The 60,948-nt window shown below is 41.5% G+C and overlaps 2 protein-coding genes across 2 annotated transcripts in view; one reads left to right on the plus strand and one right to left on the minus strand.

Annotated features, from left to right (window-relative positions):
* TRAF6 (TNF receptor associated factor 6) overlaps positions 1–17,063 on the minus strand; it is a 17,620-nt gene extending 557 nt beyond the window's left edge. Inside the window, exons 1-7 of the mRNA XM_047879181.1 lie at positions 16,881–17,063; positions 13,061–13,378; positions 9,075–9,225; positions 5,817–5,975; positions 4,327–4,398; positions 2,252–2,329; positions 1–759 (exon numbers count right to left, since the gene is read on the minus strand). The exon at positions 1–759 is cut by the window's left edge and continues 557 nt beyond it. Of these exons, the coding sequence (XP_047735137.1) occupies positions 1–759; positions 2,252–2,329; positions 4,327–4,398; positions 5,817–5,975; positions 9,075–9,225; positions 13,061–13,356 (1,515 nt within the window). The 5' untranslated portion in view covers positions 13,357–13,378; positions 16,881–17,063. The remainder of the gene's footprint in view (positions 760–2,251; positions 2,330–4,326; positions 4,399–5,816; positions 5,976–9,074; positions 9,226–13,060; positions 13,379–16,880) is intronic.
* Positions 17,064–18,343: 1,280 nt separating this feature from the next.
* Positions 18,344–59,208, plus strand: RAG1 (recombination activating 1). Its single transcript, XM_047879247.1, has 2 exons — positions 18,344–18,381; positions 56,012–59,208. Exons 1-2 carry the CDS (start codon positions 18,357–18,359, stop codon positions 59,155–59,157), a joined length of 3,171 nt encoding a protein of 1,056 aa, XP_047735203.1. The 5' UTR covers positions 18,344–18,356; the 3' UTR covers positions 59,158–59,208.
* Positions 59,209–60,948: the final 1,740 nt, after the last annotated feature.

The following is a 60,948-nucleotide window of genomic DNA, read 5'->3' on the forward strand; positions in this document are numbered from 1 at the left end:
GGTTCTCTGTCTCAGGGCTTCCAGATGCATAAAAGTCACATAGCCAAAACCTTTTGGGTTCCGTGGGATTGTGGGTCTCTGGAAGGCAAGCAGCTCTGGTTTGGCATCCATGATCTCTTCATGGTTTTGCCTTATAGGTGCCTCAGACTGATCAAGAATTGTAAGGCGGATTGTACCCTGGAAGGGCCAAGGGAGGTGGCTGTCATACTCTCCTTGCATTGTGTGCACAAAGAGGGATATGTAATTAGCACAGCGCTGAGCCGACGGTAACTGAAGGTGCAGGCGCATGCACAGTTTGTACCCGGGTTTGCCTGTGTAGAATCCAGGGCTATGAATGACAACAGGTTTCTCCTCTTCTTGAGATTTCAAATGCATCCCAAAGTTGCCAATCTTCCAGATGTAAATCCCATTGCACTGCTGTGCTTCTATTTCAACAACTTTGTCCTCAAGGGTTCGAATCGTTTGTTTGAGCTCACTTACGTACATGCTCTGAGTTTCCATTTTAGCAATTAGCTCTCGGATTTGATGGTCTTGTCTTACAAGGCGACCCTCTAACTGCTGAATGGTTTCTTGGAAATTCTGGACCTCTGGGTGACACCCAGTGGAAACCCGGGACGCAGAGGAAGAATCGTATGGAGGCATATCACACTGAGGTACAGGAGGTAACGCAAGGCTTAAACTCTGAACAGCCTGGGCCAACATTCTCATGTGCGACTGGGTATTCTCTTGCAGGTGGCGTGCCAAGTGATTCCTCTGCATCTAAAAACCAAGCACAAGCCTTAGGTTGGGACTAGATACTGTGAGGACTAGGAAGGGACCTAGCCAAGCCAAATAAAAGGTTTTTAAGTAATGTCATCACTTCCCTCAGTCCCCTACCATCTTCTTCAACAAATTCTTGACCTAGTGAGACGATCTTATCTTTTCATCCACTGGAAAAGTGAGGCTATGTGCCAAATACTCTCACCTTTCACTCAGATAAACCTCCCTCCCACCTACGGAAGTATCAGGATCCATACCCATTCATCTGACTCAGAGACGACGCTCTGCTTGCCCAACATTAATGCTTCACCTGGGCTCTTGCTGGCACTCGCATTTTCAACACGGCAGAGGTTTTGCTCAGTCATCCCCCTTTTCCTTTATCTTCATTCTCTCCCCCTGGCCCTTCCCTCCAATTAGTCTTTCCTACTGAAAAAGAGGCACACCTCTCTATTGATCTCACGTCTCTCTTTAGCTAATACCATTTTCTCCCTCTTTCTTTTACGACCAAGAGCAGTCCGTCTGCACTGTCCCCAAGTGATTTATTTTATAAATCTACTGCAAAGTATAATCTTCCCTGCCTCCACACTCTTCTTAGGTCGTCAAGAACATCCTGTTACATGAAAAAATACTTATGGTAACTTTTATTATAAAAGCAATTTGTGTATATTATAGAAAAACAAAATATAGACGACCAAGATGAAAGTTCCCTATTATCTCACCTAACTACCATTAACATTTTGATACATTTCCTTTAAGTCTTTTTCTCTATGCACACATACAGAATCCTCTCACGAAATGTAATCTCGGCATATATCATTTCCTCTTTTTCTTTTTTTTTTAAGTTTATTTATTTTGAGAGAGGCAGAGAAGTGCAAGTGGGGAGGGGCAGAGAGACGGAGAGAGAGAATCCCAAGCAGGCTCTGTGCTGCTAGCACAGAGCCTGATGCTGGACTTGAACTCACAAAACCACGAGATCGTGATCTGAAACCAAGAGTCGAGGCTTAACTGACTGAGCCACCCAGGCGGCCCTCTTCTTTTTATTCTTAAAATTACTAAATGCATGCTTATTGTAAAAAAGTCAGACAAAAAAAGTATAATGGAAAACCAAAAACATAGTTGTACTCTCCAGAAAGAATGACTTAACAATAATCATCGATCTCAAACATGACACAACTGATCATTAGTCTTGAAACTAATTTTTTGGAGAACATAACCATACCATCTCCTCCAATTTCTAATACGGTTTGTTCACGACTCCTATGACGGTCTGCTTCTCCTTCCTGTACACACTCACTCTATGATCTCAATCGCACCTTCCATCACCATCAGGCATCCCATCAATATCCTGAGTCCCAGTTTCTGTTTGGAGCTCCAAACTCATACAACAGTGCATGCCAGTCATCTCCCTGTCCACTGGTACTCTCAAATCCACTATGTAACAGAATTTTCTTCATCGGTATTCAATAATTAAAGAAGAAAAAACAAGCTTTACCTTTACATGGCAACCAAAAGTACTGAATGTGCATGGAATTGGGGCTGTAGGACAGTCCAGGTCGTAATGATTAGGCATCTGAAAATCAAAACAAAGGTTAAAAAATGGTTTTCCTTGCATATCATGTTCTAGTTTGATGAGATCACATTTGAAATAAAGATTTACATTTCATCTAAACAAAATCATGTATTGTCTATGGATGCTTTTGCATAATGCAGAGTTGAGTGGTTACAACAGAAAGCGTGTAGCCCACAAAGATTAGTATTTACTTCCAAAGTCACAGAGAAAGGAAATAGCAACATCTCATACCATCCCCCCAAATCACTCAAAATTCCAGATAACGAGTTTGTTTCTATTGCTGGGAAACTAATGCCCTCTAGGGACACTTCAGAGAAAAAACATCTTCTGATGTCAACTACAACTGCAAACTCAAGGACTGCTGTGGTCCAGGCCATTTAATAGGGACCAGTTAACTGCATGGACCAGTTAATAGGGACCATGCACTGACACCACTGGCTGCACCCATTATTTCCCTCATGACTGTCTCATATGTCCTCTTACTTTTTTTTAACCAGGGCATGCCTTGATTGCCATGGGAAGATGCAGATGTTAGAAGGTATTTTAAAGCACATTAATAACAGTTCTAAAGAAAGTCACAGCCTTTGACTTGGGGACTCTAAAACACATTCTTCAAGGTGACACCCATTATGCAAAATTATGTTCTTTGAAAGTGGTACCAAATTCCGTTTAGAAATTTAGTTTGGCTCTCCTCATAGATACTTCAATCAGAAATGACCTTTGAGACCACTTACTCCAATCCTTCATGTTGTATAGTCTAGGACAGCAGTCTACAAAATGTTGTGTAACGAGACGCATAATAAATATTTTCAGCATTGTGGGCCTTATGGTTTCTGTCCCAAGTACTCAACTCAACTGACCATTGTGGTACACTAGCCATATACAACACACAGACACACGGGCATGGCTGTGTTCCAATAAAATGTATTTACAAAAATGAGCAGTAGGCCAGACTGGCTGGTGTGTTGGTTTGCTGATTCCTGATCTAGAAGGTCAACTTTCTCATCAGAGATCAGTGGGCAGGTTAGTGGCACAGCCAAAATCAAAACCTAGGTTTTCTCTCTTAAGCTAGAGTTTTTTCCTACATTGTTTTATTTTTACTGGGTTTAATATGTGATACATATTAAATATTAAAACAGAGAAAACAAAAACTAAGGAGGTGAGACTTCATAAGCAAAAAGAAGTTTAACACCTTCAAATTAAGGCTTTGTTGGGAAAGAAACTAAAAGACTGTTAAAAAACAAATGGAAAAGTTTAGTCGACTGACTAAACTTGGTTTGCTTGCTGCTACTTAGTAAGGTAATCAATTATGATCTTTGGGTTTGCAGATTTCATGGGTGTGTAAATATTTAGTGACTAATATTCATATTTTGTGGGTAAACTCTCCAAATGTCAAAAGATAGTACTCAGATGGAATTTTCCTTTCTCTATTAATACAAATGTACAGCGTTCTACTATAACTACTACTTCTGATGATGGCCATTAGTGACCTATAGCACAAATGACAGAGGCGCTACCAATCCTGGAAATCTCAAAATGTCCCAACGTTTCTCAGGGCCTACAGCTACAAGTAGTGCTCTGCTACTGACCAGGTCTGCTTTCTTCTGTTTCACTGTTCTCTCACTCTTTCTCTCTGTTCTCTCTGCAGACCCAAGATCCTTATTTCACAGTGTACAAATATGTATTTCTCAAAGAGTTGTCTTTCTTTACATGGAGATTTTTTTATTTTTACCTGACAAGTACCTGGGTTTGGTGGGAATTTTTAAGAAAACACATAAACATGGGTATTATGTTAATGACAGGAATTTTAAGTACTTACAGCTGAATATTTTGTTCTTTCTGAAAGTACTATATTAGTTTACATGAAAATTTTTTCAGTTTTAATACTTCTTCAACCTATATTCATTGTGCTTTACTGACTTAAATTTTTAATTGAAAACCTAACTTGTTTACTTCATCTGATGGAAATATTAACTTAGGAAAGGGAATCATTATACCTGTTCTCTGATGAGCATGGTATTGCAGTATTCACAGATGACATTTGCCAAAGGACAGTTCTGGTCGTGGATCTAAATTTTATTTAAAAAATATGTAAAAAGCATGAGAAAATTTGAAAAAGAACAGTCTATTTTTATAAAAAGTAATTCTTTCACTATAAACAAGCTAAGGACCTCAGTTTGTGCAAAACAAAAATGTAAGAATGATATACAAAGGTTATTTGCCCTCCCTCTGCCAGTGGAGTAATGAGAGATCCATCTCGCCTTCCAGCTCTTTAACAGAGTATGAGTACACATAAGAGAATCTTCTACACCACTTTTGAACCGAGGCACAGCATCTATGACTAGTTTGGACAAAATTTACCAATACTAGGAGTCTCCAAAGGCCCCCTTCCAAAAATTTCAAATAGCTGCATGATGACTTAGGTAAAACTCTTTTCAAGAAGGGTAAAAGAAGACAAGTATTATTAGGGCAAGAGGCTTTAGTGCCCAGGTTCTCATGTGCTCCAGACGGAGAGCTCTGTGTTCCAGAACACAATAGATCTGTTCAGTCGATATGCCGAGAAATCATTAAGCTTCCAGTTTAAGTCCATTTAATTTACTGAAGTTTAAAGAGACATCAATTTGCTCTCATTATGCCTCAAACCTTTCTACATTTTTAGCAAGTTAGCAGACTTTTTTTAGTACTTCATCAACCTAATGAATATGCTTGATCTTCTAAGTAGGAAAAATTACCAAGATGAATTTATAAGAAATAAAGTTTAAAGAAGTATCTTATTAGTTATAAAAAAAGACATAAATTAGAAGTAGGTTATTTCAGTAAAGGCATAAGACAGGGATCCAGTTCTAGGATCTCAGTGCTAGCTTTGCCACGGACTACACTAACATAAAATTACTTAACCTCTCCACATCTCAGTTTCTGAATGGAAAACTGTTCTATGGTTACGGTGTGGTCAAGCACCATGAAGTTTCTTTTTAAAGATACACATTTTAATTGAAGTGTAACATGTACAGAAAAGTGAACTCATTACATGTGTACAGCTCGATGAATTATCACCAAAGGAACACACTTTGTGGAATTTAATTTATTCTCCCTAAAGGTTTTAACAACCCATTCTTTTCAAAGTGAAAAGTGTGAGTCTGATAAAGTAATCATTCTACTTGTTTGTCTCTAATCCAAGACTGGTCATTAAAAAAACATATCACATAGGAAAGTAGATTAGCAAGTCTTTCCTAGAAGCTTGTGTTACTCACAGATCTACTATAGTGGTTACGTCGTATAAACAATGTTTTCTAAGAAAGATATACAAGTATAAACCCTACACTTACTTAACTGTATTACTGAACCTTCTTTCTTAAACATCAAGCTTCCCCACAAATGATCACAGAGACCCGGATTCGGAGTAACATCTTCATCTCTTACCCTCAAATGTACATTAACATTTTTTTTTAAGAAGTAGGGAAATTAACAAATCCAAGCTGGTACGTGCCTCTTTATCTTCAAATGCCATCAATGCAGCACAGTTTACACAAGAAACCTGTCTCCTTGGACACTCCTTGAGAATGTGAATATTAAGTTGGCATTTTTGGAAGGGACGCTGGCACTGAGGACAATTCATAAGAGCAAATTCACAATGTGCTTGGTGATCCTATAATAAGAAAGAAATAATTGATTAATATTTGCCAATCTTTTGAAATTTCCTAAAATAATCTCTTCCAAAAATGTACTGTTCTCTTTTATAGAAATGGCTACCGAGACTGCTTTAACACACACCATATAAAGGCCTTAAAGAATTTAAAAATAACGGTTATGAATTATTTATACAAAGAATGTGAATTCTCAAGTTCACAATTGAACCTGAACAAAAAGGATCCAATTAGGCAACTTGAACTTGAATAAAACTATCCAATTAGAGAAAGAAGTCAGATTTTCTGATGATCAATTGAATATTGTGTCAAAAGGACCATTCCTTCAAAAGGAACTTATTATGGGGGGGGGGGGGCAAGTTACAAATATGTTTTAAACACTTAATCTCAAATAGAACATAAACAATATTTAATTTCTTATAAAATAACTAAGCTAAGAACTGACTTATTTAATTTAAAAGCAAATGCTTTTGGGTCACCTTCGAAGCTCAGTGGGTTAAGTGCCCATCTCTTAATCTTGGCTCAGGTTCTGATTTCAGTTTCCTGAGCCCGACACGGGGCCCGAACCCATAAACCGAGAGATCATGATCTGAGCTGAAGTCCAACGTTTAACTCACTGAGCCACCCATGTGCCCCAAGACATATTTTGGATGTTGGTGATTATATGTGCATTTCAAATATAAGTTAATATATTAATATGTGTTGGGGCACCTGGGTGGCTCAGTTGGTTGAGTGTCTGACTTCGGCTCACGTCATGATCGGTTTGTGGGTTCGAGCCCCGCGACGGGCTCTGTGCCCGTGGGCTCTGCTCACAGTCTGGAGCCTGCTTCGGATTGTCTCCTTCCTCTCTCTACCCTGCCCCTGCTCACAGTCTCTCTCTCCCTCTCTCTCTCTCAAAAATAAACATTTAAAAAAATTAAATAAAAAAATTGTTATGCTCCTCAGTTTTACTGCAGATAATGTTCACCTAAAAAACTTGTAGTAGAATACTGATTTTTCTTTTAATAAGATTATCCTAGATTTTTTTTTTAAGTTTATTTATTTTGAGAGAGACAGAGACAGTGCAAAGTGGAGGAAGAGCAGAGAGAGGGAGAGAGCCTGACTTGGGGCTCAAACCCATGAAACTGCGAGATCATGACATGAACCGAAACCAAGAGTCAGATGCTTAACCAACTAAGCCACCCAAGCACCCCTGACTTTCTTATTATCACCGGGGCAAAGCCACAGGAAATGGAATAAGAAATTTATGGTTTCGGGGCACCTGGGTGGCTTAGTCAGTTGTGCGCTTGACTCTTGATTTTGGCTCAGGTCATGCTCTCATTGTTGTGGGATCAAGCCCTGCATAGGGCTCTGCACTGACAGTGGTAAGCCTGCCTGGGATTCTCTCTCTCCCTCTCTCTCTCTGACCCTCCCCTGCTCATGCGTGCATGATCAGTCTCTCTCTCTCTCAAAATAAATAAACATAAAAAAAAAAAAAAAGACGACTTCAAGTTGTTTTACAAAGCTGTAATCATCAAGACAATACGGTACTGGCACAAAAACAGACACTCAGATCAATGGAACAGAATAGAGAACCCAGAAATGGACCCACAAATATATGGCCAACTAATCTTTGACAAAGCAGGAAAGAATATCCAATGGAATAAAGACAGCCTCTTCAGCAAGTGGTGCTGGGAAAACTGGACAGCAACATGCAGAACAATGAACCTGGACCACTTTCTTACACCATACACAAAAATAGACTCAAAATGGATGAAAGACCTCAATGTAAGACAGGAAGCCATCCAAATCCTTGAAGAGAAAGCAGGCAAAAACCTCTCTGATCTTGGCCGCAGCAACTTCTTACTCAACACGTCTCCAGAGGCAAGGGAAACAAAAGCAAAAATGAACTACTGGGACCTCATCAAAATAAAAAGCTTCTCCACAGTGAAGGAAACAATCAGCAAAACTAAAAGGCAACCGACGGAATGGGAGAAGATATTTGCAAACGACATATCAGATAAAGGGTTAGTATCCAAAAGCTATAAAGAACTTATCAAACTCAACACCCAAAAAACAAATAATCCAGTGAAGAAATGGGCAAAAGACATGAATAGACACTTCTCCAAAGAAGACATCCAGATAGCCAACCGACACATGAGAAAATGCTCAACATCACTCATCATCAGGGAAATACAAACCAAAACCATGAGATACTGCCTCACACCTGTCAGAATGGCTAATATTAACAACTTGGGCAACAACATATGTTGGTGAGGATGTGGAGAAAGAAGATCTCTTGCACTGCTGGTGGGAATGCAAGCTGGTGCAGCCACTCTGGAAAACAGTATGGAGGTTCCTCAAAAAATTAAAAATAGAACTACCCTATGACCCAGCAACTGCATTACTAAGCACTTATCCAAGGGATACAGGTGTGCTGTTTCGAAGGGGTACATGCACCCCAATGTTTATAGCAGCATTATCAACAATAGCCAAAGTATGGAAGAAGCCCAAATGTCCATCAATGGATGAATGGATAAAGATGATATGGTGTATATACAATGGAGTATTACTCGGCAATCAAAAAGAATGAAATCTTGCCATTTGCAACTACGTGGATGGAACTAGAGGGTATTATGCTAAGCAAAATTAGTCAGTCAAAGAAAAACAACTATCATATGACTTCACTCATATGGTGACTTTACCATACAAAACAGATGAACATAAGGGAAGGGAAGGAAAAATAATATAAAAACAGGGAGGGAGACAAAACATAAGAGACTCTTAAATATGGAGAACAGACAGTTACTGGAGGGGCTGTGGGAGGGGGATGGGCTAAACGGGTAAGGGGCATTAAGGAATCTACTCCTGAAATCACTGTCACACTATATGCTAGCTAACTTGGACGTAAATTTTAAAAATTAACTAAATTTTAAAAAAAGGTCGTTAAAAATTTATGGTTTCTAATTATATTTATACTCAATTATGAAAGAATCGGGATAATAAGCAAAAATTTATTAACCAATCACTATATGCTAGGCACAAATGGGACACAGCAAAGTGCCTATTCTCTAGGAACTGCCTTGCATATATGCTAACTGCTAGAAAATAATTTTTAATACCTCAAGATGCCTCAGTTCCATCTTGTGCAAACAACCTTCATTTGGACATTTCACCATCAGAGAAAGAATCTCTCGTTTTGCAAAATTGTCAGGAAATAGTTGATTTTCCAGCAGTATTTCATTGTCAACTGGACATTTGTGACCTGCATCCCTAAAAGAAAACAAGTAAGATACATACATTTATTAGATTTAAACAAATGTTAACGTTAGAAAACACAAAATTTATGTTAACAACTTGAATAAATTTAAAAGAACTAAAGAAAAGAAAACACAACCCACAAACTTTCATTTGCCACATACACACTCTCCACTTACTATTTCCTATGGAAAATAATTTAATACCTTATATTGCATATCGCCAAAATAAACTGTCTTTCGGTGGACAGTTCAACAATTGTTCTTCACTGAAATGAATACAACTAGCACCAATTTTGATTACCTATCAAAAACTATGGGATTTTAGATTTGGGGATAGATTTTAAGTAAAAAATGAGAAAAAATACTTGAATGAAATCTTATTTTGACTGGCATGAGCTGAAATGAGAGTTCAGGGTGGGAATTTTGGCAGTCTGGCAGGTTTCTGTTCTGTCAGCAGCCGTACTGGGTACTAGTGAGACAGAGCTCGATGTGCTGCTCACGTGCTAACATGTCTACAATGTGTTGCTCGGTTACAAGTAAAAGTTAAACCAATTAGCAGTACCCCTAACCAGACCACATTTTTAGATTTACTCTGAACAATCCTCTGGCTCACAGGCAACAGAAGCTTTCCTTTATGTTCAAGGTACAAGTTAGAGAACCTCTATGTCCTGATTCCCAGTGGTTTATTCGATCTTATGATGGAAAAGCCATCCCCAGGAAGCTTGGTCGTCTGTCACTCCCTTTTAACTTTTTGAGATGTCTCAACCTTTAACTGACAAAATGTGGCAGGTTGGGGAGGCTAGACAATCATTCAAAAATTTGTTGAGCAGCTCCTATGTATAAACCGATAGCACTAATTGCTTTGGCAGGTAAAAAACTGCTAAAAAATGGGGTCTGCTGTCAAATGTCTTAGAAGCAGTAAAGGTGAGAAGCATGGTCTTTATGGAGCCTGTCTCGGAATGCATACTGTTACTACATTATCAAATACTTTCTGACAAGCATAGAAATAGATGCTCAGGGGCGCCTGGGTGGCTCAGCTGGTTGAGAGTCTGACTTTGGCTCAGGTCATGATCTCACAGTTTGTGAATTTGAGCACCACATTGGGCTGTCTGCTGCCAGCACAGAGCCTGCTTCAGATCCCCTGCCCCCTTTCTCTCCGCCCCCTCCCCTGCTCCTGCGCACATGCTCTCTCTCAAAATTAAATAAAAACATTAAAAAAAAAAAAAAGGAAATAAATAGGTGCCCCAAACCTAAGTGATGGATGACTAAAAGAAAATAAGAACAATCTTACAGAGTAAACTGGAAACCACTGTCCACAGCATTAGCAATCACTCCAAATGGAAATGGAATTGGACTGAGATGTATTTTGATTCCTTGAATGACCAAAACAGATGAAAAATTTCAGAGCTGTTTCTTTAAGAATTTTAGAGTTAAAGCTAAGTGGTCATTTCTAACTTAGAGGGAGAGAGAAACAAAAAAAAGGCTCAGACTTCCTTTTGTGGGTTTTACTTCCTTTTCAGACCACTGTCCCACTACTTGCATGAATATTTTGCTATTAAAAAACTGCTAAAGATTCGTTACCTTCCTGGGATGCATGACACTTGGTAAAATACTATACATTTCTACCTATAGGAAAATCAACAATCCATTTTTGTTACCTACATACAATATAGATAAGAATCATAATAAACAACAACAAAAAATTGAGCCTTTAACATCATTCTCGTGTATATTCTAAACCAGTGGTTTCAACCAGGACAATTCTGTCCTCTATGGGACATTTGGCAATATCTGGAGACACTCTGGGTCTCAGAGCTAGGGAGGACGGAGATACCACAGCATCTATGAGCAGAGGCTGGGCATGCTGCTAAATCATCCTACAATAACTTCCCATGACAAAAGTTCTCTGGCCCAAAACAGAAAGTGAGGAGGATAAGAAAACCTGCCCTAAACAGACCTTAGCAATTCAATAATGGGTGACACATCTTTTTCAAAAAGTGATACAAGCCACATGTTCCCTTCTAACTTAAATTAAGCCAAGTCCCAAATATGGATGTAGTTATCCCAAATTCAAGTTTTATAGCAAAGTTAATTTAAAAGTTGAAAGAGAAAAACTTGAAGACTAGTGAATAGTCAGCTTAAGAATGATTTTACCAATATAACTAGATATTTACTGAAGAACATAAAATACCCCCACTTCTTCCAATATTTTTGCTCTGAATAGAACTCCTTAGTCACCTAGAAATATTCCCATCTACTTCTGAATTATAGTAAAATGTATCTATTTCTCAGGAGATGAACTTGAATCACCTGTGGAAATCCCATACACCTTCATTCGGTTAAAGCAACCATGATTTACTCATGTTTTACTGAGTACCTACTGTGTGTCAGCCATTGTTCTTGGTACTTAGAAAATATCAAGAAATAAAACAGATCTCAACCTCTGCTCTTAAGGAGCCTTCTTCCAGTTAAACCAGCAGACAACAAATTGTCTGGTATTTCAGAGGATGGAAATTGCTAAGGAAAAAAGAAAAGTAGGTAAGGGACATTGGGAGTGTGGAGGAAGGTAGGCATGCTGTGGTATAAACAGCGTCGCCAGGGTACCTATGAGAAGGTGAGATGTGAGCCACACTGGAGGAAGGGAAGGGTCAGCTAAGCAGTCAGCTGAAGTAAGAGGGCTCCAAGCAGAGAGAACAGTTAAAGCCAACTCCCCAGGGCAAGAGCACACTTGACATGTCCAAGAAATAGCAGAATGAATGGTGGAAGGAAGGGGAGCGTAGCAGAGAGGCAGTCAGCAAATGGACTGAGCCTATCATCCCAGATGACCTGATGCCATATTCTTAGCAGAGATGACATCATCCTACTTATTTTACCAGGTTTTATTTAGAACAGTCTGGAAGAAGGCAAGGGTAGAAGCAAGAGGCCTGTGATGGCTGATGGTGATTCAGCTGGCAATAGCAGTGGAGGCAATGAGAAGGAGTTCGATTTTAGGTGTATTATGAAGGTACAGCCATCAACTAACACTTCCTTAAAACTAGTGGTCATTTTATGGGTGCCTGAATCTCCCAGTCTGTTAAGCGTCTGACCCTGGATTTGGGCTAAGGTCGTGATCTCACTTGAGATTTGTGAGTTCGAGCCCCATGTCTGGCTCTGCACTGACAATGCATAGCATGCTTGGGATTCTCTCCCTCCCTGCCGCCCGCCCGCCCCTGCTCGTGCTTGCTCTCTCTCTCTTTCAAATAAATAAATAGGAACTTAAAAAAATAAAAAATAAAAATACTGGTGATTTTACAGTTGTCTATAGGCACCAGGTAACACAAGTTTACAGGGCTACTAAAATAACTGATCACTTAAGAGTAGCATTCCTTGTATGATTGAGACTGTCAGATTCTAGTAGCATCATCATTTAAGGTACATTTATTTTTTTTATAAGCTTTTATTTTTAAGTAATCCGTACACCCAATGTGGGGCTCAAACCCACAACCCCAAGACTGAGAGTTGCACATTCCAACTGAGCCAGCCAGGTGCCCCTAAGGTACATTTATTTTATATTATTTTCTTAGAGCATAGAGACTCACCTCCTAGTGTGCAACAGAAGTGTTTTAAGTAGAAGTAGCTGATCTACCTGTTTATTTACCTGAGGGTCAGGAGGGGACAAGACAGCAGTTACTTTTCTCACCGCAGGAGAAACTGAAATAAGAATCTAAATTGCTCCAGTTGCTGTCCAGTGTTCTTTTCCCTAAGTAACTTGTTATGTGTAAGACTAGTCCCAGAAGGGCCTGTGTTCTAGGTGATAATGTTGTCTGTGCTTGGCTCCGTTACAGGACACGGCCCTGACACCTACATACCTTATTGATTTGATGATGCAAGCTCTGCAGAACCTGTGGCCGCACGGTGTCTGCACTGCCTCCCGGAGAGCCATCAGGCAGATGGGGCACTCATACTTGCTCTCCAGGGGCGGGTCAAACTCCACGTCATACCCCTGGGTCTCTTCCATGAAAGAGTTGGAGAGGTTCCCCGTGCTGGCGGTTCCACTCACACTGTCATCTTTCGCCACAGCGCTACAGGAGCTGGCCATGGCGGCACAGCAGTCCCTCTCAGACTGGCTGGATCCGCAGCTGTTTTCACAGTTTAGCAGACTCATAGTAACGTAATTATCAACCGCTCTGTAGGAACAATGAGAAAAGAATGCATTTACATGTGCACACAGGCACACACGTATGCCATAGCCTACCTGTACACTTCACCTTTCGGTTGATATGCATTAGCTAAGTTAACGTTATTCACAGAAGACTTTCAAAGTTCTTTGAGTTTTGCTTCATGACTACGATTCTTATTTTAAAAATATTTTTTATATTTTTGAGAAAGACAGAGTGCGAGCAGGGGAGGGGCACAGAGAGAGGGAGACACAGAATCCGAAGCAGGCTCCAGGCTCCGAGCTGTCAGCACAGAGCCCGACGTGGGGCTCGAACCCACAAACCATGAGATCATGACCTGAGCCAAAGCCAGACGCTTAACCAACGGAGCCACCCAAGCGTCCCATGACTATGATTTTATAATGAGCTAAGGAGTCCATGATCTAGGAGAAAGAGAGGATACGAAGTTAACAGAAGAGAAGCACCTCAACTGTAAAGCTTAGCTCTATCATAATTATCTGCTTATATGTCTGTTTCCTGTCACTGAAGTCAAGAATTTCTATATCCTCAGTACTTAGCACAAGATCTTTCACATAATCGGTATTCATTAAGCATCTACTGAAGAACTGAATTATGCTACGGAAGTTCCTTCAAGTACGCTAAACCGAAGAGCATGGTGTGACCAGCAAGCACTGCAAGGAAGAGCACTAAACAAGGAATCAAGTGATCACCTGCCCTACTAGATGCGTGATTTGGGGCAACCTAACAATTTGGATCTTGGTTTCTTCTAGATTTAAAATTCTCCAAGTATTTCTAAATATTCAGTGTGGGGATTTCTATTACGTAGAAAGAATGGAATTAAAAATATATACGTGTATGTCCTTCTGCCTTCAGTCAGATCAAGTGACTGTGTCTCATTATCAATGACTGGAAAAACACGTGAGGTTTCATCTGCCTAAGGAAAACTATTGCTTTCACGGGCAGGTGGGAAACCTTTAAATTCTAAACCATTATAGTATTTATGAAGTATAAGCTAATGTCTAAAAGCAACTCACAGCCTATGTAACCAAGTCTCTGTTGTAGATAATTACACCTGAGGGAAACTGCTAACATATGCTATAGTTCTAGAAACTACTGTAAGCCTCTAGTCAATATGGTAGACAATTATCCCCCTGCCTGCTTCATTCTCCTGTGAAAATCCTGGCTGCCACTATGCCAAACACTGGGTTAAGACAGTAATCCTGCATCTTTTTACGACTACAGATACCTTTTTCTTCTTCTCAAAAAGATCTACAAAGGAGGAGGCACTGTTCTGGCTAGAGAGACAGTGTGTGAAGTGATGAGAAGCTTAGGTACTGGAATTTAACGATCTGGGTTTCACTCTCTTCTCCATCATTTGATGTATGACCTGAACAAGTTAGGTAACATTCTATGCTTCAGTTTCCTCATCTATAAATGGGGATAATAACAGAATCCACCTCAGAATTACTGCGGATTAAATGCATTATATGTGCAAGGCACTTGGAACTGTGCCTGAAAGAATGAGTTATTATTATGTGCAGCTCTATACAGTAATTTTATTTAATAATTTTATTGTCCCCATTTTATCAAAGTGGAAACTATGGAGCATAAAAGGGTTAAGTAACTTGCTAGTAAGTTACAGGTAATACTTGAATTGTTTCCCAACATTCATAGGAACATCCACTGACCAATTCCCTAGCATTAAAAAAAATTCTAATATTATAACCAATTACTGTTAGGAATACACAGTCATGGCCTTCTCATTATGTAAGCTGCTTTATAATAATATCCTGGGCCTCATTCCATGTTTTGGTTTGGCTGCTCCTAGTTTGCAGAAGTATTTTGGTGTGTACAATAAACTTTTACCAGTTACTACTTCAGTGATTCACTGATTTTTACTTCTATTATTTCTGAACTTTTGACAAAGCACTGCCTTAAATATTGTGGGATGCAACCACTTATTTTTACTGCAAAGTGAATAAATATTGAAAACGGCCTTGTCATAAATCATGGCTTACATCCATGGTATCTGGGTACATATTATAATCCAAAGAGTATACTGTTAAATATCTTAGGCAAGGGACAGGTGTAGTATGGTGATGCACAAAAATGTGCTCCTCTAAGATCAACAGGTGCTAAGGAGAAAGGTTCTAAGATAAAGAAATCAACATGGTAGGTCTTGAATCGGTCCATTTTAAGTCAATGGAAAATTCATTCATGGCGAAATACAGAACTCCTATGAAGTAAAATGATATAAAGCAAAATACTGAGCAAGTACCTTTAATCTGCTACTAGCTTCAGAAACAGAACTATTCACCACCTCTTTAAAATCTATTCCTAAAATGCAAAGACTTGTTAAATGTCCTGCAATGACCAAGAAGTGCTGCAAAATAGTCCACCGTTACGTCTTAATTTTGAATAAATTCAAGAGGGATTCCCCTTCCTAGGCACGAACAATTTTCCTTCTGGAGGCAAGGATTTGAACTTCTTTTGAAATCAAAGTAGCCCAAACTGCAAAGACCTCGCCCTTACACTTCTGAGCTACTGAGAATATAATGAATGAAGACTGACACCCTGCTCTTGATAAGGGCAACCAGTGCCTGAATGAAACATACACACATTCCTTGCCTGAATCACAAAAAGGCCACCACAACCTCAAAATCAGAAAAACCTCTTCTATCTTCCCCAGTAATCACAGGGGAGCGGATAATATGGCAGTGGTGAGGTTCACAAGGCCAACATTCAGATTTTCTTTACAAGTTTTTCTCGTTTCTACGCCCGTGTAGCAAGACATTAGTAACAAGTTCTCCGGAGAAACACGCCAAGGCTATACATTCAAGCTGCTCATACTTTAGGTGCTTTCTGTTCACATTCAAGACAGTCCTAGCTCTTAACTGGAGTTCCCCTAAAACCAAATACTAGGAACAGCTTTATCAACCCCGCGTCTGGAACAATCGCTACCACTGCCGAATGCAGGGGCGGGGGAGGAAACATTCGTGTCATCTGAACCTTTTTGTTTTCTTTTACTTTCTGCCTGGGATGTCTATCGAGTTCAACAGGGAACCTGAAAACAGCTTTCCCATGACAGTGACAGAAAACGGTGGGAACTTAAAAGGTCTCCCCCACCCCCCTTTTTTAAAAAGCTGGTAACAACTCGGAGGGACGGGAAAATCCAGGAGGCGATGTCCTTTTCTGGGAAGGGGAATACGCGGGGTGCAGAGAGGTAGGGCTAAGGAAGGGGGCGCGGGATTCCCGTCGGAAGATGGAATGACGAGGCCCCCACAAGCAGGGGGAGCAGAGGTGAGTGGAGAGGGGGCGGCGAGGGGACAGAGAGCGGCCTCCCCTACCTCTGGGGAGCGAGGGGACAAAGGGCGGCCTCCCTAACCTCAGGGAAGCAAGAGGACAGGGCGCGGCGACCCCAACCAGTGAGAAACAGGAGAGGGGGCGGCGTCGGCCACCTCTGGGAAGAGAGGCCGCGGCCACTGGGAGGAGACGTCCGAGAAAGACTCACCGCTCCCGTCCGCTGGGCCGCCGACTCCACCCGGCCGCACGACTCCGCTCCGCCAAGACTCCTCACTCCGAGCTGAGACTGCCTGCACGCGAATCTCTCCACCCGAAGGCCTCTTCGGCCGCGACCCCGGGCCGCCCGGAGCCCCAGCCCCAGCCGCGGACGGCCCTACTTCCGCCTTCTCTGCTTGCCCTGGGCAGCGAGGGGCGGGGATCGGGCGGGGGCGGGGACAGAGCGGCCGAGCCGGGGTGGGGCTCCCCCTGGCGGCGGTCCTCCACGGGCGCGCTGGCTTCGGCGCAGGCGCGGGGCAGGGCCAGCTGTGGATCTCGTGCACACCGCCTGGGATTCCTTTGCCGCTTGGATGGGTATCCATCTGGGAATTCCTTGCACCGCAGTCCTGAACTGGTGTGTGTGTGGTGGTGGTGTGTTTTTATAGCTTCCCTATCCAAGCAGGAGAAAACCCCAAATGGGCTTAGATCACTTGACCTTCGGGAATTCTTAAATAGCTCCCCAGCTCCACCCTCCTTGCCAAGGAAGTTTCCAAGGTACTTAGAACCCTCTTTTATCGTCTGGTCCTTCTCCTTCAACCAGTCCGAGGGAGTCAAGCCCATATATTAAACATTTCTCTGAAACTGCTGCCAATGACATCATCCTCTTTTCTGTCACTGTCATGAGAAAGCTATTTTGAATTCCCTGTTTAACTGGAAGCAAACGTCAAAGCAATGTAACAAGCACTTTGCAGGAGATAAAAGATTTTCATCCACCTCTGCAAAGGTGGCTCGTGTTCATCTCTAAGGGGAGGCATTATAGGGTAGTGGTTGCATAGTTTTAAAATCACTTTTAAAGGACATGTGAGAGGGGGGAAAAAGAAGACTACTAAGTTAGAGAGTGGTAAAAAGTGAAGACAGAAAGGCAGGTGAGGGCTTGATCAGGCAGGGTCTTGTAATCCATGCAAAGGAGATGTATAAGGAGAGAAGGGATATGATGTCATGGATGGGAATCACTCTGGCTGCTTTATGAAGAGTAAGGACAAGGACGGAAACAAGAGGAAGGGGGAAAAGAAAGATTGCAGTCATCCAGGAAAGACAGCGACTTGAACTGGTGGGTAGCAGCGGATGTGATTAGAAGTGGGCAGATTCTGGATACATTTTAGAGGGAGACAGCCATGTCATAAAACTTGCTGATTGGGTGTGAGCCGGTGATAACAAAGGACTGTGATATTTTTAAAAAAATTTTTTTTCAACGTTTTTGTTTATTTTTGGGACAGAGAGAGACAGAGCATGAACGGAGGAGGAGCAGAGAGAGAGGGAGACACGGAATCGGAAACAGGCTCCAGGCTCCGAGCCATCAGCCCAGAGCCTGACGCGGGGCTCCAACTCACGGACCGCGAGATCGTGACCTGGCTGAAGTCGGACGCTTAACCGACTGCGCCACCCAGGCGCCCCAGGACTGTGATATTTTTGACGAGCAACTGAGTGGATGGGGAAGAATGAAAGAGGACCAGGTAGGGAAAGGAAAGAATCAGGAGTTCCATGCTTGACCTGCTGAGGCGTAAATTGTTTGCTAGTATGTAATTAGAGACTTTTAGTAAGCTGTGGAAGTAAGGCCTCTGAAGCTTGAGGGAGAGATCAGATCTGGAGTTGTAAATTTTTGAGCAACCACCACATAAAGTGTTTCGAATCACCTGAACGATATCATCTAGGGCGACCATATTTAGGGAAGAGATGCAATCTGGTATCTGCAATGTGGGTAGAGGCACCTTACAGTCAGATTCTTTCTCACGCCAGAAGCAGGAAGAGCAAGAAAGTAGATAGATTAACCTTTGATAAAATTACAGATCAAGAATGAATCAATCAATCAGAAGAGGAATTAGATGAGATGGAACCTAGAAAAAGGTCAGAGATCCAGCGTGGCATTTCCCATGTACGTTCTATTTGGGGGAGGAGGTGCCCTGGGTCCAATCTCCCCCTAGCTGTCCATTTTCAAAGGCAGGAATTTTGGAAATGGCCTGATGTCATTAATCGTTGAGTTGTAGAGGCAGTTACCTATTGAACGGTTTCATGATTGCTAACAGTGGCTAAACAAAGCCAAAGGAGCATATGAAGGAATGTTATCCAACAGAAGATTCCGGCCTTGGAATATACTTTGAGTATAAATTTCAGGATAATCCCATCATTTCTCCCTTCTTGCTCCTCCCACCCCCATTCCACCAAAATAAGGGAAAGTTCTCATAACAAGGTTGGGAGTAAGCAGTGAGGAGTGATGGTAGGTCGTGGGGAGCACAGAGGGAAGTGAGTGAGGTGTGTGGACAGGTAGATGTGTATGGGAAGGCTTCTGGAGAAACTTCAGACACTAATAACAGGCTCTGGGGCTGTGCACTTGGCTCAGTCTACTGTCCAGGTTGAGAGCAGACTCTGAGCCACTAGCAGACAGAAGTTTAATTTTGAACCTGCCTTCAATTAGAAGTTCCCAAAATTGTCTATGGCAGGGACACCTGGCTGGCTCATTCACAGCAATATGAGACCCTTGATCCCAGGATTTCTGATTTAAGCCCCACATTGGGTGTAGAGATTACTAAGAAAAACAAATTTTAAAAAGTCATTGTGGCAATGAGTTTTCTTTGGTAAAGCCAGTCTACTAGCAGGGACGAAAAATACTTGCCCTTCTTCTCTACCCTCTTCCCAAATCCCAGGCCAGAACCCAGACATTTTGTGGGTATGCTCATTTTTTTCTACTCTTGGGGAGAGGAAGGGATCTCCTTTTTTTTTTTTTATTCATTCGGGAGAGCGGGAAATGATGGGTGAGTGTCCAATGCATTGGGACAAGTTTTTTCCTTGTTCAAGCAACAATTTCCATTGTTCAAGCAATGTTGAGATGATAAGTTGACCCAATTTATTGCTTTCCTTGAGGGAAAGAAGGTACCAGCCAGAGGAGGTCAGTATCTGATCTATTTGTGAGTTGTATTTTCAATGTAAATGAATTGCTTTTGTCTGATGTTTAGATTTGTTTGCCATGAGCTGAGTTAATGTGCAGGCACTCTGGGTGGAAAAAATCAGTTTTTGAACTGACAGCTCAGAGTCAGGTTAATTCATCAAGATAAATGATACCTTATGGCTTCTCTTGGTACATTCTCTCTGGACACATTTTTAAAAATTACTATTAAGAAACATCATCCAAAACTTGAAATAAAGCAGAAGGAGGGCTACATGTCCTTTCAGTGTCATTTTTAAACATGTTTGCCTAATAACTCTTTATCTACATCAGAGAATTTGCCTATGTTTGACTTTGCTGTTTATTATTTGATTAGAAACCAGATAGACACTGGTTTCTGGTTTCCAGAAACCAGATTTCTGTCCAGTTAAAAAAGGTAACCCCAGGGGCGCCTGGGTGGCTCAGTCAGTCGAGCGTCCGACTTGGGCTCAGGTCATGATCTCACAGTTCTTGGGTTTGAGCCTCACATCAGGCTCTGGGCTGACAGCTTGGAACCTGGAGCCTGCTTTGGGTTCTGCATCTCCCTCTTTTTCTGCCTCTCTCCTGTTCACACACACTCTCTCTCTCAAAAATAAGTAAACATTAAAAAAATTATCAGGGGCGCCTGGGTGGCGCAGTCGGTTAAGCGTCCGACTTCAGCCAGGTCACGATCTCGCGGTCCGTGAGTTCGAGCCCCGCGTCAGGCTCTGGGCTGATGGCTCGGAGCCTGGAGCCTGTTTCCGATTCTGTGTCTCCCTCTCTCTCTGCCCCTCCCCCGTTCATGCTCTGTCTCTCTCTGTCCCAAAAATAAATAAAAAACGTTGAAAAAAAATTAAAAAAAAATTATCAAAAAAAATGTAACTCCAGAGGTTAATGCACAATAGGATGTTAACCAATTTTGTATCAAGTAAGCAGGCGAATTCATTTCAGCATTCCTTTGACCATCTGTATGAAATCTCTGCTTCTCTAAGTCTTCTTTGCACCAGCTTTATTATCTTAACTATTCTTTCATTAATAGTTTGAATAAAATCTTAGACATATGTTCATTCTATATTTATATGGTAATCTGGTGTTTAACTTTCTGAAAAGTCTACTTTAATGTTATAACATTCCTACTCAACCCTGCTTCTTTCCAATGTTTACAAATGGAATAAATTACTCAGATTTTTGCATGTTTGATGGTTAATCTTTTGAATCGGATGAGGTTGGACCTCTTAGGACATGAGGATTCGTAAAAAACAAAACAAAACAAAACAAGACTTTAATCATGGCAATGTAACACAAAACCAAAAATGTCTATATTAGATTTTGGTTTATCCGTAAATTGGAACACGTGGAGACTTAGCATTTAGGAAGTTTTTGAGCTCAAAAGCCTGATTTGTGTATGTTCCCACTGGATGCTGGGTATGGAGATTCTCACACCAGCACTGGAGAGCAGAGTATCTGACGCAGGACAACAGCAAGTGTCCTGAATTGTGGTTTGAGCTTGCTTGTTAGGAAGAACAGGAAAATATTTCCAGTGTTCCTGATTAGAATTTATAATATAATTTTCCCAAAAGGCAATTAAATAAGTAATGATTAGTTTCACTGAATTGCCCACAATGTAGTTGAAATAATGTCTTTTATACAACAGAATTATTTTCAGTAATTGTATCTTTTCATTGCAAACTATTTCAGATACAATATGAGTCAAATAGTCTTTTGTGGGGCAGACTGGGAAACTAGTCCCAATTTATAGCATTGTTTTTATAGAAAATATGTATTTTGTTCCAAATAACTAAATAAAAATGCTTTGGGGAGAATATACAGTTCTTTTATAGATTGGGAACAGCCTACAATGAGGTTTATTACAATGATAAAATTAAGCGAATTAAAAGCTGCTTTACTAAAAGGGAATGAAGAGGAAGTGTGTGTGTGTGTGTGTGTGTGTGTGTGTATGCGTGGGTGTGTTTGGTTAATGCGATCACACCTTTTAGTTTCTTATCACACAAAGTAGGACATTTCCAGGTTCCTGAGGCTTTTGCCTATCTTTGCTTTTTTCATATGGTGCTGTTAATACGTTGTGATAGTTACAAACAACATGATTTTCAGTTTCAAATTAAACTTTCAGCCACCAAAATTTCACCCACCAAAATACCATACTTTCACCCCAATTTCTGCAAAACCAGAACAGATTCTTTCTGGATTTTCTAAGTAGAACATTTCATTAACAAATAATGAGACTGACCACTTCCTTATAACAAAGTCATTTTCATGTTCTGAATGACAGCTAATACTCCACTGCCTTTCTGAAGGAGATTCAGTAGGGGTACAGCATTCTAATAATTATGGTGAATTAACGATACTCTGAAGATTTGATACATGCACACTGGAAGATTTCCAAAATTTTTTGAGGGTGGTGGCGATGGTAAATTTTTCTTAAGGTATTTATTAAAGATCATTTGCATTTTTTGTTTTCTGCATCAGTGAGCTAGGAATATGAGCAGTAAATGCCGGAAGTTAATGAAAAAGAGACAATTTTAGCTATGACCAGGCAGGCATGTTTTCTGATAGGAAATCCCTCAGAACTAAACTGAGAAAATGCCAAATATCATACTCCAGAGAGGAAATAAAGTGTTAGAAATTGGAACAAAACTGGAAACTAGAATGATTCATCAGCTTTAGTTCCGTCGCTCTTAAAATAGTTTATATTTATTTCACTTCTATATCAAGTATTTCCTATGTAATTAAAATGCCTCAAAATAATGTTAAAGAATGTACAGTTTCCTGTGCATGGCTATGCCTGTGGTAAATTATTCCTCTAAGGCTCTTTTTACTGAATTTGCTTTTATAATGTTGTCAATGAACTTTTGTGCATGAATCTTTGTCCATATCTTAAATTATGACTTTAAGATGGTTTCCTTCAATGGAAATTGATAGGTCAAAGGCTATCAATATTTATTACTTCTGTTACAAATGACTTTGCAGAAAGACTGCCAATTTGTGTCCCATCTGGTTCTTGGTGTGTATTTTGTTCATTCTTCCTACGATTCTAGGATTGAGTATTATTTAAAAAAACAAATCAACACCCGCCCCCAGGGAAAACTCCCCCTCCCTCCGCCCTCCTACACACCCCAGTAACTTAAAAAAAACTTAAAATTCTCATACAAGATAACATAGTCATGCTACAGAAGGGTGAAAAATACAAGGCGATTTTTCCCCTTATATTTTTGAAACTTAGTTCTACTTTCTTCAAGTACTATTGTGATAAAAAAAAAAAATGACCAACTTAGCACTTAAAAACAAGGCTTTGCTATTTCCATAATCTATATTTGGGAAGGAGGGGAGTGAGCTTTAGGGCCACTATACCATGATCCCTGCCTTCATTAAGCTCACAAGACCTTTTTTTTTTTTTTTTTAACTTTATTTATTTTGAGAGAGAGAGAGAGAGAGAGAGAGAGAGAGAGAGAGGGAGACAGCATGAGCAGGGGAGGGGCAGAGAGAGAGGAGACAGGAGACAGAGACTCCCAAGCAGGCTCCATGCTGTCAGCGCAGAGCCCAACGCGGGGCTCCAACCCACAAACTTTGAGATCATGACCTGAGAGAAATCAAGAGTGTCGCTTAACCAAATGAGCTTAACCAGGCACCCCAAACGTCCCAAGACTTTTGACATGAATCCAGTCTACAGCCACCTCTAAAAATGGCCTCTGTTTTTTGCTGACATTCCACTGAGGAAGATGAGACCCCAGTGCATTCAGAGGAGAAGGGAAGGTGGACTTTGGAGCCATAAATTGGCAAACTTGTAAATGGCTATTTACAAGTATTGATAACCTGGGTTTGGGAAAGGTTACAGCTTCTAGTCACTAAAACGTTTAAGGTTTGTGAAAAGTTTACGGCATTTATCTAAGAGAGTGGAAAGTTTGTGTAGGCAAGTAAAATATTAAATATTCTTAGTATGGAACAAAGTTCATAACAATTGATTATTGAGGCTGTTTTCCTTATCACTACTCTTTAGAGTGTCTGCCTATTTGCTTATCTTTCAGAAATGTTCCATGTTGGTGCTTAGACTCTTTTTCTTTCCCTCTTTCACCTACTGTGAATTATTTGAGAGTTTTTTATTTTTTAATTACTTGAGAGTTAGGTGCAGACATTGTTTTATGTTATCCCTGAACACTTAAGTATACTAAGAACAAGGACAGTTGTATAGTTTCCTGTATAACCACAATACTATTTTCACACTCAAAAATTTACTGTGTACAATAAATATTATCCAATACACATCTATATTTAACTTTCTGTCAGTTGTGCACCAAATAATCCTTTAGAGCTGTTTCTTCCATTTAATTTTGCATTCAATCCAATCCAAGTTTGCAACTGCATTTGCTTATCATTATATAATCTTTTTTAATTTTATTTTTAAATTTGTATTTATTTATTTATTTTATTTTGAGAAAGAGAGAGAGAGAACAGGCACAAGTTGGGGAGGGGCAGAGAGAGAGAGGGAGAGAGAGAATCCCAAGCAGGCTCCTTGCTGTCAGCACAGAGCCCAATGTGGGGCTCAAACCCACCAACTGTGAGATCACGACTTGAGCCGAAATCAGGAATCAGGTGTTTAACCAACTGACCCACCCAGGCACCCCTATATAATCTTTTTTAAAATTAAACTTCAATTTTCAGATAATTGTAGATCCACATGTAATTGTAAGATATAATAGAGAGAAATCCTGTTTATGCTTTACCCAGTTTCCACAAGTGATAATGTCTTGCAAAATTATAGCGTGGTATCACAATAGCTTTCCATGGATACCTGATACCATCAAATACCAAATATCTCCATCACCGCAAGGTTCTGTCATCTCGCCTTTTTTAGCCACCTCTCCTTCCCTCCTGCCTCTACACCCCCTAACCTGGAAACCACTAATCTCTTTGCCAGTTCTATCATATTATCATTTCAAGAATGTTACATGAATGGAATCATATAGCATGGCAACTTTTGGATTGGAATTGGCTGTAAACTCTCCTGTGCTGGCTTTTGTGTGAATACAAATTTTTATTTCTCTGGGTCAGATATTCAGGAGTATAATCATTAAGTCATATGGTATGTACATTTTAGCTTTTTAAGAAACTGCCAAATGTTCTTCCAGAGCAGCTGTGCTATTATATATTCACATTAGCAATGTAGGTGTGATTCAGGTTTGGAGAAGTTATACACATCTCTTACTAAAATTATTTTTAGATGTTTCACATCTTCTTTTGCATTTTTTAATGAGATATTCTCCTCAAATATATCGGCTTTGAATTTTCTTTAAATATTGTATTGTAAAAAAGCAGCAGAAATAGCAGAACATGCTAGGAAGTGCAAAGAAAACCCTAAAAGTTATTTTTAATTCTCTGGCAGAGAGATCCTATATATTCATATTTTTATGTCTATCCTTCTAGTCCATCTGGAATATTTTCACGTGTCTTGTGCAGAATACTGTGTGTTAGTATTTTTATGTGTATCCTTTAAAAATACAGGTATTTGTATGCGTATTTTACAGAAAATGGTATCATGTTGTTGTCACATAACCTACTCTCTTCACATAGCAATAATTCTAAACATTTATCTGCTTCATTCAACAGCATAATTTTAATAGTTTCATCTGAGAAATGCTCCCCAGAAATTTATTTCTAGTGTCTCTTTTGTTGTGAATACAGGAAAGCTTTCGCACTCAGGGGCAGTGATTTTATATGTAGTCACTTTACTAAACTTTCAATAATTCTTATACTTTTTCCATTTAGTCACTGAGTTTTCTAAAGAGGCAACCCCAGTGAAGAGAAATTATGGTAATTTTGTCTTTTCAATTTCTTAGTTCTATTTCATGTTGGATTATCTCACTTAAAACCTTCTGAAAATGTTAAGTAGTGGTGAATGTGTTTTGTATTTTGTTGCTCTCTCCCTCTTCTGGTATTTATGTATATATGTAAGTGTGTATTTAGAGTATGACAAGGAAGGGGCAGAGAGAGAGAATCCCAAGCAGGCTCTGTGCTCCGTGCTGAGCCCAAAGCGGGGTTGGATCTCATGACTATGAGATCATGACCGTGAGATCAAGACCTAAGCCAAAATCAACAGTCGAATGCTTAACTGACCCCTCCTTCCTCTGGTTTTTAAATGGGGTTGTTTCTACTCTTTCATTGTTGAATAGTATGTTGGCTAATGGTTTGATTTGGGATAAGAATATTTATTATTGATATTGAGATAAACATTGCTTTTGATTGAGGTGACCACATGTATGATACAAAATATATTTAATTACTAATAGATGTCCTAATATCCAACCATCCAGCAAAAAATTTCACTTAAACAGGTGCAGTAATTCTAGTAATGCCATGCTGAATTTGATTGGCTCCAATTTAAAAAAAAATTTTTTTAATGTTTTTATTTATTTTTGAGACAGAGAGAGACAGAGCATGAGCAGAGAAGGGGCAGAGAGAGAGGGAGACACAGAATCTGAAGCAGGCTCCAGGCTCTGAGCTGTCAGCACAGAGCCCGACATGGGGCTCGAACTCACACACTGCGAGATCATGACCTGAGCCGAAGTCGGACGCTCAACTGACTGAGCCACCCAGGCACCCCTGACTGGCTCCAATTTTATTTATTTGCTCACGTAACTTTTTGTCAGGTTGTGCTAAAAGGCTTATGCGTGATTCACAAATGTATTTCTAGCTTTTTAAATAATCTGAATCAAATGTATGTAGCATTATAATTAACTCTGTTAGAATTTTGAAAGAATTCATTAGTTAAAAATTCATTGCTTCCTGAAGATTTTTTTGGAGGTAATTTTTAAATATTTATACTTGCATAATTGCTCTCTTCAGATATTCTACTTCTTAAGCTTAATTTATGGTTCAAATTATATTCTCCAAAAACTTTCCACATTAGTAAGATTTTCTAATTCATTATCAAATAATCTTATATGATATGATAATTTATTTTTTAAAAACCTCCCTTGAGGCAAGGAACGTTCTAAGAGCTAGGGATACAGCAGGAACAAACAGACAAGAACCTGGCCTTCCCGGAACTAATGCTCTGGTGGAGGGAGTAAGAAAATATTTAACAAACAAACAAATAAAATGTTCAGGTCACAGTGAACCTTATGTTTGATTTGCTCACTAAAAATTTCTAGTTTTCCTTCTGACCACATGGTAGAGCTGTATGGCTCTGCCCCTTTGAGTTAGATATGGCCACGTGATTGTTTTCCCATTGAAATGTGGACAGAAGTCCTGTGTCACTTCAGGGTGTATCATTTGCCATACCTACTCTTTCCCTCGGCCACAGCAACCCTCATTTCTGCTGCAATTTATTGGCCACAGGAAAGTCACAAGGCCAAGCCGGTATCAGGGTTTGGAGGAATTGTTGAGAGGAGTTGCAAAGTCATATTGCAAAAGGTGTAGATTCAGGGAAGGGTGACTAATTGTAACTATTTTGCAGTCAATAGACCACAATTATTTTCTGTTTGGATTTTTAAGATTTCCTTTTTTAAATCTCTCTTCAGTGTTTTATTTAGAGAAAGAGAGAGAGAGAAGAAGAAGAAGAACAGGGGAGAGGCAGAGAGAGAGGGAGAGAGACAGGGAGAGAGAGAATCCCAAGCAGGCTCCATGCTATCAGCACAGAACCTGATGCAGGGCTTGATCACATGAACCTTGAGATCATGACCTGACCTGAAATCAAGAGTCAGATGTTTAACGACTGAGCCACCCAGGCACCCCTAATCTGTTTTTTTTTAACATTTAAAAATTTTCACTTGAGTAGCTATTTCATGTGTATTTAAAAAAAAAAACAAAAACTTTAAGGACTACTATTTTGATCCTTTTCTGCCCGCACAACACTCCTGACACCCAATGTGTGGAGTTTTTTTCTCACACCAACCAATTCTGCAGCTTTCTGGGCACCCACTGGGTTTACCACAATTTAATTCAATTCTGACTCTAACTACTCAGAATTAGCACAGACCCCCACAGTACTACAAGATGGCTTCCACTTCAGATGTCAGTGCCGAGTCTGGGCAACATATACATCTGGCTTACCAGCTATGAAGTTGAGGGGTTCCCACGAGGTCTGATAATTTGCTAAAATGGCTCATAGAACCCCGAGGATCACTTCACTTACTATTACTGGTTTATTATAAAGGATATAACTCAGGAACAGCCAGATGGAAGGAAGAGATGCATAAGGCAGGGTATGTGGGAAGGGGCAAGAAGCTTCTATGCCTTCTCTAGGCAAGCCACCTTCCCAGAACCTCCATGTGTTCACCAGCTCAGAAGCTCTTCAGACCCTATTGGGTGTGGGGCTGAAAGGTTCAACCTTCTAATCACTGAGATGGTCCCTCTGGCAACTGGCCCCTATCCTGAAGCCAAACCCAAACTCAGGTATGCTTGAAAGGGGCTTATAATGAATAATAAAAAATGCTCCTCTTAACCCGATCGCTCAGGAAATTCGAAGGGTTGTAGGAGCTCTGTGCCATGAACCAGGGACAAAGATCAGATGTATTTGTCTTATTATAAGATCATATCACAAATATATTTAGACCTGCAAATTTCCATTTGAGTATCTTACCAATTACTACATGTTAATATGTGGTGGTCTTCTTTTTTTATTATTCTGTAAATAGTCTAAAATTGTAGTTTTATTTCATTGTACTTTCTTTTTTGATCTAATAGCCCATAAGGTTATGTTTTAAAATATTCAAATCATCAGGATTTTCTCTTTATCTTTGTTATTAGTGACTGCATTATATTACATTTTGGTTGGAGGATATGTTTCATGTAATTTTGTTGCAATGAGGTCCGTTATATGAGCAATCTTTGAAAATATTTCATGGATGCCAGAAAAAAAGGCATGGGTATTTTTAAATTGTACAAGAAGTTTGAGATAGAGCTGTATGTAAGATCAAACACATAATTAGAATATATGAAATCTTAAAGTACACACATCCATATAATTTATCATAGAGAGTGGCTTCTTAAAGATTCTATGAAAAACAAGTTTCTGTCCATTTATCCTCTTTTTTTGTTTTAAACATTTCAGTGCTTTGTCATTAATATATGAAAGATAATTATTGTTAGTTCATCATTTTAGATTATGTATAGTTTAATTTCTGGTCTTTATCAGGCATTCATTTTGTTCAGATCTGCTCAACTAAGGTGCATACCTATCAAGTTCCCTTATTCTGTGTCAGGGAGCAAGAATTCTTGTCCCCTTAAAGGTCCTTCTAGCAGGAATAAGAATCAAGTTGACATGAGACAGATTGACAGGCGAAAATAAAATTTATTAGCATTTGTATGGGGAATCCATGTGGATAAGGAAATTCCAAATACAGGCAAAGTGAGGTATATGTCATTATGAATTAAGGAGAAGGGGGTAGGGGCCTGGGACTTCTTTTTTTTTTTTTAAGTTTATTTATTTATTTTTGAGAGAGAGAGAGAGAGAGAGAGAGAGAGGAAGAGGAAGAGCAAGAGAAAGAAAGAGAAAGAGAAAGAGAAAGAGAAAGAGAAAGAGAGAAAGTGAGAGAGAAAGAGAGAAAGTGAGAGAGAATGAGGCGGAGAGAGGAAATCCCAAGCAGGTCCCCTGTTGAACTCAAGAGTAAGATCATGACCTGAGCCCAAACCAAGTGTCTTTGGATGCTTAACCAACTAAGCCACCCTTGCGCCCCAGGGGTCTGGGACTTCAAAGGGAAGGAATGCAATTTATAGGAAGAGGGAAAAGAGTAAATGTTTGGTAAACAAGTGTTTGCTGGGCCACTTGGAAACAATGGTTCATAGAGGACTTTGATCAAACAGGTCTGGCTAGTTTCCTCCCTAGTATACCTAGTTCATATCATAATGTAGCTATCTATGGTGATAGCTCCCTTCCTGGAGTAGGTCCTCTATCTAAATTCTTTTTAGGGGTGCCTGGCTGGCTCAGTTGATGGAGGACGCAACTCTTGATCTGTGGGTTGTGAATTCAGGCTCGCATTGAGTGCGTACCTACTTAAGAAAAAAAAATCTTGTTAGGCAGTTGTGAAGGGAGGTAAAGAGTTATTCCTGAATTTGCTGAGTTTTAATTACTTTTTAACTCACAGTAATCTGCATGCCAAAGTAGCCCAGCTTGGGACGGCCTGCCCTTGGCCCCTACATCTGATACAGAGTTAATGGTTAGCTTGTCTTTCACATCTTGGGGAAACTAAGATAACAGAAAGTAGGAACAAGTGTGTTGTTTGTCACAATCAATATGGATGGATGAAACTCACCTATTAAAAGGGAAGGATTGGATTAAAATACTAAATCCAATTAGATACTACTTATAAAAATCCCAGTTTAAATGAAATAACTACTATTAGTCAAAACAAGAAACAACTCAAGTGGCCACCAAGACTAAATGCTTAAGGAAATTGTGTATAGAATACTTTATAGCAATGAAATTAAAGCAGAGCCGGCCACAGCAAATGTAGTGAATCTTCAAAAATCAAGATGAATAAAAAATGTCAGGCAGGAAAAGAAAATCATTACTATATTATCTATACAAATTTCAAAAACTTGCACTTAGGGATGTATTCCCAGATAGTAAAAGCATAAAGTAAAACGAAAGAGTGTTTGCTTTAAGGTGTGAATAAGAAAGGACACACAAAGACATTTAAGGTTGGCAATATACTATTTCTTTTTTTTTTTTTAATTTTTTTTCAATGTTTATTTATTTTTGGGACAGAGAGAGACAGAGCATGAACGGGGGAGGGGCAGAGAGAGAGGGAGACACAGAATCGGAAACAGGCTCCAGGCTCTGAGCCATCAGCCCAGAGCCCGACGCGGGGCTCGAACTCACGGACCGCGAGATCGTGACCTGGCTGAAGTCGGACGCTTAACCGACTGCGCCACCTAGGCGCCCCGGCAATATACCATTTCTTAATTTGAGTCGTACCTCCGTGTAAGCATTCATTAGACTGCACATAGGTTTTTTGAAACACACGAATAGAGAGTTTTATTAGTTTCCTATGGTGCTTCATAAATTATCGCATATTTTGCAGCTGAAAACAGCATCCCTTTATTATGTCACTGTCTCTTTTTAAAATTATTTTATTCTTAATTTTTCCCCAGCTTTCTTGAGATATAATTGACATGGACTGTGTATGTTTAAGGTGTACAATGTGTTGATGTGATATATTGTGTATATTGCAAAATGATTACCACTATAGCATTAGCTAACCCTTCTATTCCAGTATGTGATTTTTTAACATAAAATTTACCCTATTAACCATTTTTAAGGGTACAGTTCAGTGGTATTAAGTACATTCCCATCGCTGTGCAACCATCACCACCATCCATCCCTGGAACGTTTTCATCTTCCCAAACTGAAACTCCGTCCCCATTAAACAACTTCCAGTTTTTGCCATCCCTCCAGCCCTTGGCAGCCACCAATATACTTTCTGTCTCTACGAATTTAACTCTTCTAAGTACCTCGTGTAAGTGGAGTCCTACAGTATTTGTCTCTGTCTTCTTGTAGGCTGTTAGCCAGTGGCCTGCTCTCAGTTACGAGAGGCTGCCAGCCTTTCCCTGCCAGATGATGAAATCTGTGGGCCCTCTCGCCGTATGGAAGGGAGGAAAGTCTCTCTCTTCTGGCTGCTTAGATAGGGTCTTGTGACATAGTGTAGTCAAAAAGCCTGATTATCATCTTGACCATAATCCCTTGCTGAGAGCAAGTCACAGGTTCTATTTGAATTCAAGAGGAAGAGATTGACACATAAACGTTTCTATGCACTCTTTGTAGGAGTAATATATTTATAGTACATTAAAATGATTACATTAAAAGGATAAAATAGCATGGATGGTAAAAAGATGGAGATTATCTATTAACTATTGTGAATTAAGAACAAAAACAAACAAACAAACAAACAAAAAAACCAAACCAATGCAGGGCAGCAATGGTTATCCTAACCATAGTAGAACTCAAAGAAAAAGCATCAGATACAATAACGAAGGTTATTTAAAAAAATTTTTTTAATGTTTATTTATTTTTGAGACAGAAACAGAGCATGAGGGGCGCCTGGGTGGCTCAGTCGGCTAAGCGTCCGACTTCAGCTCAGGTCATGATCTCGCGGTCTGTGAGTTCGAGCCCCGCGTCGGGCTCTGTGCTGACCGCTCAGAGCCTGGAGCCTGTTTCAGATTCTGTGTCTCCCTCTCTCTCTGCCCCTCCCCCGTTCATGCTCTGTCTCTCTCTGTCTCAAAAATAAATAAACGTTAAAAAAATTAAAAAAAAAAAAAAGAAACAGAGCATGAGTAGGGGAGGGGCAGAGAGAGAGGGAAACAGAATCTGACGCAGCATCCAGGCTCTGAGCTGTCAGCACAGAGCCCAACGTGGGGCTCCAACTCACGAACTGTGAGAGATCATGACCTGAGCCAAAGTCGGCCGCTTAACCAACTGAGGCACCTAGGTGCCCCTAATGAAGGTCATTTTATATTGATCATACTTCATAACTTTTGTTTTTCAAAGGTAATTTTTTTCCAAGAATGAATATTTCCAAGACCCTTTATTATTCTTTAAACTTAAAAATTTTAATAGTCTGTGTCTTCGAAGAGATCTCTCTATTCATTATCTTTATCAAAATATGGTAACGAGCTCTTCTAAAGCTAAAGCTTTGTTTCGCGCTTGGAAATTGACTTCAATTATAGCTGGAGTAATGCTTTCATTCCATTTGGTTTGACTGGATTCAATTAACTTTGGGGGGAACACCTACCATTCTGTGGATTTCACGTCACCGTTTCATTTAACCTAGAGTATCTATTGCTATCTTTTTTCTGTTGTCATTTTCGTCTCTTTATTCATTTCCTGTGTGATCAGAGAGTGTTTCTCCAGTTTGCCTTCTGTATCACCAGGTTGCAAACTTGTCTTTTCTAGCACCCAATGTATTTATTTTATGTCTTCTCCCTGGGCGTTAGTTTCATTGCCCTTCCTGCTGATCTCAGCTTATCTCCTCATCAAGGCCTCATTCTCGTTCAATAGAGACAATTCCCTATAGGAACAAAAGTAAATAAATATTTTCCCATTTTTCTTCTGGTTCGGAAAAAAGATTTGAAAGATCTGGTCATTTTCCACTGAAAGATTTGGTCATTAGAAAGGTTTTACTTTGTGCTGTAGAATGTCTTCATAGATCTCATATTGATTTTGTTCTATTATTCATGCTAGAAAGAGGAGAATTCTGTGTAGAGACGATGTTCAAGAATACTTATGTCAACGTCAGTCAGAACCCTCAGACCTTTCCTTCCAGGGGCTACCTGCAGTTTCAGCTTGAGTTTAAGCCTGGACCTACCTCCATAGGAAAAAAACAATGCTGGCTTTGTTTCCAAACATAAGACTCTTCAATGAGAATGCAAAGAGACTCATATTGAGACAGTTCTTACTTGATTCAATATCAATGGGTTCTTTTTTTTGAAAGAGAGAGAAAAAACGATCAGGGGAGAGGCACAGAGAAAGAGAGAGAGAGCACGAACAGGGGAGGGGCAGAAAGAGAGGGAGACACAGAATCCAAAGCAGGCTCCAAGCTCCGAGCTGTCAGTACAGAGCCCAAAGCTGGGCTCGAACTCATGGACCACGAGATCATGACTTGAGCTGAAGTGGGATGCTTAACCAACTGAGCCTCCCAGGTGCCCCAATGGGTTCTTATTTGACAGAATAAGAAGGCAAATATGGATAGTCACCTAGCTTATTGTATATTTGCAGACCCCTTTTACTGTCATTGCCTTTTTTTTTCATATGGTAAAACAAATACATAATCACTGAACTCAGAATAAATCTTACGTGCATCTAAACCTGTAGTTGAAAGAGGCAGGCAGGATTGTAGGAGAGCTTTCTGAGGGGCTCTTTAACCTTTCCCCTAGGCCTGTTTTTCTGGTTAATGCAGTGCTCCTTGCTGGAACGGATTTTTATCTTTGCCTTCGGAGTCAGCCTCCCGGATACTTATAACCGCAGCATATCTGAGGCAGATTCTCTCTTCTGCCTTATGCTCCAAGGACTTTCTACTTTGAGCAACCCTGCTCATTAGGGCAGTCTCCCTTCCCTTTGTCAAGTTGGGAGGTGTCCCTGGGGCCATCACAAAAGGGGCCTCAATTCAATCATCAGTGGGCTTTCTCTTTTCTCCTGCCCCTTCCCTTCCTTTCCCTCTACCTCCTTTCCTTTTATTTCCTGTTTTCCTTCCAGAAAATTTTCTCTGCAAAAATTAAAGAGTGGCTTGGGACCCTGTCTGGGTCTCAGCTGTGCCCCTCAAAATTCTTATGTTGAATCCCTAACAATGTGACTGTATTTGGAGACAGGACTTTTCAAGGGATAATTAAGGTTAAATGATGTCATATGAGTGGTTTATCATCCAATAGGATTGGTGTCCTGACGTGGGGAAGAACAGGCAGCAGGCACACGTGAGCACAAAGGAAAGACGCTGTAGGGAGAACGCCCCACAAGAAGGCGGCCATCTGCAAGCCAAGGAGAGAGGCTCCGGGAGAAACCAGCCCTGCTGATGCTTTGGTCTTAGACCTCCATAACTGTCAGAAATAGACTTGTGTTGAAGCCATCCAGTCTGTGGTATTTGTTATGAGAGCCCTAGGAGATGAATACACACCCCATCTACCCATCGTGCTGCTAATCCGTGGAGACTCCTTCTGGGGATCCTGGTATCTAATTTTTATCCCTAATATCTGATATTGCTGAAATTTTCTGGCATTTTAGATGTTTTATAGGCATTTTATTTTTTATTTATTTATTTTTCAGAGAGAGAGGGAGGGAGGGAGAAAGAGCCTGAGTGGGGAGGGGCACAGAGAGAGAGGGAGACACAAAATCCAAAGCAGGCTCCGGGCTCTGAGCTGTCAGCACAGAGCCCGATGCTGGGCTCGAACCCACGAACCGTAAGATCATGACCTGAGCCAAAGTCAGACGCTTAACTGACTGAGCCACCCAGGTGCCCTATGGGCATTTTAATGAGCCCTGGGAAAGAAGGTTCTGCTTGGCTTTCCCTTAATCCCCTCTGAAACTTCACATTGCTTATGGTCTCTAGCATGTCATTTAGCAGCTATGCCCTATCCTGTTTTGCTCATTTATAGCAGCAGCTTTAACATCATCTGCCCAATTCACCTATAGCTTGCAAGCTGCAGGCTATCGTGTTCTGTAATTCCTGTCTAATGCCATGCTACGCTTAAAAATGCTGGAGGGTTGGTTGATTGACTTAAAACCTCGAATTGGATCCAGGGCACAGAGATCTTGATCCTTTCTGTTTGGTAGGTTCAGATTTCTGTTTGGTGAATTCAGATTCCTGGAGGAGTGAAGGCAGGGGGGCTGGGCCTTCTCCCAACAGATGGGAACATTTTGAAGCCCCCAGTTCTGGTTTCCACATGAAGTGATGAGCTGGTCTGTTGTTTTCCCTGGGGACCCAGAGGCAGCTGCAGACAAACAGCAGGTGAGGAGGAAGAGGCTGGAGCAGGTTGAGGCTGTAAACAACCGGAGCTATATTAAGAAAAGTCTTGCATGGGCAGTCCTGGTCTCAATGCTGCCACCCACTGGGCATTTCCTGAACTGACTTTCCCCAGTCAGCGGCTCAGGGACAGGTGGTTGAATGACTTGTAACATAAAAGAGTCTTTAAGTTGGGAGGACTATTACCCATCATAAGCTTTGGTGTTTTACAAGGGCCAGTTGTGGCAGATGAAATGATTTTAGGTAGAGACATAGTCACGTTGGGTGTGCATTAACACTGGATTGCTTTTCCAATTTTCTTTTAATCCTTTTGGTATTGGAAAGGAGAAACCATCTGGTGCTGGCAGACCTTTGCACCCGATAACCTTCCTTTCTAACAGAGAAAGCATTCTCCCTCCTACATTGTGTTTCTGCTACGACCATTCGAAAGCATATGAAAGTCTTTCTTCATGTAAACAAGGTGACTTCCTTTAAAGGCAAATGTTAAGGGGCGCCTGGATGTTGGTTAAGTGTCCGACTTCGGCTCAGGTCATGATCTCGTGGTTTGTGGGTTTGAGCCCCGCGTCGGGCTCTGTGCTGACAGAGCCTGGAGCCTGCTTCGGATTCTGTGTCTCCTTCTCTCTCTGCCCCTCCCCCATTTGTGCTCTGTCTCTCAAAAATAAATAAATATTAAAAAAAAAATTAAAAAAAATTTTAAGGCAAATGTTAATAGTGCAGGTGATATTTGATGTTCCGCCCAGGATCCAAGAGAAAAGAGAGGCTCTCTAGGAGTCAACCGAGCTTGGCATCCAGATGGACCTTCACAATGGCAACGCCTGACACACAGACAAGGTCTCCGAGTGGCCACCCTCCTACTGGTCACCAGAAGAAAGAGAGAAGAACAGTGCTGGGGGAAAGAATATTAAAAGTTGGGAGTGTAGTCCCTGTGGCTTTAAAAGGCATGAGAAACCAGGGACTTTAAGTCGTATCAAAGGGGCATATGAGCTGGCAATGCTGTGCAGAGGCAATACAGCTTGCTGCCACGAGTTGTGGATCCTGGGGCCTTAAACCATATTTTGGATTTTTCCTTTTAATCCGTCAATTATTATTACATGTTATATACTTCCATGTAGAAAAGTAGGAGAAAATAGAAACTACATATAAAATCCGTTGGCAGAGCAGTTACAAAATTCAGCTGTGCAAGTCGCTGAGTTTATTTGCTTTCAGAAGCCAACGGACTGGCCATTAGGAACTCCCATTTAGTGGAAAGGCAGGCATGTAAACAGTGCCTCAGTTTCCCAGTCATTTCACAGTCACTCCTGTATTTTCCCTCTTGTTCTCTGTCCTTCTTCTCTGGTGGCTCCTACATTTCTGACATTATGGCTTGGAGGTGGGGGATGGGGACCTGGCTGACACCTGCTCAGGGTTTTGGGTATGGACTTCATCACATCTCAGTATTTGTGGACAGAACTCTTTTTCAGCGCTGGTCATCTGACTTAGTTCTGCCTCTTCCTCCTTGCGACAGTGAGGTCCTCTTGCGACCTCTCTGTGTCCTTTCCAGAGTCTAGCATCAGAGAATCCACGGCTTGTCTCTGACCCCTGATCCCCTGCACCCCACACAGTGTTACCAACTCAGCTGCTGGGACTCATGCAGCCTTGCTACAGTGCAGCTGGGAGATTTTGCCCATTTTTCCAGGCTCAACCCGGGAAGTCAGATACTCTGTGCTCTCAGATCCCCAAAAGTATTGGGACACGGTTCCATAGGCACCTCCCCTTCTGCCGATTTCGTTCAAGCTGGGCTGACACCCACGGTCCCTTCTTGGAGGCTTTCATCAACATCTCTCTCTTGCTGGGCCTGTCTCCTTCACCTCTCCTTCCAAACCCCGTCTGCTCACCAGGATATTGATCACATCTGGAAATGGGATGGCCTAGTGCTTGGTCCAAATCTGTTATTTATGAGATACACTGAATTCAAACGGCCCAAGCTAAGGCAAATCAAAATATTTTGTTTCTTTTGGACTTATTTTCTGAGTAATGAGTTTCAACAGGCTAATTGGAAGGTCATACATTAAGAATTATCTTTGTTCTTCCTCTCAAGGCAGTGGCAGTGGCCTGAGTTCCTCTTGCTGGTAAGGGGAACACATTGGTTCATGATTCAAAATTTATCTAGCGCTGGCTAGCAGTTTATATTTTCTAGAGAAATATAAATAGCCTCTCAAAACTTTTTCCCATTCACTTTTGAACTTAAATAAAATTCTTTGCTTTGTTCCCTTCATATTTAGAACTATTTCTTATTCAGTATCACTTAAAAAATAAATTTCTGGGATGTCTGAGTGGCTCAGTCAGTTAAGTGTCTGACTCTTGATATCAGCTCAGGTCATGAGCTCATAGTTCATGGGTTTGAGCCTTGTGTCAGGCTCTGTGCTGACAGTGCGGAGCCTGCTTGGGATTCTCTGTCTCCTTCTCTATCTCTGCCCTTCCCCCACTCACCTTCTCTCTCTCTCTCTCTCTCTCTCTCTCTCTCTCTCGGTGTGTGTGTGTCTCAAATAAATAAATAAGCACTAAAAAATTAAACTTATTTTGAAGCTACAGATTTACATGTAGTTACAAGAAATAATAAAGATACCCTTAACTGTTTATGTATACCCTTGTATACAAGAAATACTCTTGTATACAAGAAATAATAAAGATACCCTTAACTGTTTATGTATAATACCCTTAACTTATTATGTATAATAAGACATACCCTTAACTGTTTCCCTGAATGGCAACATCTTGCAAAAGTATGGTACAATATCACAACCAGCATACTGACCTTAATATAGTCAAGTACAGACTTTTCCAGCACTCCTAGGATCTCTTGCATTGCCCCCTGGTAGCCATACTCACTTCCTTCCCACCCCCACTCCTTAACCCCTGGCCACCACTAACCTGTTCCCCATTTCTAGAAGTTTGTCATTTCAGGAATGTTATATAAATGGAATCATACAGGGACACCTGAGTGGCTCAGTTGGTTTAGTGTCTGACTACGGCTCAGGTCATGATCTCCTAGTTTGTGGGTTCAATCCCCGCGTGGGACTCTGCTGACAGCTCAGAGCCTGGAGCCTGTTTCGGATTCTGTGTCTCCCTCTCTCTCTGCCCCTCCCCCACCATGCTCGCTCTCTCTCTCTCTCAAAAAATAAATAAACATTAAACATTTTTTAAATGAAATCATACAGTATATAAACTTTTGGACTTAGCTTTTTTTCTTTTCTTTTTTTAAATTAGAGAGAAAATGCGTGAGTGGGGCATGGGGAGAGAGAGAGAGAGAGAGAGAGAGAGAGAGAGAATCTCAAGCAGACTCCACACTCAGCATGGAGCCTGATGTGGGGCTTGGTCTCACAATGCTGGGACCACGACCTGAGCCCAAATCAAGAGTGGAATGCCCAACCAACTGAGCCACTCGGACACCCCAGGAATTAGCTTTTTCCACTCAGCATAATCTCTGGAGATTCATCCAAATGGTGTCTATCACTAATTTGTCCCTTTTCATTGCTGAGTACTGTCCCAAAGTGTGCACGTACCACAATTTGTTGAGCTATTCACCAGTTAAAGGACATCTGGGTTATTTCTAGTGTTTGGCTATTACAAATGAAGCTGCTATGAGCACTCATGTACAAGCTTTTGCATGAACACAGTCTTCATTTCTCTGCGATAAATACCCAGGAGTGCAATTCTTGGGTCATTAGGGCAGTTGCATGTTTAGTTTTTTTTAATGGACTTTTCCAGAACAGTTTCAGATTTATAAAAAAATTGAGATTATAGTAGAGAGAACTCTCATATATCCCAAATTCATAGAAAAATTGAGATGATAGTGGAGAGAACTCTTGTATATCCCTCACCTAGTTTCCTCTATTACATAAAGATAATATATTTGCCACACTTAATGAACCAGCAAACTTCCTTCAGCCTTTCCTTCAGTAGACTGAATGATGGCCCCACAGTTTCCAGGTTCTAATCCTTGGAACCTGCAAATGTTATTTACATGGCAAGACTTTGCAGATATGACTTAGTTAAGGATTTTGAGGTGGGGAGATTATCCTGGATTATCCAGATGGCCCCTCAGTGCAATCCTAGATGCTTTTCTTAGGCTCTGGAGAGGCTGAGAAATACTTAACACAGAATGAAGAGGAGAAAGCAATGTGACCACTGAGGCAGAGATTAGAATGTGGCCACTCTAAGGGGATGTAAGAAATGCTGCTCTAGGGACTGGAAGGAGCAAAAACCAATTCTTCAGTTCTTTCCCAGAATCTTCCAAAATTCGTAACTTACTAGAAGAATCTAAAAGCTTCTCTTCAACACAGTTCCCCTTTCTGAAGGCAGCCAGTGTTCCTACATTCTTGCTCATTTTCCAGAGATATTTGATACATATACAAGCAGATTATATTTGTACATATTTCTCTCAGACTTTTAGCTGTACAGTACCATGTACATTGTTCTGTTCCTTGCTTCCCCCCTCCCACCCCGCCTCCAACAAGAACTGTTAAGGATTGTTCCATATAAACACACTATTTCTTTTCCTTTTTATGTGCTCATTATATTCCATTGAGAAGATAGATCAGTATTCATTTAACCAGTGACAACATTAGTTGTTCTCAATGTTTTGTTATTGCGAACAGGTCTTAATGAATGTTGTACATATATCACTTTGTTTGCATTCAAGTATATTGGAATATCCCTAGGATAAGTTAGTAGATGTGGAATTTCTAGGTCAAAGTATTAGTGTATGTTATGGACTGGTCCCCAAATTCACCTTGAAGCTCTAATCCTCAGTGTGACTATGTTTGGGGATAATGCCTTTAAAGAGGTAATTGAAGATAAATGAGGTCATAAGGATGAGACCCTAACCCAGTAGAATGGATGTCCTTATAAGAAGAGAAACACAGGGGTGCCTAGGTGGCTCAGCTGGCTAAGTGTCCGATTCTTGATTACAGCTCAGGTCATGATCTCACAGTTTGTGAATTCGAATTCCATGTTGGGCTCTGTGCTGACATCATGGAGCCTGCTTGGGATTCCTTCTCTCACTCTCTCTCTCTCTGTGCCCCTCCTCCACATAGGCTGTCTCTCTCTTTCTCTCTCTCTCTCTCTCTCAAAATAAATAAATAAACTTAACAAAAAAAAGAAAGAAGAGGAAGACACACCAGACTTCACACACAAAGAAACCATGTGAAGACACAGCAGGAGGGCAGCCATCTTCAAACCAAGGAGAAAGGTCTTACCAGAAATCAACCCTGCTACCACCCTTGATCTCAGACTTCCAGTCTTGAGAACCATGAGAAAATAAATTTCTGTTGTGTACGCCACCCAGTCTGTGGTATTTGTTATGGCAACCCACATAGACTACTACAGTGCATAAGTAATCTTGACAATTATTGCCAAATTGCTGTTCATGCACACTGTACTGATTTGTACTTCCTCCTGCCTCTGCTCTTCTGCTGATGGACATTTACATTACTTTAAATTGTTCATAACAAACGGTACTGCAATGAACATCGTTTTAATAATTTTTTTAAAAGACTAATTTTATTTGGTTTTGCTGATTAATAATTGTACACCTGATCAAAAGACAGCCAGACACTTGCTTCAGTCAGAAACCCAAATTTGACCGAGTTAAACAAAAACAAAAACAAAAAAAAGGAACTATTGGCTCTTCTAACTTGGGAAAGTTTGCAATTTTTATGTGTCCCACCGGTATCAAGAGAGGCTCTAAAGTTTCAAACATTCCACTCATTAAATTGAACTTTTACCTATGATGTTATCCCAAATTTCCAGGAAGCCATGGTTTCTTAGATTCACAATGGCAGAAGGAAAGACCTGTGCATATATTAGTCAGGACTTATTATGGTTTTGTAGGACAGAAATCCAGATCAACCTAGCTTGAGCAGAAAATGGAATTTCTTTGCTTTGATAATGGAGAAGCCTATGAGTTTGAAGCTTATTTCAGGCATAGTTGGATCCAATAGTTTAAGTGATGTTATCAGTTCTTTCTTACTGCCTCTCTGATTCTCTTGCATGGACTTCTTCCTTGGATTTCATTCCCATATAGATTTTGTCATAGGCAACATGATGGCCTTGGCAGCTACAGACTTATTTGCAGATATGATTTAGTTACAGGGGCAACCTTGGGAGAAGAGAGCAGTCCTTCTCTCTCGATTGTTCATATCACTCTCCCAGAAAAACGCTGCCTGTGAAGGTCATGTGACTAACCCTGGCCAGTCACTGTATCCAAGGGACTGGGAAATTTGATTGACTGCCCTTGGCTCAGTGAGGCAGGCAGGGCTGTGAGACTGACAGCCATGTTAGGGTCACGATAAGTGGAGGAGGAGCTGGCCTCAGTTGGACAGACAGAAAAGAACTGATATCAACTTTCTTTTTTTTTAATTTTTTTTTTCAACATTTATTTATTTTTGGGACAGAGAGAGACAGAGCATGAACGGGGGAGGGGCAGAGAGAGAGGGAGACACAGAATCGGAAACAGGCTCCAGGCTCTGAGCCATCAGCCCAGAACCCGACGCGGGGCTCGAACCCACGGACCGCAAGATCGTGACCTGGCTGAAGTCGGACGCTTAACCGACTGCGCCACCCAGGCGCCCCAATATCAACTTTCTTATAGAAGATCAAATTATAGTCAGAATATTCCTTGCTGAAAATCTAGCCAGAGCAAAAGGATTTAGTTGGATGATTCAAAAGTGTAATGATTTCAGGCAAAATAGCTTGCGGAGTTCTTCAAGCTATGCACACCCCAAGGATAGGAAAGTGACATTTTGGGGGTTGACAGCCCCCTTTCTTTCATGAATATTTGTGTGTTTCTATAGACCTTTCTGGCTTCAATTTTCTAAGTTTCCATTAATGACTGTATTAATTTTCTAGAGCTGTCATAACAAAGCACTACAGGGTGAATGGCTTAAAAAACAGGAATTTATTGCCTCACAGTTCTAGAAGCTTGAAGTCTGAGATGAAGGTGTCAGTGGGGTTGGTTTCTTCTGAGGCTGGTTTCCTGTCTCCTTGTCTGGTAGATGGCTATCATCCCCCTATGTCTTCACATGGTCTTTCCTCTGTGTGTGTCTGTGTCCTGATCTTTTCTTATAAGGACATCAGTCCTTTTGAATTATGACCTTATTTTAATCTAATTATCTCTTGAAAGACTCTTTCTCTAAATACAGTCATATTCTGAGGTGCTGGGCATTAGGAATTCAACATATGAATTTTGAGGTGACACAATTCAGCTCATAAAAATGACCCACCACCTCACTTTGGCTAATAAATTCTTTTCATATTTTAATATCTGTCCTCAAGTTTTACTAAGCCTGGAAACTATTGTATTTTCTCCTCTTGATGTGACTTTTCACATCTCTATTCTGATTTGTTATGGATTGATTTTATAGTATAACTCTAAGAAGGCAAACTTAATTCAAATATTTTTAGGGGGTGGATATTTCTCTAGTATTCCCATGTAGCACCTAATATTTATTAAATGCCTACATAGCATCAGACTCTAAGCCAGACATTTTCCTCTGATTATTTAATCCTCATAGGGATTCTGGAAAGTAGGTGTTACTCATTTTTACATAAGATTAATCTGAGGAAATCATCATTGCAGTGTGGTTACATGAATGGTTCAAGGTTACAGAGCTACCTAGTGACAGAGCAGAAAATACATCTCATATCTTTTGACTCTTGATTCATAATCTCATTATCTCTCTCTACCGAGAGATACCAACTACTCCAAACATTCCAGATTTGTTTATTTTAATTCTACATTAGACTGCATGTTTCTAGAAGTCAGAGGCAGCTCTGATGGTTAATTTTATGTGTCAACTTGACTGGGTCACAAAAGGCTCAGATATTTGACTAACCACCATTTCTAGCTGTGTCTGTGAGGATGTTTCTGGATGATATTAACATTTGAATCAGTAGACTGAATAAGGCCATTTGTCCTCTTCAATGTGGATGGATATCATCCAATCTGTTGAGGGCCTAAATAGAACAAAAAGAAGGCAGAACTTATTCTCTCTCTCTCTCTCTGTCTGTCTCTCTCTCTCTCTCTGTTTGACTGTTCAAGCTGGCACATCAGTCTTCTCCTGCCCTTAGACTGGGTCTTATGCCACTAGCTTGCCTGAGTCCTTGCTTACAAATGGCAGATCATGGAACTTCTCATCCTCCATAATCTTGTGAGCTACTTCCTCATAATAAATTTCTCTCCTAGATATCTAGAATAGAGATATCTCTTATTGGTTGTGTTTCTCTGAAGAGCTCTGTCTAACATAGTAGCATTGGGGCTCCTGGGTGGCTTAGTCGGTTAAGCATCTGACTCTTGGTTTCAGCTTAGGTCATGGTCTCACAGTTTGTGAGATCGAGCTCTGCATCAGTCTGTGTGCTGACAGCACAGAGCCCACTTGGGATTCTCTCTCCCCTCTCTTTCTGTCCCTCCCCCATGCATGCCCACTCTCTCTCTCCCTCTCAAAATAAATAAACTTAAATAAATAAATAAAATGGCTGTGTTTAATGCAGTATTTCAGCAGAGAGGATAGCAAGTGGAAATACTTATGGGCTTTTTGAGAACCAGCACAAGCATCAGTGTGGCTGTAGCAAGTGGGTGGAAGAAGTAATAATCCTGGTTTGTCCTTGTGAAATCTTTGGCTTTTACTCTAACCAAGATGGGGAACCACAGGAGGTTTTTGACCAGAGAAGTAAAATGATCTGACTTGTAATTTTAACAAGACTAGAATTTGTTGACTCATTAGATGTGAGGATTTATAGAAAGATAAGTGAAGAATGACTTTAGGAATTTACCTTGAACTAGGGAGTTAGTTGTCTTTAAACAAGATGAAAAAGACTATGAGGGGAGAGGGTTTGGGGGGAGGATGGGGAGTTATTGAGGCAACATTGTGCTTAACAGTGTGCTAAGCACCTTACATGTATTTGTTTAATTCTCCTAAGAACTTTACCAGGTACTACTGTTATTTCCATTTTCAAATAAGGAAATAGAGTCAGAGAGGTTAAGAAATGTGCTCAAGATCACACAGCCTACAAGAATTGGGGGTAGAATTTAAACCCAGGTTTGTGTCACTCCAAAGCCTGCAGTACCCAGTACCACAGCCAACACTAATACAGATAATAATGGCCAAGATAGCCACATTTGCTCATTAAGACGGTGGCCTAATGAGTATCCTCAGATGTGACCATCCATAGAGCCTCTTCCTCCTTGGGTAGGTGGATAAAGGAAGTGTCCAAGATAAGAGACTTGATCCGCACTATATTAGTCTGCTTGGCCTACCGTGACCAAACACCACAGAGTGGGTGGCTTCAACAACAGAAATGTTTGGGCACCTGGGTGGCTCAGTTAAGCGTCCGACTTTGGCTCACGTCATGATCTTGCGGTCCGTGGGTTCGAGTCCCACATTGGGCTCTGTGCTGACAGTTCGGAGCCTGGAGCCTGCTTTGGATTCTGTGTCTCCCTCTCTCTCTCTCTCTCTCTGCCCCTCTCCTGCTCACACTCTGTCTCTCTCAAAAATAAATAAACATTAAAAAAATTAAAAAAAGAAAAACAACAGAAATGTATTTTCCCACAGGGAAGGCTAGGGGTCAGAGATCCAGGTGTCTCAGGTTTGGTTTCTTCTGAGACTTCTTTCCTTGGCTTGGAGATGGCCACCTTCTCTTTGTGTCTGCACATGGTCCTCTGTGCTTGTGCATATGGTCCTCTGTGCTTGTGCATCTCTAGAAGTGTCCTAATTTCTTCTAGAAAGGACATCAGTCAGACTGGATTAGGGCCCACCCGAACGACTTCCATTTTGTCTTAATCACCTCTTTAGAGGCTCTATCTCCATCTCCAAATACAGTCACATTTTGAGGTACTGGGGGTTAGGATTTCATCATGTGAATTGTGGGAGATACAATTCAGCCCATGACACCCACCTTCAGATCAACAGGCAGAAGTCAGAAATTATGTCAACACTATACTATGTTGTTGCTGATTATTACCAAGGAGAAATAGTTTTGTTGGAGAAAGGTCATGAGTTCACGTTCCAAGAGGCCATTGAACCTGGAGTTGATTCCTGGTATCTTACACCAAGTCTCTATGTAATGGCCTGTGGGTGATGGGAAATAAAGAAGCCACAACGAGACTTAAGAAGTCTGAGAACACGTCATGATATCATATTGCTGAGAACATTTTTTTTGGTGTAATACATGCTAACTAAAAATAATCATGGGTCTTTGTTAGTGGTTGGTGATTTTTTTGGGGAGGGTGAAGGGTACTGGAGATATTGGATACGTTGAAGGAAGTTGGAGGATTGGAGGAGAATGATGGTATGTTCTTTGCTAGAAGTACAAAGAACATCAAATCTCAACTAAAGTTCAACTCAGCAAGTCCCCCCACCCCTTCTTGTCACAAAGCAAAATTACTTTTTAAAAAAAATTGTATTAAAAGTTTTTTTAAGTTTATTCATCTATTTTGAGAGTGGGAAAGGGGCACAGAGAGAGAGGGAGAGAATCTCAAGCAAGCTCCTTGCTGTCAGCACAGAATAGGACACAGGACTGAGCACCAAAGCAAGAGGTGGACGCTTAAGCAACTGAGTCACCCAGGTGCCCAAGCAAAGTTACTTTTTAAGGTTGACATGAAGACAGGAATGAGTAGAATCCAGATTGGTCTTTGTAGAGACTTGTATAATGAAGTAAATTATTGCTACTAATAGCCATCCCTAGAAGTGGAATTAAAGATATAAACATTTCTCTTTTCTGCAGTGATAATGGCATGGTGGGATTTTACCTGCATTTGGAAATTGTGCTCTTTGTTTGAGTGGGAGAAGTGTCCCAGGAAAAATTTATAATAAGATAAACATTTAAATCACATAGTAAATTATAAACTGTTTTTTGAGAAACATTATAGGCAATTCAGTGGCAGATTTTTGCACAAAAGTAATGAGGAGTTGATTCTGTCTTTCCGTTTCTCTCCAGAACCACTATTCATAAGTTGAAAAGAAAATAGTTTTTAACTAACATTTATTGAAAACATAGCAATTGTTCTCATTATATAGAAAAGCAAGCCACGTAGTAACTACGTACAGAAACACAGTTAAATTAAATTAAATTACAGTTAAAGTCCCTTTGTTTAAAAGTATCTTTTTCTCACCCTCCAAAAATTATTGTGCAATTTTGGGAACCCCCAAATTGTAGAGCTTGGGACAGTTGCCCAGTGCAGGTTTTTGTAAAACCGTCTAGTGCCGTCCTGTGATTACTCATTTGGGGCTATTATGTTTACCCTACGCTGAGAAAGCTCATTCCTCAAACTTGAATTCTAGCCTTAAGAAATTTTGATCAAATTCATCCTACACTGGTGTTTGATCTCATTCTTAGACCATCTGCAGCTAAATAGGACAAGGAGGAAAGAAACGACTTTCTATATTTGGGGTTTGAAGACGGAACAGAGGACTCCAAATTAGAAAGGATGTCTAGTACAGTCATAACCACTGCACCTCACTTCTCAGTTCCTCAGACTCCTTCACGAGGCCATGGGGTCTTCATGTTTTCACTTGTTTGAGGAACGAGGAGAAGGCATTCATTACCTATTTTCTGGGGCCAGTTAGCAGTCATGAACTTCACGTTGGACCCTTGACTCCAATGGAAGATTGCAGCCAAATAGGTGTGGGGTGTTGAGCCGGCTACTTCGACTGCCTAAGCTTCTGGCATTGTTTCAGTCTATAGAAATTGTGGGGGGTCCCCACAGAGGTAAAGGGGAAGGTGGGGGGGGGGCGGGCGGATGGAAGTTGGGATAAAGGGAGGGGAGAAGAGAACCAAACTATGACTCCTGAAACCAGTTCACGGATTCGACTTCAGGAGACTTTTTTCTGATAGACTTTTTTTGCCCACACGATGGCACTAGGCGTTTAGAAACAGCCTCGCTAACACCAGCGAGCCCGCTGCGGCACTCCTGAATTTGTGGAGAAGGAGCAGCAGCTGACGTTTAGAGCAATTAATAACACATTAGAAAATTTACTAACAGGGATAATCCACATTGAGTTAATTAGAAAGCAATTTCAAGACTGGGGAAGTGGGGGAGGAGTGAGCGGGTAGAGATGCTGGCTGTCTGCTACCAGAGCCGTGGCAAGTTTGCACTATCACGGAAGGCTCTAATCTAGCAGTGACCTATTAAGGTCCTGCTTCTTTGCCAACTCAAGTTCCTTTCCAGGCTAAGGGGAGCCAGATGGCATGGGGGTGGGAGAGGCAGGGATGCTCCCTTTCCAGTGAAGTGGAAAGAATCTTGTCCCGGGAGCCTCGAGAGCTGGTTTGCAATGCTTTTTCTGCGACTGATTCCCTCCTGTGACATTGAGCAGGACACTGCCCTTCGGGGACTGTTTCTCACCTATAAGATGTGTTCGTTGGGTCAGATAACCTCTGAGTTCCCTTTCAGCTCTGGCATTTGAGTTGGCGATGTTAGGAGGCAAGAGTTTTGTGAGCTGGAGATATATAGATACAAGCTTATATATGTAATCACGATGTCAGTAAATAGCATCTGCTGGATTATGATAAGAGCACAAAATGCCGCATTCACACACTCAGACCACAGCTGCAGGAGGAGATTTTGATTGATATCAGCCACTAGAGCTCATGGCTGTCTGGGAAGAAATTGAATTTGAAAAGTTCTCTTAAAAGGGCCTGCAGGAAGCCAAGGGGAGTAAGTGTAGGCAACTTGCTAAGGAGGGTTGGGGGCTCAGATGGAGAGGCCAGGGAAAGGAGTGACGGCCTGGGAGGTGCACGTGGCCAGAGGGAGCCAGGCCAGAGCAGGGCCTGTCGACACTTCCAGGATTAACCATAGCTAATCACTCAGCTGGGAGTGCTGTGCTCAAGGCTGGAAACTGGCATCCAGTCGTCCAAACTCCACTTTGCCCTTTTCATTCTTTTCCTCTTGCTAAATTTGGCCAAGATCTGTCAGCAGTGTTTTATTTTTAATTTGCTTGGAACAACGTAGTATCCTAGGCAGCTCTGACTTTGCTGATTTATGACGGAAGTCCAAGTTTGCTCCAGGTGGGGTATGTCACGTGGAAAAGATCTGGAGCAAGAAGAGTGGGTAGAATTTTAGTGGCCAGAAAAAGGGACAAGAATTCATGGCTGAGCTCGTTTCTCCTGATGATCCGATGGAGGTCTTAATTCTCGGCAGAGGACCAGGTGACCGTGATGTATTTTCAACATGGATGGGAGAAAGGCCCCAGGTGTCATGGGGAAGAACAAGGAAATACTGGAAATCCTGCCCTTGAAGAATCCGATATATATAAATCCAGACTTTTATTTAAAAAAAATTAGAAGAGTATATCTTCATATGCACCCAATATTATATTTTGCCTCATTTAAAATTCATTATAGTACTGTTACTTATTTGTAAATCTTATGTGGCTTTTTTCTATTTTAAAGGTAACATAACTGATAAGATTAGACAATACAAAACTCTATGGTAAATATGGTAAAAGAAAAAAAAAAAAGCTCTCTGATGGCTAACTGGTCTGACTTTCATGCCCCGTCCCCTATGGCCTGCTGCATATTTGATGAGTCTCTGTGAACACCTAACTTCCCTAAGAAAAATTGGAAAGGATTCCATTTATGAATTTTGAGATTAGACGAATTTTCTAACTCTGGTTTGGGCTTGAAGCGTGACCAACTGACCCTGTTTGCCTCAGACTTTCAGGTCTAAACTCAGGAAAGTTCCAGGCAAGTGGGATGGTTGGTCACTTCAGTTTCACTTAACTTCTAAGTGAGTCTTGAGAACTGAAGCCCGATCCTTGGAAGCTGGGACTCGCTGCTTTGTTCTAATTCTGTGAGATATTTCCCGTTCGCTTCAAGGCAAAGCAAGAACGTCTGGCTCTCTCTCCTTGAGACATGAGTCCATGAAGACAAGGGTTTGGGAGCATGGGAGGATGGATGGGAAAAGCATCTTCTCCCGTATCAGTTATGTCGTGCCTCCTCTCTTCCTGACCCAACTGAATAAAGAGGACTTCAAAGCCATAAAGCCCACACACCCTGGAGGCCCTACTTCCTGCTGAGTTGAACAGTTGAACATGGACACGGAACTTCTCAGCTCCCACCTGCCCAGTCTCACAGTGTCATATGAATCTCAGGCGATGAGTCCATCCCCTTGGGCACAAACACACTGAAGTGCCTAGAAGCCACAGGCCATCCGTCCTAATAATATTACAATGGCTTCTGCTCTGTCTTTAGCTTAGTGAGCAGAAGCTGTGTCCCCAGGACTGTTGTGCAGTTAGATAGACCCAAGTGCAAAATAGTGGGGATATAAGAGGAGTGTCTTAGGCGGACAGCATAGCACAGAAAAATCTGCGCACCTGCCTCTCTGACAGTTTTTGCTAAGAATCAGATGAAAACAGGGGCACCTGGGTGGCTCAGTCAGTTAAGCGTCCGACTTTGGCTCAGGTCATGATCTTGCCATTCTGGAGTTCGAGCCCTGCGTCCGGCTCTGTACCGACAGCTCAGAGCCTGGATCCTGTTTCAGATTCTGTGTCTCCCTCTCTCTCTGCCCCTCTCCCAGTTGCACTCACTCTCTCTCCCTCTCTCTCTCTCAAAAATAAACAAACATTAAAAAAAAAAAAACACGAATCAAATGAAAACAAGACAATCCCTCACATGTTAGCCGGACAGAGGGGGTACTTTGGGAATAAAGCTGGCCTAAGAACTATGAATGGTATTTGAAACAGATGGTGCCAGGTATTCATCCTCACACTATTACAAAGCGCCTTTCAATAGTCTTTCACAGTGGAGTGGAGTGGAGTGGAGTGGAGTGGAGTAGAGTGGTTAAGGGGCCCACGTTCACTAGTTAGGGCTGTGTGATCTTGCACAAGTTCTCCATTGCTCTAAACTTCTGTTGCTTCTCTTTAGAGATAAGAATGTCAAATGTATGAGATTGTTGGGACAGTTAAATAATAGGTAAAGCCCTTACAAACCTGGCCTACTGCTTGGGGCTAAAATGATCCATCCTACCTGTAGATGAGGGGATTATGGCTCCCAAAGTTTAAGTAACGTATCAAAGACCTGAGGCAAGATTCAAATCTAGGTCTGTTGACTTCAAAACACTAGTCAAGTTTAAACTCAGTGTTGGTGCTAGGAGCACAATGTTCTCTGGCTGAGAATTGACCAGGTACGAGGCTTATGGGATGGTTTGGATACTGTTTTAAAATAACAACAAGAAATTTTCACCAAGCTAGTATTTGATGAGTATCTACGGAGGGCAGACACTGTCCCAAGTATTTTCCTGTCCTAACTTTCACTGTATAACCTCACTGACTCTGAGGTATATGCTATTAGTATTCGATGAGATAACTGAGGCACAGAGCCCTAGAATCTTGGTAGAAGCCAGAGCTTATGTTGACAAGTTCATTTCCAACCCAAACAGTCTTGGGGAGTGAACTGGCAGCTCTGGCAATGTTCCAGCACACACCCATGACACCTGGGTCCCCCAGCTAAGCTTCCTGAAGGGCCAGGTGCCAGCTGGAGCTGGGGGCTCCTGGCCTGTGATTGGCCGCCATCATGTGTGGTTAGCTGTCCGTGGTGGGGGAGGCTGGGAAGGACAGTGGAGGCTGATAAATAATGCAGCAGTCTGTTCTGAGGGACGAGAAGGCAAAGAGGAGGAGGAGAACACACTTTGCCTTCTCTTTGGCATCAAGTGATATCAGACGAATTACAGACATCCCAACAATTTGGCCAGGCAGCCTGCTGAGCAAGGTAACACTCATGATTTTCATGCCTTGAGCCACAACATTTATTACATTTTTTTATGTTTCTAATCAGAAGGACTTAGGCTTTTCTTCCTTGCAGGGATTGAGGGGAGGGATCAAGGGAAGCTGACAACAATTTGATTTTTCTTTCTAACGTATAAAAATTGGAAAGGAGTAAGAAGCCGAGTTTAGGAAGACACTATAGGTTCATAGAGAAGGCGCAGATATCCAAATTACTGGAAATGAATATTGTGGGCAGAGAAAGGCTTTAAGGAGCGCTTCCTGAATGAATGAGTAAATAAATCAGCAGAAGGAAAGCTGTGACTCTTGGAAAGGAATACTGTGCTTGTCTAGGCATGATCATCAGCAAACGGAGTCCAGGGTGGGAGGAAATGTGTAGTTTCCCAGGTATTTCCAGGTATTGCCAGGAATTTCCTGAACTAGATTGGATGAAGTAGCAGTCCAGTTTTTCTCAAAGTGTGACCCATGGACTCCTCATAGCAGGATCACCGAAATGCTTAACAAATGCATTTTCTGGACTCCATCCCAGATAAACTGAATCAGAATCTCTGGAACCTGATGATCTGCATAAAATTTTGAAAGCAAGCTCCCCAGTGATTCTAATACCCAATAATTTTGGGAATTGCCACTGTAGAGACCCTACACAGAGGTTATGTTCTTGAACCAGGATTCCTGACCAGGGGGTTGTGACAGTGCCCTTCTCTTTCTGAAGTGGTTCAAGCAAGCAGTTGCCTGGAAGAAGGGCAAGAATCTTAGGGTCATGTTGTGGATGCCTAAGACTTATAAAAAGGCTGTGGACGTCGTCAACTTTTTGATGATGGTGTTTGGCAAAAAGCAGGAAATAGTATTTGTGGAGTGAACGAACGGATGAATGAGTGGGGTGGGTGTGACAACGAGGGGTCACACTTGGGCACGCAGTGGTCACTTGGACATTGTGTAGAGACTAAGTTGAAGATGGGAAGAGGGGAGACTGTGAGTCAAGTGCTAGGATGTAGGTGTGTGCAGGGTAGGGGTTGGGCGGGGAGTCAGGGGCGGGGCTGCTGCTGTGACCCAGCCTCCTGAAGTCGCTAATCACACACTTACCAAACCGTAGCTTCTGCCCTGGTTTGTCAAAATGAATCTGTGCCCTGTGTTGACAAAGCCCCCACAGCTGTGATGGCAGGTGATGGCAACACTGAGGTGGGAACGGGGCCGGGCCACCAACAGTCACTTTGCCTTTTAGATTCTAAGGTTGGTCTGCTGCTGAGACCTTTTTTTAGAAGAGAGGAGATCAAGTGTTTGCAAGATTCCTGAGTGTCAAACAATGACTACACGATAACTCGTTCATCATGCTAACTTCATGCTGTCTATAGGTCCATATTTTGGTTCCCTTTCTATATGTTTACCAGGAAAAAGAAAAAAAAAAGGAAAGGAAAGGATGCTGGTCAGATTTGAGGCTTAGCCAGGTCTTAAAATTCGGTGAGGAGAGGGGAGAATTTAGGAAGAAATTAAAATGACTATGGGCACATATAAATCTAGTCATTAAAACATTTTTCCCTAAAGTGAACTGATCACAAAATTAAAAAAATAATACACGTCTGTTGTGAAAAACTAAAATGGTGTATGAATGAATAAAATAGAAAATTAAAGATACCTTCTCGCCAGTGTCACTCCATTTTTAGAGTAGATGTTGTTAAGATTTTAGTGCATATCCTCCCAGAATGTTTGCACTTCCAGGTCTGAGCAAATGTGCCTACATGGAATCTTACTATACTTGTTCTTGTTGTCCGTTCTCTGCTTTGTTGTGTGGGTATCCTTCTGTATCGTTGAGGCATATAGAAATCACACATATGCACTAATGCATATGGAAATGTTAGACGTCTGTGTTGTTTTCCACTGTATATCTGGACCATAGTTTACTTAATAATGCCCTAGGGGTGATTATTTATGCTGCTGCCTCTTTTCTAAGGTAACAATTTTTTTAAACAAATCTCTTTCTGTCACTCTGTCTTTCTCCATGTAATATTCACTGTGGGAATAACCTGTGGAATGTTTATTCCCACACAAGGAATAGCCTGTGGGAATATATCTATAGAATAACTTCCTAAAAGCAAATTTATTGCACCAAAGATCAAATATATTTAAACTTTTTTTTCTTTTGAGAGAGAGAGGATACAAGTGAGCGAGGGACAGAGAGATAAGGGGGTGGGGAGCGTGGCTCATCCAGGGCTCACGCTCACCCTAAGTTGGGCTCGTGCTCACCCTATGTGGGACTCGAACTCACAGACTGTGAGATGGTGACCTGAGCTGAAGTCAAATGCTTAACGACTGAGTCACCCAGGAGCCCACTATATTTAAACTTTTAAAAAACATTGCTAAATTGTCCACTAGGGGTATTATACCAATTTATACTTCTCCAAAGAATGTATGAAGATATTTGCATTTCCCCACACCTTCATTAATGCTGAGTAATGATAGTTTTAATCTTTGCTAACCATATAGATTAAAAAAATACCTCATTAGGTCTAGTTATTAAAAGTTCTATCTTCTTGTAAAAGTAATAAATGTTTATTTCAGAAAAAGTAGAGATCATAGGCATGCATGAAAAATATAAAACATTTACAGCTCCCACAGATCGCCACGATTAGCATCTTGATGTATATTCCCTCAAAACAAAAAGCATAACACATCCCTTCCACCCTCTTCTTGCTTTTTGTTTGGATAAAGTTTTAGCAGTTGAGTTGAAAGACAAAATAGCAAATACATTTGATTCGAATGTCAATGGCTAATAATTGGTTGGGATAGTACTCTTTCTCTGGGAGTATTTAAAGGAATGTATTTTGGCAGATCACATTTCCAGCCAGTGGGTGTCAGGAGAGGAGTGGGCAGGGAGGGGAGATAGTTCTAAGGATCCTTCCAACAAGCCTTGTGGTTGACTTACTCATTGTGGAAACGCATTATTTAGCTCCAGAGATGGTGATGCAGTTGTTTTGTTTTTTTTTTTAATTTTTTTAATGTTTTTATTTATTTTTGAGACAGAGAGAGAAAGAGAGCATGAGCAGGGGAGGGGCAGAGAGAGAGGGAGACACAGAATCTAAAGCAGGCTCCAGGCTCTGAGCTGTCAGCACAGAGCCTGACGCGGGGCTCAAACTCACGGACTGTGAGATCATGACCTGAGCCGAAGTCAGACGCTTAACTGACTGAGCCACCCAGGCACCCCCCCCCTTTTTTAAATAACACCTCAAAATATTATCTTGGAAATCCAGACAACAAGCATGTTAGAAAAAGACTGGGTAGGAAAAGGCTAATGGAATGAAAAGGCATTTGGGAAAGAGTTCCAGCCAATGGGACAGGGGAGACCTGGAAGGCCTTCACACTGACATAGGACAGAATTTAGAAACATAACTGAACCATAAGCAATGTTGAGGTGTTTGTTGGGCTGCAGTTGAGATACTTCTGAGGTTAATGAGACTTTTGAGATGGTTGAAATTGTACAGATCTCACACAGTCCTGTGTTCAGATCTCACACAGTCCTGCAATTTCACAGGATTTCCTTTTTGATCATGTTTTCATGAAAAACATCAATCCCCGAAGCCTAGTGCATGCCAGATGGAATAAACTTCAGTAGTTTAAAGAGATGACTCAAGAAGAAACTTTGTTAGCAGCAGTTAGGATTATAGCACTTGTCCCTCCTTCCCCACAGATCCCACCCCGGCTCTTTCCTCTGAGGATTAGTCTCCATGACCACATGATTATATAAAAATATCATCAATTTTGTTAGCTAATTAACTGAGAAGTCGGGGTGGGGAATGTATTGCTTGATATAATTGATGGGTCAAGAGTGTTAAGCTAGGCAAATTTGGGAGAGAGATGATAGGTTGAAATATAGTTGCTATTTTTCCAGTGATGTGTACCAAGGAATTTTGAGAATAGTAGGCTGTTTGGATCTGGAGAGGACTCAAATGACATTTTCAGGTTTTTTTCTACAGCATGATTGGTGTCTACACTGACACCAATCGGTAGGGTTTCCTGGCATATGCAATTGCTAATATTTTTTTATCAGAAGAAAAATCTTATTCCCACCTCTTCTTATTACAAACTATAAAGCTAATGTCCATTGTCCAGTAATGACTTCCAGGATGGCCTATGTGATTTTTATCTGAAACTACTTGAATTTTTCATCTTAAAAGCCCTTTGGAATGTTTGTACGTGCACCCTATGGTTTGTTGCAGGTTTAAAGTTCTGTGGTTTTTTGTTTCTAATAGAGACACAGCCCTTATAATTTACAGCAGTGTTCACTAATTAAAATTGTAAGCATAATTACTATCCATGATACTTATTATTAGCTAGCATTCATAACGCTTCAAAATTCACTTCATTCTTTCAAGTAGTGAGTAATTAGTTTCTTTGGGTTTGTAGCTTTATCATCCCTTTATGGCCTGTTTAGAAGAAATAAACAACCAACCTCCTGGGAGACTGCTTTAAAAAGCTGGAAATATATTGTCCAGCTATGCAATGAGGCTAATACAATGCAGAAAATGTGACTTTTCCGTGGTTTCACTAGCCAGTTTTTCCTTGTATTTCTTCAGCAAATAACTATTCAACCCTAATACTAGGAATTGCACTAGGAAGTGTACTAGGAATGTTGGAGAGACAGAAATGAATTACTCAGAAATGAATTACTGTCCTCAAAGACCTTAAGGTTTTGGTGGAAAGAAGTAAGAGTGTACATATCTATGTAACACAAACCATGGTGGCTCACGGTGGTGTAAACGACCACGTGCACTGTCAAGGCAGGGAATGACTGTCCTCTGCTGTATGCTCAGCACCTAACATAGTGTATTAAAATGGGAGGTTAGAGAAGTAACTTTTTGCATCAGTGAATGAATGAAAAATTGAATGTATTCATTTCTATTTCTTCCAAGATGCATCAGTGGGATATTGAATTTTTTGTCTTAATATGACTTATTTCCATTGTTCTCAGGTAACTCAGCCATCATGGCTGTCTCTTTGCCACCCGCCCTGGGACTCAGTTCCGCCCCAGATGAAATTCAGCACCCGCATATGAAATTTTCAGAATGGAAATTTAAGCTCTTCAGGGTGAGATCTTTTGAAAAGGCACCTGAAGAAGCTCAAATAGAAAAGAAAATTTCCTCCGAGGGGAAACCCTCTCTGGAGCAATCTCCAGCAATCCTGGATGAGACTGATGGTCAGAAGCCAGCCCTGAGTCAACCGGCATTAAAAGCTCACCCTACGTTTTCGAAGAAATCCCATGATGATGGGAAAGCAGGAGACAAAGCAATCCACCAAGCCAACCTTCGCCATCTCTGCCGTATCTGTGGGAATTCTTTTAAAACTGATGGGCACAATAGGAGCTATCCAGTCCATGGGCCAGTGGATGGTAAAACCCAAGTCCTTTTACGGAAGAAGGAAAAGAGAGCCACTTCCTGGCCAGACCTCATTGCCAAGGTTTTCCGGATTGATGTGAAAGCAGACGTTGACTCGATCCACCCCACTGAATTCTGCCACAGCTGCTGGAACATCATGTACAGGAAGTTTAGCAGTGCCCCGTGTGAAGTCAACTTCCCAAGGAATGCACCCATGGAGTGGCATCCCCACACGCCATCCTGTGACATCTGCCGCTCTGCCCGCCGGGGACTCAAAAGGAAGAGCCATCAGCCAAACGTGCAGCTCAGCAAAAAACTCAAAACCGTGGTTGCCCGAGCGAGAAGAGCCCATCGGCACAAGAAAAGAGCTCGGGCAAGGATCAGCAGCAAGGAAGTGATGAAGAAGATCTCCAAGTGCAGTGACATTCATCTTAGTACCAAGCTTCTCGCGGTGGACTTCCCGGCACACTTTGTGAAATCTATCTCCTGCCAGATTTGTGAACACATCCTGGCTGACCCTGTGGAGACCAGCTGTAAGCACGTATTTTGCAGGATTTGCATTCTCAGGTGCCTCAAAGTCATGGGCAGCTATTGTCCCTGTTGCCAATATCCCTGCTTCCCTACCGACCTGGAGAGTCCAGTGAAGTCCTTTGTGAGCATCTTGAACTCCCTGATGGTGAGATGTCCAGCAAAAGAGTGCAATGAGGAGGTCAGCTTGGAAAAATATAACCACCACGTCTCAAGCCACAAGGAGTCAAAAGAGACTTTTGTGCATATTAATAAAGGGGGTCGGCCCCGCCAGCATCTCCTGTCCCTGACGCGAAGGGCTCAGAAGCATCGCCTGAGGGAGCTCAAGCTGCAAGTGAAGGCTTTCGCCGACAAGGAAGAAGGTGGAGATGTGAAGTCTGTGTGTCTGACCTTGTTCCTGCTGGCACTGAGGGCGAGGAATGAACACAGACAAGCCGACGAGCTGGAGGCCATCATGCAGGGACGGGGTTCTGGCCTGCAGCCAGCTGTGTGCTTGGCCATCCGTGTCAACACCTTCCTCAGCTGCAGTCAGTACCACAAGATGTACAGGACTGTGAAAGCCATCACGGGGAGGCAGATTTTTCAGCCTTTGCACGCCCTTCGGAATGCTGAGAAGGTCCTCCTGCCAGGCTACTACCCCTTTGAGTGGCAGCCACCTCTGAAGAACGTGTCTTCCAGCACTGACGTCGGCATTATTGATGGCCTGTCTGGACTGTCCTCCTCTGTGGACGATTACCCGGTGGACACCATTGCCAAGCGGTTCCGCTACGACTCGGCTTTGGTGTCTGCTTTGATGGACATGGAAGAAGATATCCTGGAAGGCATGAGAGCCCAAGACTTGGATGACTACCTGAATGGCCCCTTCACAGTCGTGGTGAAGGAGTCTTGTGACGGCATGGGAGATGTGAGTGAGAAGCATGGGAGCGGGCCAGCAGTTCCAGAAAAGGCGGTTCGCTTTTCGTTCACAGTCATGAAGATTACTGTAGCGCACGGCTCAGAAAACGTGAAGGTATTTGAGGAGGTCAAACCTAACTCTGAACTGTGTTGCAAGCCCTTGTGCCTCATGCTGGCAGACGAGTCTGACCACGAGACGCTGACGGCCATCTTGAGCCCTCTCATTGCCGAGAGGGAGGCCATGAAGGCCAGCAATTTAGTGCTGGAGATGGGAGGCATCCTTCGGACTTTCAAGTTCATCTTCAGGGGCACTGGGTACGATGAGAAGCTTGTCCGGGAAGTTGAAGGCCTCGAGGCTTCTGGCTCAGTCTACATTTGTACCCTTTGTGATGCCACCCGCCTGGAGGCCTCTCAAAATCTTGTCTTCCACTCCATAACCAGAAGCCACTCTGAGAACCTGGAGCGCTACGAGGTCTGGCGTTCCAACCCGTACCACGAGTCTGTGGAAGAACTGCGGGATCGCGTGAAAGGAGTCTCATCGAAACCTTTCATTGAGACCGTCCCTTCCATAGATGCACTCCACTGTGACATTGGCAATGCGGCTGAGTTCTACAAGATTTTCCAGCTAGAGATAGGGGAGGTGTACAAGAATCCCAATGCCTCCAAAGAGGAAAGGAAAAGGTGGCAGGCTACGCTGGACAAGCATCTCCGGAAGAAGATGAACCTGAAGCCAATCATGAGAATGAATGGCAACTTTGCCAGGAGGCTCATGACCAAAGAAACAGTTGAAGCAGTCTGTGAATTAATCCCCTCCGAGGAGAGGCATGAAGCTCTCAGGGAGCTGATGGACCTTTACCTGAAGATGAAACCTGTGTGGCGATCGACATGTCCTGCTAAAGAGTGCCCAGAATCCCTCTGCCAGTATAGTTTCAATTCACAGCGTTTTGCTGAGCTCCTCTCTACCAAGTTCAAGTATAGATATGAGGGCAAAATCACCAATTACTTTCACAAAACCTTGGCACACGTGCCTGAAATTATTGAGAGAGACGGCTCCATTGGGGCCTGGGCAAGCGAGGGAAATGAATCTGGCAACAAACTGTTCAGGCGCTTCCGAAAAATGAATGCCAGACAGTCCAAGTGCTACGAGATGGAAGATGTCTTGAAACATCACTGGTTGTATACCTCCAAATATCTGCAGAAGTTTATGAACGCTCATAATGCGTATAGAAACTCTGGGTTTACCTTAAACTCGCAGCCAGGCGTGGGGGACCCAATAGGCCTAGAGGACTCTCTGGAAACTCAAGATTCGATGGATTTTTAAGCAGGGCAGCCGCCTTTGTGTTGGTTTTGCAAATAAGTTTTCTTCTGGGTTGCACTGAGACCTTCTCCTGGCACCCTTCACTTCTGTGTGTGGGGCTTCACCACCCGAGGAGTGGTAGATCGGAGAGGCCAGAGGTGCCGAATCCATGTCAGCAATGGATAACTGATGAGCTGAGTGCTTGAGCCGTTTAGGGAGTTCAGGAAAGCAACAGGAGAAATCAGTTATTTGGAAGCTCAATAACTCAGAACAGGAGTAACTGCAGGGGCCCAGAGATGAACAAAGATGTGCGTGTGTGACTGAGTGCCGTGGAAAATCAAAGCTAAGGTTGTCAAAGAAATAGCCAGGGAAGTCAGGAAAGGGATTTGTCTTGTGGTTTGCATTCCCCACCCCCTCAATTTATTATTCTTTGTATTGAGATATAAGTGTTTTTTTTTAAATACCATTTCTGTAGAATTCTTTATTTTATAAATTTCACAGATCTTGGCTTATTCCACAGGATTCAAAAATCTTTAAAAGCTTTTCAGATTTCTCTGATAATAACATCTTACACTTGTATGGCATGGTGACCTTTACAAAGTGCTAGTGCATTTTCTCATTTGGTATCTTTATGCAGAAATACCCTACATCCAGAAAATTTTTGGAAAATCAGCCTTCTTCTGAGTCTCAATGATGTCAATGTCGAGTGACCTTAAGGGGCTTAGGGGGTCATCTGCCACCATGAATTTTTCAATAATAAAGTTGAAAGAATAAAACTGTTAGCTACAGTTAGTCATGAAATCTTCTGATAATACATTTTTCTTATCTATCAGTAGCCAAATATGATTTTTATTTTTACTTTTTAATTTCAATTAGAGTCTCCAATGCTTTTCTATATAATCTTGAAGCCTTTTAAAATCTGGGTTTACTTACTGTATAAAAACAGATCTAATGTTTTACTGAAAAATTTCTGCCAGATTTTCTCCATGTGAAACCGGGGTCAATTTTACTAAATCCAGATTTCATGGAGTCTTTCCCTCTGCAATGTGTTACTCTTTCTATTAAGACCAGTTTACTTTTTTATCATTTATTTTTGTTTTTATTTTTTGAGAGACAGCACAAACAGCGGAGCGGCAGAGAGAGAGAGAGAGAGAGAGGGAGAGAGAGAGAGAGAGACCCAAGCAAGCTTCACGCCCAGTGCAGAGCCTGACATGAGGCTTGATCTTGCCACTGGGAGATCATAACCTGAACCAAAATCAAGAGTTGGATGCTTAACTGACTGAGCCACCCAGATACCCCAAGATCAGTTTACTTTTAGTGTATTCAGATTTTCATAGCAGGATACCTTTGTACTTTTCACACCTGCTCTGTTTAGATGAATCCTGCTCGTAGTAAAGAGGAAGAGTTAACATTTGTAGAGTGGGTTTTTTGGGGTTTTTTTGTGGGTTTTTTTTGGCCACTTTTGAATATTTTCACATTTATTTTGCCTCATTTTTCCTCACAACAACCCTGTGTGGGTGGATATTGTTATTATTCCCATTTGATGGAGGGTTAAACGATCTGCCTGAAGTTACTGTGATAGTAAATATCTGATCTGGAATTTGAACTCAGGCATTTTGTTTCCAAATTCCATGTTCCTTCCACCACAAAAATTAACCACCATCTTTTTTTTCTTTTTATAAGGCAGTATCATTATTTGTTTAGGATCCAGAACTAATCGCACTACAGTTTATAATTCTTAGGAGCAGAGATGAGTGGGTTTTGCAAGTCATTATTGTGCTTTGAGCTCTTTTATAGAAGGGAATGCTAATGTCC

Source organism: Prionailurus viverrinus, chromosome D1, assembly GCF_022837055.1.
Source record: "Prionailurus viverrinus isolate Anna chromosome D1, UM_Priviv_1.0, whole genome shotgun sequence".
NCBI classification, from domain to species: Eukaryota; Metazoa; Chordata; class Mammalia; order Carnivora; family Felidae; genus Prionailurus; species Prionailurus viverrinus.

Coding starts and splice junctions, on each gene's coding strand:
- RAG1 (XM_047879247.1), top strand. CDS start 18,357: ATGGGGAAGAATGAAAGAGGACCAG. Junction 18,382..56,011: donor GAAGAATGAAAGAGGACCAG/GTAGGGAAAGGA, acceptor CATTGTTCTCAG/GTAACTCAGCCATCATGGCT.